The 72,089-nt window shown below is 38.5% G+C and overlaps 3 protein-coding genes across 3 annotated transcripts; all 3 read right to left on the bottom strand.

The window, feature by feature from the left end:
• Positions 1–10,644: 10,644 nt before the first annotated feature.
• Positions 10,645–11,589, bottom strand: LOC101441438 (olfactory receptor 1E1-like). Its single transcript, XM_004476271.2, has one exon. The coding sequence runs from the start codon at positions 11,587–11,589 to the stop codon at positions 10,645–10,647; it is 945 nt and encodes a 314-aa protein (XP_004476328.2).
• A 17,007-nt stretch (positions 11,590–28,596) lies between these two features.
• On the bottom strand, positions 28,597–29,541 carry LOC101442764 (olfactory receptor 1E5). The gene has a single exon (XM_023584005.2). It carries the CDS (start codon positions 29,539–29,541, stop codon positions 28,597–28,599), a length of 945 nt encoding a protein of 314 aa, XP_023439773.2.
• A 10,456-nt stretch (positions 29,542–39,997) lies between these two features.
• SPATA22 (spermatogenesis associated 22) lies at positions 39,998–70,526 on the bottom strand. Its single transcript, XM_058283227.2, has 8 exons — positions 70,408–70,526; positions 68,606–68,734; positions 66,305–66,365; positions 66,080–66,175; positions 62,200–62,542; positions 59,428–59,557; positions 43,345–43,442; positions 39,998–40,248 (listed from the first exon to the last, which is right to left on the bottom strand). The coding sequence occupies exons 1-8, from the start codon at positions 70,448–70,450 to the stop codon at positions 40,057–40,059; spliced, it is 1,092 nt and encodes a 363-aa protein (XP_058139210.1). The 5' UTR covers positions 70,451–70,526; the 3' UTR covers positions 39,998–40,056.
• Between the last annotated feature and the right edge of the window lie 1,563 nt (positions 70,527–72,089).

Raw genomic sequence — 72,089 nt, 5'->3', positions numbered from 1 at the left:
CCACTGCCATTGTTGAACCTCTCTATGATCCAAAACTTCTTGAAAAGTGAAGCCCAATATATTGCCAGGCTCCATTGATAGTAAAATGGAATATAATGATGAGTTTATGGTTAGATATAGAATACATATTAATTTAGAAAATTAAGGTAAAAATAAATTGGTGTATCAAAAAATTTAAAAATGCAAAAGGTTTGTTTTTCATGTTTTGCCTTCCCTCACTGCAATAAGTGTTGCTCTGTATACAAATTGGCAAGGCAAATTCTTCCATCTTTTCCTCAGTGTCTATGTTTTACTTTTTCTTTTTTTTCCTAATTATTAAGCTTATCTTCACAAGAGTTTTAGATCACAGTCATTCATATATACAATATACAGTACGCCCACATATCCAACATAAACCCTTTTCCCTTCCACAGCAATAATCTTTTTACATATTCATACTATATTTACTGAAAATGATGTCCCCTTAGGACCCACAGTGACAGTCAATCTTCATTGCTTGTAGGGCCATGTCCAGAGATACTTGCAACAGTGTTCAGGGCTTGACATGCTCAACTGCCCTAATGCATTGGGAGCCACCATTTCTCTCAAGAGATACAATTCCCTCTATTTGAGAACATCAGTCCTCCCCAGGATGTGGGTATACCTTCACTCTCATTATATGGGTCTCTATCCAATGATATAACCCACTATGGCAAAATGAGCACCCACACAATCACTAGGAGCCTGTCCTGTGTGAGATTATACCCTTTAAGTATCTTAAACAGGTAACCTTCCTTATTATATTTTTGAAAAATTTTCTCAGCATTATACTCTCAACCAACTACCTGACAATCTCCTATGTTCATATGTTCCCCTACCACCACCCCTAATTTCTTGGGCAATATTACCCATCCTCCCATCCCTAGCCCCCCTCAAGCCTGCAAAGCCCTACCCAAAGGTAACCCTATGCCCCCATTTTATCCCTTCCTTGTACAAATACTTACCTCCAGCTTATCATAGACTTCACCCACATGGGTGTCAGCTTACATCCCTCCTCTACCCCCGAATTTCCTTTAAGCCTATCATCCAGTCTCTAGCTCTCTGAGGCAGCTTGATTTACTTATTTCATATCATTGAGGTCGTGTAGTATTTGTCCTTCGATGCCTGGGTTGCTTCACTCAATATAAGGTTCTCAAGATTCATCCATGTTATCACGTGTGTTTGTAGTGTATTCGTTCTTAAAGCTGAGTAGTATTCCATTGTATGTATATACCACATTTTATTTATCCTTTCATCTGTTGATGGGCATTTGGGTTGATTCCAACTTTTGGCAATAGTGAACAATGCTGCTATGAACATTGATGTGCATATATTGGTTTGTGTCCTTGTTTTCAGTTCTATTGGGTATGTACCCAGCAGTGGAATTGCTGGGTCATATGACACATCTATGGCTAGTTTTTTGAGAAACCGTCAAACTGTCCTCCAGAATGGTTGGATCCTTCTGCATGCCCACCAGCACTGGATGAGTGTTCCCATTCCTCCACATCCTCTCCAGCATTTGTAGTCTTCTGTTTTTTTCATACCTGCCAGTCTTACGGTGGTAAGATGGTATCTCATTGTAGTTTTGATTTGCATTTCCCTAATAGCTAGAGATTTGGAGCATTTTTTCATGTGTTTTTTAGTCATTTGTATTTCCTCTTTGGAGAAGTGTCTATTTAAATCTTTTTCCCATTTTTTAAATGGGTTGTTTGTCTTTTTTATTTTCAAGATACAGGAGTTCTCTATATATGCAGATTATAAGTCTCCTATCCGATATAAGGTTACCAAATATTTTCTCCCATTGTGTAGACTCTCTTTTTCACTTTGACAAACTCCTTTGAGGAACAGAAGGTTTTAATTTTGAGGAGGTCCCATTTATCTATTTGTTCTTTTGCTGCTGGTGTTTTTGGTGTGAAGTTCATGAAGCCGTTTCCCATTACAAGGACCTGTAGATGCTTCCCTACTTTGCTTTCCAAGGTCTTAATGGTCTTGGGTCTTATATTTAGGTCTTTGATCCACCTTGAGTTGATTTTTGTATAAGGTGTGAGTTGGTAATCCTCTTTCATTCTTTTACATATGGATATCCAGTTCTCCAGGCACCGTTTGTTCAACAGGCCATTCTCTCCCATTTGAGAGGGTTTGGTGGCTTTGTCAAATATTATATGACTATATATATGAGGATCTATGTCAGAACTCTCAATTCGGTTCCATTGGTCTGTGTGTCTCTCCTTATGCTAATACTGTGCTGTTTTCACTACTGTAGCTTTGTAGTATGTTTTGAAGTCAGGTAGTGTGATGCCTCCAACTTCGTTTTTCTTTTTCAATATGTCTTTGGCTATTCGGGGCCTCTTTCCTTTCCAAATAAATTTCATTGTTAGTTTTTCTAGTTCCTTAAGGAATGCTGTGTTGATTGTTATTGGGATTGCATTGAATGTGTAGATCAGTTTTGGTAGAATAGATATCTTAATAATATTTAGTCTTCCTATCCATGAACAGGGAATATCCTTCCATTTATTTAGGTCCTCTTTGATTTCCTTGAACAGTGTTGTGCAGTTCTCTGTGTATTAGGTTTTTACATCTTTTGTTAAATTTTTTCCTAGGTATTTGATTTTTGATATTTACTATTGTAAATGGTATTTGTTTCTTGATTTCCTCCTGAGCTTGCTCATTATTGTTGTACAGAAATGCTACTGATTTTTACATATTGATCTTTTAACCTGCCACTTTACTAAACTCATTTATGAGTTCTAAAAGCTTTGTTGTAGAACTCTCAGGGTTTTCTATGTATAGGATCATGTCATCTGAAAATAACAAAATTTTGACTTCTTCCTTTCCAATTCAAATGCCATTTATATCTGGTTCTTGCCTCAGTGCTCAAGCAAGTACTTGTAAGACAATGTTAAATAGAAGAGGTGACAGTGGGCATCCTTGCCTGCTCCTGATCTTAGAGGGAAAGATTTTAGGATTTCCCCATTGTAAACGATGTTGGCTGTGGGTTTTTCATATATACTCTTTATCATGTTCAGAAAATTTCCTTGTATTCCAATCTTTTGCAGTGTTTTTATCAAGAAAGGGTGCTGTATTTTGGCAAATGCTTTTTCTGCATCTATAGATATAATCACGTGATTTTTTTCCTTCAATCTGTTTATATGGTGTATTACATTGATTGATTTTCTTATGTTGAATCATCCTTGCATACCTGGAATGAATCTCACTTGGTCATGGTGTATAATTCATTTAATGTGTTGTTGAATACGGTTAGCAAGTACTTTGTTGAGGATATTTGAGTCTAGGTTCATTAGAGAAATTGGTCTGTAATTTTCCTTTCTTGTGGTGTCTTTGTTTGGCTTTGGCACTAGGGTAATATGGAATCATAGAATGAGTTAGGTAATATTCCTTCTGTTTTGATTTTTTGGAAGAGTTTCAGCAAGATTGGTGATGAATGCACAACTCTGTAATTATAACAAATGCCATTGGTTGTACACTTTAGATGGATTGTATGGTTTATGAAAACATTTCAATAAAATTGGTTAAAATTCAAAAATAAAATAAAATAAAATAAAATACATACTAATTTAGAAAAATTAAAGTTAAAATAAATTGAGGTATCAAAATATTAAAAAAAAAAAAAAAGAATGTTTTGTAGAATTCACCTGTGAAGCCGTCTGGCCCAGGGCTCTTCTTAGTTGGGAGGTTTTTAATGACTGAATCTATCTCTTTACTTGTGATTGGTTTGTTGAGATCATCAATTTCTTCTTTCATCAATATAGGCTGCCTATGTGTTTCTAGGAATTTGTCCATTTCCTCTGAATTGTCATTTTTGTTGAAATATAGTTTTTCAAAGTATCCTCTTATGATAGTCTTTATTTCTGTGGGGTCAGTGGTGATATTTCCTTTCTCATTTCTTATTTCGTGTATTTGCATCTTCTCTCTTTTTTTCTTTGTTAGTCTGGCTAAGGGTTTGTCCATTTTATTGATCTTCTCAAAGGACCAGCTCTTGGTTTTGTTTATCTTCAAAAGTGTTTTCTTATTTTCTATTTCATTTAGTTCTGCTCTCATCTTTGTTCTTTCTTTCTTTCTTCTTCCTGTGGGGCTACTTTGTTGTTTTTTTACTAATTCCTCCAAATGTGGAGTTAGTACTTCAATTTGTGCTCTGTCTTCTTTTTTGATGTATGAATTTATGGCTATAAATTTCCCTCTCAGTACTGCATTTGCTGCATCCCATAAGTTTTGTATGTTGTGTTATCATTTTCATTAATTTCAAGGCAGTTATGAATTTCTTTTGAGATTTCCTCTTTGACCCACTGTTTTTCTAAAAATGTGCTGTTTAATTTCCATATCTTGGTGTGAAATCTGGGCCTCTGGTCCTTGTAGATTTCCAGCTTCACTCCACTGTGGTTAGAGATATTATTTTGTATGATTTTGATCTTTTTTAATTCATTGAGTCTTTCTTTGTTGCCTAGCATATGGTCTATCTTGGAGAATGATCCATGTGCACTTGAGAAAAATATATATCCTGTTTTATTCAGGTGTAATGTTCTGTATATGTCTATTAGATCCAGGTCATCTAATATACTGTTCAAAGTTTTTGTTTCTCTATTAATTCTGTCCAAAGTCGATAGTGGTGTATTAAAGTCCCCCACTATAGCTGTAGATGCATCTATTCTTTCACTTAGTTTTTGCAGTGTTTCCCTCACGTATTTGGAGGCGCCCTTGCTAGAAGCATAAATATTTAGGATTGTTTGTTCTTCTTGAAAGATTATCCCTTTCACTAATATGTAGTATCCATCTTTGTCTCTCACAATTGTTTTGCATTTAAAGTCTATTTTGTCTGATATAATATATCTACGCCTGCCTTTTTTTGGTTATTGTTTGCTTGTAAGATTGTTTTCCAGCCATTCACTTTCAACCCTCTTGAATCCCTGGGTCTAAGATGTGTTTCTTGTAGACAGCATATAGATGGGTCATATTTCCTTATCCAATCTTCCAGTCTGAATCTTTTGACAGGTGAGTTTAATCCATTGACATTCAGTGTTATTACTTTCAAGGAATTATTTATGTTAGCCATATTTTGTTTGGACTTGTGTTTGTCATATTTTTTTGTTTGTTTTTTCTTCTCTTTTTTGTTGCTCTTACACTCTCCTCCAACTCTGCAGCTCATGTTTTTTTTTTCTTTCTTCCTGCAGACCTCCCTTTATTATTTGTTGAAGGGCAGGGTTCTTGTTGGCATACTCTTTTAATTTCTGTTTATCTGTGAATATTTTGAACTCTCCATCATTTTTGAATGCTAGCTTAGCTGGGTAGAGTATTCTTGGTTGGAAATTTTTTTCTTTTAGTACCCTGACTATATCATACCACTGCCTTCTTGCCTCCAGGGTTTCAGATGAGAAATCAGCACTTAATCTTATGGAGCCTCCTTTGTCTGTGATGGTTCTCTTTTCTCTTGCTGCTTTTAGAATTTTCTCTTTGTCTTGCACATTGGATAATTTGACAAGAATATGTCTTGAGGTAGGCCTGTTGGGATTTATGGTGTTTGGGGCGCATTATGCTTCCTGGACATGTACATTTATCTCTCACAGTAGATTTGGGAAGTTTTCAGCCATTATTTCTAACAACACCACTTCTGTCCCCTTTCCCTTCTCTTCTTCTCCTGGGGTGCCTATAATACATATGCTTGTACATTTTGCATTATCATTGAGGTCCCTAAGTCCAAGCTGGATTTTTTCTATCTTTTTATCGATCAGTTCTACTATCTGTCTGATTTCAGATGTACTGTCTTCCATGTTGCTAAATCTCTCCCCTGCCTCTTCTAATCTGCTGCTATTTGCTGAGAAAGTATTTTTGATTTCTTGAATTATGGTGTTCATCACCATCATATCTGTTATCTTTTTGCATATTTCTGCAGTTTCCTGTCCAATTATTTTCTTCATATTGTTAATCTCTTCCTTTACTTCATTAAGTTGGTCTGTGATATATATTTTGAGATCTTTAATTACTTGTCTGATGTTCTGCTCCTCTTTCTGGTTTTTAGTTTGTTCATTGGATTCGACCATGTTTTCCTGATTATTGGTTTGGTTTGTAGTTTTTTGTTGCTGTCTGGTCATCATTTTATCTTGATGGGTTTAATCAGTTCCTTGGCTTCTTTGTCTAGTCTTGGGGATTAATTAGTTGTTGTTCATGTGTAAGTGTTATGTCTTCTCTTTTTCACTTTGTTCTTCTTACTCTATTTTCTTGTTGCTCACTAAGTTCACTTTGAAGGAAAACATTAGAGCCAGCAAAAGCAAAATGAGTAAGAAAAGTAAATGTATAAAGTAGTATTTGTAATAAATGTTAACAGAGCAACAATGTAAGATCTAGGAGAATGGATATTAGACTCATGGAAGTTGTGTAGAGTTATAGTAGTAAGTAGAGTACCTATAATGAGACAGTCAACTGAATACAGAGAGGAATATAGTATGAATTAGAAGGTCAGTGTTTTCATGAAAGCGGGAAAGAGAAAAGAAAGACAATATCAAGAGTGGATAAAAGATAGAAAACAGAACAAAGGTATTAGAAATAAAAAGTCAGACAATTTGGGGGCCAAAGAAAAGCAGGTGGAATGTAAGAGAAACAGTAGATGATGGAGGATAGAAAGATGTAGGGGAAAGGGGATAGTGTAGGTGGCCCAAATCAATACACACAGAAAAGAGTAAATGGAGGATGAGGAAACACAGCAAATGTGAAGCACTCCCTGCAGTACCTATTATATAAAGAAAAGAAAAGAAAAAAGAAGAAAAAGAGAGAAAAGAAAAAAAAGAGAAGAGAAAAAGGGGGGCAAAGAAAAGGGGGGGAAACAAGCAAGAAAAAGAAAAAGAGAAAGAGAAAAGCACTAAATAAATGAAAAAGAACCTTGGGGGATAAAGCGGGAGAAAATACCAGGAGACAATGCAATAGTAGTAACCACAACAGCAACAACAAAAAAAGAACCAACGTTTCAAGCTAGGAATCTTCTTTACAGATAAATAATACACTTAGGGATCTGACATTCCCCCCTTTCTCCCTTCCTCACTTCTCTCTCTCCCAGGGCAGCAGGTAAGCTGCCTGAGAAGTCCGGTAGGAGATTCAAGTAGGTCCTTGTTAAACCAACTCAACAAAGAAGACAATGACTCTTTATTTCCAGCGTGAGAGCACCTACACCTCACCAGAAACCCCAAATATGCTCTTGGAAGCTTGGATAGCACCTCCTACAGTCCCTCCCCCTTAGGTGTGTTAGAGGAGGTCTAATGATTTTCTGACTCCACCTCCTCCCAGACCAAGTTTCCTATCCCAAGACGTTTAGGTAAATTCAGCTTTCTCGGCAGATTCACCTCTCCTTTCTTCCCAGACTCTCCCCAAGTCAGCTGGTACACTCCTCCCAGCTCAAGGAGAGAGAAAGAAAAAAAAAAAATACCGTGTAGGGCCAGAGTAATCAAGGACCTCAGACGGACCTCAGGGCATGGTGGATTTGGGGATGGGTAGTCAGTGATATTGCAGACTTAAGGTGTGTGAGTCTCTGGAGCGTGGGTCACCAGGGTTTATGGGACACAGACCTGGGAACCATGCATCTGGTTAACATGGGACCTGGGAACACCACAGCACAACAAAGCCTTCAGGGATCTCCACAGCCCGGCCGCCAGCCCTAGGAGTAGGGGTCCTACCCACAACTTTTGACCTCCCTGTCAGAAAACCAAAATTCCACCTCTCACAAGAATCTCTTTTGTCACTGTCTCACCAAATCGATATCCAGACACCTCCTGCGCTGCAAGCCCATGAAACAGCCCGCTCAGGGCTTGGGAACACCCTCGCACAACAAAGCCTTCAGGAATCACCACAGCCGGGCTGCCAGCCCAGGGGGAAGAGTCCCACCCACAACCTCCAACCTCTGTGCAAGAGACCCAAAATTCTACCTCTTGCAAGAATCTCCTCTGTCACTGTCTCACCAAATCGACGTCCAGACACCTCCTGCCCTGCAAACACCCAAAACAGCCCAGTCCAGCAGGACTCCGACCCTGCTTAGCTGCTTCTTTGCAGGAGAGATTATGAGGTGCATTCTCTCAGATGCCATCTTGTCCCGCTTCCTCCCTTTGCAAAACTTCTTGAACCAACACTGCACTGTATGTTTTTTAGCAGTTCCTTGGCCAAATGCATTGTTGATGTTGCAAGTTGTCTCCTTTGCTTTGCGATCCATTTTGAATTCAAATAAGAAAATCACTTGAATTTGCTTTTTGTCTAACATCACTTCCATAGTCTAAAATAAATATGAATGTCTGAAAATAGTAAGTTTGGGTAACTATGTCATTCTACAAATTTACCATCTCAGACAACTGGCCCTAGTTTTCTTTTGAATAACGGCTTTATTGAGATTTAATTCACATACCATAAAACTCACCTTTTTAAAATGTACAATTCAGTAGTTTTTAGTATATTCATAAAGTAGTACACCCATCACTACTATCTAATTTGAGAACATTTTCATTACTTTCCTCCTGCCAGCCCCTGGCATCCACTAATCTATTTTCTGTTCCTATGGATTTGTATATTCTGGACTTTTCATATAAATGGAATCATACAATAAAAAAATTTAAAAATTTAAAAATAAATATAAAATAAACAGCAAGTAGTAAGTCATTGCAAAAAAACATAAAGTGAGAAATACACATTAAAATGATATAAAACATAGCCCCATTATTTAAGAATGCATGTCAATTTCAAACAGCAAAATTATGGTTAGTATTTTTTAAATATTTCTTAGAAATGTTTACCCATTTTCATTTTCAAATGAAGTTGAGAATAAGTTTGCCAATTTCCACAGAAATAATTCCATTGAGATTTGGATTTGAACTGCATTGAATTAAGGACAACTGATGCTGAAATACTGAGGCTTCAAAACTTAACTGTAAAATTTTAAATGGGTAAATTTTACTGTATAAAATTAAACTTCAAATAGCTGTTACAATGAGGCACTCTATCATTGTATATGTCCATTTATTGTGGTATTCTTCAATGTCTTTCAGTAGTTTTCAAGTTTTCTTCATACAGGTCTTGCATTTAATTTTTATTGCTATTGAGAATAGGATCCATTTTCCATTGCCTTTTTAATTGGGTTTTGGAAAGTATTTATTTATTTATAGAGGAAAAGTAATTTAATGTGGATATTAGTATCTTATCTTGACACTGATATTTCTGTTGTATTATGCCATGGGATTTCCGAATTTATCTATCATAACAATTAGTGTTCCCTTAACTAACACACGGAGCGTATAAAAATACTTCAGGAAATACAATATTAAATGAAAAAGGCAGAATACAAAATTTTATTAACAATAATCTAATTTGTAAATATATATACATATAAAGAAGTTGTTCAAGTAACTGGATGGAAGGTGATGTCATAAATAAAGATATGGAATAAATGACAAAGAGCAGTTTAGGGGGGAATATAAAGAGTTCAGTTTTGTGCATGTTGATCTGCAGTGTTCATAGAGCCTCAAGGAGAGATGTCCACTAGTTAGATTAGAATAACACTTGGGAGCTCTGGCTGCAGATAGAGATTTGGAGGTCAAAAGAATACATGAGAGGATTAAAATGATAGATGTGGATACCATCACTTCGAGGAGACAATTAAGGAAGTAAATGGATCATTTTAGAAACCTCATCCATGCTATAAGTGGGGTTAAGAGTTTAAAAAAGAATGTCTGCTCCCTTCTATCTGTGGTGGGGGGAAATGACAAGAAACCCCAGAATCAGACAGTCTGGGATCTTATCCTCTGTTTGAGTGGCAAGTCATCAAAGTCCATAGGTTTCAGACTGTAAAAGAGTGTAAATATATTTTCTCCTTTCCTTGATGAGGGCAAAATAAAGGCATTTATTTACAGTTTTGTTTAATAAAGTCCAAAATACCAAACAGAAGAAAGGCATTCTTAAAATATGAAGTGTGTAACAGCCTCTAATTTCCTTCCCCATTCCCGGGGAAATAATTTTTAATGCCATGGGATATTAGTTAATTGCCAGATAAGGGCAAAATACACTATTAAAGTAAAAGAAATAGAAAAATTCATGTGGAGTCAGGCAAGGACAGATAAGCAAATTAGACATGAAGATGAATTAGGAAAACTCAATGGATATAAAATGATGTGAAATTTTGTATAGGGACAAGTAAATAGGAGACATTTTAATACAAAAATGAAGAAATCAGATAAAGCAAAGGAAGGCTGGGAAGTCAAGATGTTTGGATTACAGTCCAAAATAAATATAAAAGCACTATTTAAAATGATATCACAATTAAATAATAATTTCCGTTTTCTTTTTTTAAAAAAGCTCCTCTGATAAAACAGTTGTATAGCAACCTAGACATTAAGATCAATTAAAAGTGCACTTCTTAAACTACATATTTCCAGGGTCACCTGGTGAAGACAAAGGGAAGACCCTGCCAGCAAATCAAAAAGATGCATTTGCTAGTTCAACAACTCAGCTCTACTTCCTCTCTTTTACATATTGGACAATAATATAGCATTTCATTTTAACATAACTCAACAGTGGGGAAAAAAAGAATTCAGGAAAAATATTCCAGTGCATCAACTAAGTAAAATTATGTGTATATTATGTTAACTATAGAGAAAAGAGAATATTCCTTTTATGAAAGACTCTTCCCAAGGCCCCCTTCATGTCTCTGTTCCTCAGGCTGTAGATGAAGGGATTCAGCATGGGGGTCACCACCATGTACATCAGAGCCATGACAGTCTCCCTAATAGTAGAATTATTCTCTGATGGGCATAAGTAGAGACCAATAACTGTCCCATAGAACAGCGACACCACGGAGAGGTGGGAGCCACAAGTAGAGAAAGCCTTGCGAATACCCCGAGCAGAAGGGACCTTGAGAATGGTGGAGACAATTTGTGCATAGGACATGATGATGAGTAGGAATGGGATGACGAGAATGAGTCCTCCCATGACAAATATCACCAACTCATTAACTCGAGTGTCAGAGCAGGCCAGCTTCAGCAGAGCAGACATATCACAGAAAAAGTGGGGGATCACGTTGTCAGCACAAAACCACAGCCGCGCCATGAGCAAGGTGTGCAACAGGGCATGGAACATGGTCAGCACCCAGGACAGCGCCACCAGGGAGAGGCACAGCTTGGGGTTCATGATGGCGGTGTAGTGCAGGGGGAAGCAGATGGCCACATACCGGTCATAGGCCATGGCCACAAGGAGGAAGCTCTCCAGGTCTGCAAAAAACAGGAAGAAGTACATCTGGGCCAGGCAGCCTGCATAGGGAATGGATGGGTCTTGGCTCTGCATGTCCTGCAGCAATTTGGGCATGGTCACAGAGGAGAAGCACAGGTCAGAGAAGGACAAATTGCTGAGAAACAAATACATCGGTGTGTGGAGGTCAGAGTCCAGTCGAATCAGGAAAATGATGAGGAGGTTCCCCAGGACAGTGGTAAGATACATGAGTAGGAACAGGGCATAAAAGAGGTTCTGCTGCCCTGGTTCAATGGGCAGGCCCAGGAGGATGAACTCAGAGATGATGGTTTGATTCCTTCCTGTCATGCTCTGACTGTATTATCTTTAAGAAGAAATAATAGTGTCCATTAAAAACTTAAACAAAATATAAACATATTTCTATGATACGTGGTCTATTAGGTGCTCTGCAATAACACTTGATTGCACCCTCATCACCACAATTAGATTCTCGATCTTCTCAGTCTCTATGATCCAATTCCCTAACGCGAAATGACTTCTTTTCTTCACTTCTTCTTAACACATAACAATATTTTCTGCTTTCTAAAACATCCTTGTCTATTTTTTTCTGAGACACAAGATGTAGTGGTTTTCCTCATATCTATCTGACAATTCATTCTCAGTGACTGAAATTGGCTTCAACTGTTAGTACCTTACATGATGATGGATTTCTTGGAGTTTTTGCTAAACACTATATTCATAATTCCAAGACATATTCATTTACTCCCATAGCTTCCATTATCATTTAACATCAGACATAAAGCTCTCTCTAACCTACAGTACTATATAATCAATTCCTTGATGATTATTTTTCTTGAATGTATCACAGGCAACTTGAGCTCAACAGATTCCACACTAAACTTATGATCTCACTCTGCCTGTGTCCTAATCTGCTCTTCCTCCACACTCCCATATCTTGGAAAAGGTTTCCAAGTGCTCAATTCAGAAACCTGAAAGTTTTCTTTTATTTCTCTGGTTCTCTCACAAGGAAAAACCAATCCATCATCAAGCCCTATAGCTTCTGCCACATAATTTCTCTTGCTAATCATCCACTCCTTAAGTAAACTGCCTCTATCCTAGACATCATATCTTCCCTGGACTATTGAGACAATCTCTTAATTTGTCTCCCTGCTTCCATGCTCACTCTCCATGAATACCCTTCATTCACACTGTAGCATTCTAAGATGAAAATCTGATCATATCTCTGTCCTGTTTTAAATTGCCAAGAGATTTTCATTGCTTTTATGTCAAAGACAAGATTCCTTTCACGGACATAAAAAGATTCTCATGACCTGACCATTTCTCCCCCACAGCCCCATCTGGCCACAAAATGACACTTGCATTTCTCTCTCCAGCAATGCCTGACCTAAAAGTCATAATTTGTTGCTTGTAGCCTTTCACGCTTGCTAGTCCTCCTGCCTAGCACCTTCTCTCTGCTCCCTCTTCACTTGGCTTATCTCTACAAATCCTTCAGACATACTCTTAAAAGCCTCTTGCTCAGCAAAACTTCTCTGTGCCCTCCGACTTCCTATGTTGTCTCCATAGTACTCAGTGTACTTGAGGGTACTTGTTATAACCATCTACCCTACCAGATCACAAACTCCAGCAGGAGAGGCCATGACTGCCTCCTTGACTGCAGCACCAGAACTGGTACACAGCATATAGCTGAAGTTTCCTTAAGGCTGAGACATGCAGTCCTCCCTTTCTTTTTTTTTATTTGTCTTTTTTTAAAGATGCATAGATCACAAAAAAATGTCACATTATATAATATAAGAGGTTCCCAAATACCCCAGTACCCACACCCCTCCAACCCTCATCAACAGTTTAAAGGCAGTAAATCATCTACTTAAATTAGATAAACCACTCCTATTAAATCCTCCCACAAGTACTCACTAGCTTTAACCATATAACACTAGTTTAGACACTATTATAGACTTCACAGATGTAATTTCATACCCAAGAAAAATATTAGGGTATCTTAAATACATGACTCTTTTCATTATGTAGATGACAATCTAAACATCCTTGTTTAAATCTTCTGGGCATGATTAATATTGGTGTGAAAAAAATAAGTCTAATGGGAAATCTTATAAATTATGGGAAAAACAGAAAGAGTAAAGATAAATTCTAACCTCAGGACTCTGCTCCAGTTCTTACCAAATACACATACCCTCAATATGTCTCAAAACTGACAAAGAAAGCAAAGGAAGAGCATTAAGAGAGTAGGAAACTCTTTCACATGTAAGTCCAACTGCTGAGATTTTCACCCTGCTGATGCTGTTTAAGTCTGCAAGATTAACATTTTTACACCTTGGCATTAAGTATAGAATCATTTTGGGAAGAAACTGCTAGGAAAATCATACACCTGGTTTCTCAGAATTTTGCTTCTCTGGGAAATAAGTGGGTTCCATCTCTGGTGTCAAGAATATGATTTGGGGAGCAAACCACAAAGACACCATTTGCACATGCTGCCACTATGAGGCAACAAACTTCTCACTTTCTATACATAATTCTTAACGTGGACTGCACATAAGATTCACTTAGGTAGGGCAGTGCTTCTAAAATTTCAATTTACAGTTAAATCACCTGGAAATTCTGTTAAAATGTCAATTCTGATTCTGAGGTCTGATTTTACCGTTTTAATAAGCACCGGTGGTGCCAATGCTGCTAGTCCATGTAACACGCAAAAACACACAATGCATTTTAAAATACAGATTACTGGGCCTCTCTGGATAAATGTAATCAGAGTCTCTTCAAGGAGACCCATTCACAGGTTTTTTAAGTTCCCCAGGTGATTCTAACTCAAAGCTAAGGGTTGAGAACTGCCTTATTAGAGCCTACCTCATGGAACTGTCATTATGTTGAAATGATAAAACCTCATTGAGTGTACTACATAGTGAGTGATATTTATGAATGCTACCGCTACCAAAGAGATTGTAACATTAACCTAAGCTTCTAGAATGTGTAGCAATCTTGAGAGGCAGAGGGAAAATGGGAATATTATACTACCTGAAAATCTTTCCTGCAAAGCAACAGACAATCTGGGAAATCAAGACCCTCAGGATGGAAGGTAATGGACCAGCTCATTCACCCTACTTCCCAACTTACCCACTGTGTCTGAGGGTGACTCCAGGATCCGACCCAAGATCTAGCTCCCCTTTATTTACTACAGGCATGTGGAGTAACAGCATCTGTCATCGTCACCTGTGCCTGCATCATCCTTTCTCACATCTCCTGTTCTATATCTCCAAGGATCTAATAGGGCCCTATGTCCCAGAGGAGACTAGATCCTGGAGGAACTGATTAAAGACAAAGTAATTACTCAGGGTTTTTCTAGAACAATTCTCTTGGAGTCCTGGAGCACTGACTGATTACAGGGAAATTGAGGATGGAGTGAAGCTCTTGTATGGATCTTTAATCATTGCCACTTTAAGGATGGACAAGAGTCCTGTATAGATAGAGCTTATATTTGGGAAGTGAAGGAGAATGGTTGGAGAATTCATAAAGGTAAGCATACACAAGACTGTGCACGGCTTAAAGTATCAAAATTTTAGGAGATTAGGTTGTATACTTTGGGCAACAAGAAGCCATCTGTGTTCTTTAAGGTGAGAATCATACCAAAAAGTTACAAGTTTTCAAAAGAGTTAGAAGATTGTACAATTTCTCACTATAACTCAATTCCCCATAAATCTGCCCATAAACCTACAACTAACAAGGACAGACTTCTATGACCCATTCATATGCAGCTATACATAAAAAGCAGAATAGGATAAAAGATGAATCCATTCAGATCATGTTCAATTATTCCTCAGACCAGGTTAGAAAAGGAAATCAAGATCCCCATCCCTTTGAATTGTTTCTAGCTTTTTACGTCTCCAGGAAAATAGCACCTTACCACAACAATCATCCCTACCACTTTTCACATATGTCAAATTTCCACCTTGTATCCAGCTATTTCTGACCCTGCAGCTGATCACACAGTCATAGTAGACATTTACACCTTCCACTAAACATCCCAGATTCCCTTTGCCCTTGTCCATCACCTCCAATGGATTATGTTCTTTATGTAGTGGTATGACAAATTTTCATTCCTGGAGAGTCAGCATCCTCAGTGGCTTTACCTTCATTGGGTTCATTATTGGACATGGAAATACCAAGTGGCACCTCAAGTAATCTCTAGGATTTCAGATATAATCCTCCCTGTTCCAATTGTGTAGTGCAACCTAGTTTTCCCTTGACAATAAGAATCAATTACCCAAGGCAGAATGACAACCCTGCTCCTTGGATATCAGTTCATCTAAGAGTGGCTAAATGACCCTGTGATAGTCTCAACTCCAATTCAATAGAACAATTGTTACATGCCTGGTAGAAGCATTCCTCCCTTGAGAACTGTATCAGTCACTTCTTGTGCACCACTTTAACTCTCTCAGCCTCAGAGCTTATTCCAGCCACAGCTGCAGTGTCCACTTCTGTGCTGGCATTAATCAGAAAAGTAACATTTCAGCACTTCACCTCAGTTCTCCTCCTCATTCTTCTTGCTTCCTCCTCTAAGATTTCTCAAGTTCAATGGAGCAGTACATCATGGGGAACTTGCTCAGCATTCACACAATAAGAAAGTGCAAAGGCGTTAATGCCCCACGAGGCAACAAAATTATGAGGAAGGGAAGTAATTTCTTTGATTCTTCCTATCTCTGCTTAATTCAAATAAAATTTAATTTTTATTTTAAAATGGTACATACAGAATGACCCATATTGTAAAATTATTTTGTTCTACTATACCTCCTTTTTCTCCTACCTAAATGGATACTCAAAATGTGAAAATTAATATGTTCTGGATAAAGTCTGAAAGGATTTTTATTTGCTTTTTTCTTAACTTTCCTGTGTCACTTGAGTTATGATTAATGAGCATGCATCATTTTTATAGAGTAAAATTAATTTTTAAATGTTTTATATTTTAATAGAAACACTTTGAGAGAGCAATAGCTATCAAAACATAAAGCTAGTAATTTGAATGAAAGAAAAGACTTTAATGTATACTATTTAAATGTCCTTCATAACTATTTAAGTTGTATTCATCACATTAACATAATATCTCATTTCAGTGTGTGCAACATTGAAAATGTAAGGAAATCTTATTCCAAAACAGATGCCAGTCTGACAAAAATACACTTGGAAATGTTCTTTTACTCATCATGGTTTCCCTAGCACTTATGAACTTGGCTGTTTAGACAGTAGAACATCATTATCCTGGGTTTTTTTAATAAATACCATAATAGTTGTTTATTATACCATATGAATGTCCATGTTTTAAACTAATAATATTGTAGTCATCTAGGTAAGAATCACCCAAAAACTGTGTAATATTCTCACCTGGATGAGATTTGAAGCACTGACAGGACCTTAATAGCAGGGCTTATATGGGTGCCTGCCACAGGGGAAAGATCTTTTATTGCACAGGGCTTCATAAAACCTAACTATTGTTTCTCAAATGATTGAACTATTTCTCAATGTAATGACACATGAATTATCTAGTGTTCTATCAAACTGCCACATTCCACTTCCAGTGATGGCAGATTAGGTGGCTTGGACCAACTCTCCTACTGAGAGCAATAGAAGAACTGGGTGAAATATGTTGTCAAAATCTGTTTGTAAGCATCACAGAGCCCCCAAGGCCATGAGGAATTGCAGAGTCTGTATCTGGAAGTAGAAGGCAATCTAGGAAGGTGAATATAATATTTGAGATCCTTTCCACGACAGGTGTCTACCAAGTCCAAAAGAGGAATCTGAGCATTTGAAAAACTGAACAGGACTTTTGATAGACTCATAGGGCTGGGAGGACAAAGGAAGGCAGTTTAATAAATTTAGATCTCCAAGGAGAAAGGATTCTGGCAAACCCCTCCCCAACCCAGCCTTAGGATTGGGACTCTAGAGGGCTATGCCTTAGGGGAATGGTAAGCAAAACAAACAAACAATCACCTCACAGATTCTGGAGCCCATCTTCAAAACACCTCAATTCTGTATTAAAGTAAAGAATTATGGAACTTCTCGTGGCCCTAAGCTATCAGCCTGCCTAATCAAAAGTATTCCTATAATCTGAGCCTCCTCTTGACATAGAGGTGCAATGGACACAACCAATCCAATGTCCACATAGAAGAGGTGGCATTGGATTGGGAAAAGTGGACATGGTGGCTGATGGGTATGGGGAAAGGCAGGAAGAGATGAGAGGTGGAGGCGTCTTTGGGACATGGAGTTGCCCTGGATGGTGCTTCAGAGGCAATCACCGGACATTGTATATCCTCACAGGGCCCACTGGATGGAATGGGGGAGAGTATGGGCCATGATGTGGACCATTGACTATGAGGTGCAGAGGTGCCCAAAGATGTACTTACCAAATCCAATGGATGTGTCATGATGATGGGAGGGAGTATTGCTGGGGGGGGGGGGAGAGGTGGGGTGGGGGGGTGGGGTTGAATGGGACCTCACATATATATTTTTAATGTAATATTATTACAAAGTCAATAAAATAAAAAAATTTTTTTAAAAATCTTACTACTAAAAAAAAAAAAAGTATTCCTATAGGACTGTGGGTAATAATATAAATACAGGAATGTTCTACTACAGGTGTTAAGAATGTGATGATATATGGGGGAAATAAAACTAATGTAATTTATTGGCTATAGTTAACAACAATATTGTAATGTCTTTGAAGGAAAAGCAAAGTTGGTACTGAATTAATGCTATAGGACAGAGAAAAGAATATGGAGTTTGGTTTTGTGAGATATTAATACAATTAAGTACTTTTTTCTCTTCATTTTTTTTTCACTAATAAGGATACCTAGACTATGTCATTTAACCACTCTGTTTTCATCAGTGTATCTTTCTGAACACGAGAGGAACAACTGAGTTAGTAGTTGGAACTAGATGAGAAAAAAGTGCCTGGAAGGAACTTTTTAGGAGAAATGTTTCCATAAGGTGTGAGCTATCTTTTTCTATTACTTTATTTTTTGAATTTGAAATAGTTATTTAAAATTTTTAAATAATTATTCCTACATATAAGAAGTTAAACATCATCCAGAACTTCAGATTCTCACTATATTTTACAAATACAATACCTAGCGTTCGCACAAAAACAAGTCTCATCAATATCAGATATGGGTATAGACTGCCTCTCCTGTGAAACCTAGGATAAAAGTTCTCTGCTTCTAAGATACAATGGTGGGACAGGCATAGGACAAATATTCCCATTTTAATGGGAGAAATAGAAGTAAAACAGTGGTCATGTGTCCCAAACAAGTCCAAAACCCAGAAAGGCTACCTCTGTCAGATTTCAAGTTCTAAGAGCCATCTGTGGTTTGATGCTTTGTATTCCAGGCCTTCTGGAGCAGCAGCCACTCTCTCCAAATGCTCCTGCCATAGTCATGCTCTCCCTGAATGGCTGGGGCCTAGGTTCCCCCCTCCCCAAGCACTGGCAAAGTAGCCTAGCTCTGCCCAGACACTGACATGTAGGTCCCACCCTCTCCAAATATTGAAATGGCACCTGAACTCTGCCAAAACACCTGGGCATCGACCCCACTTTCTCTGAGCTTTGGGGTGGTGCCTGAACTCTTCTTATTGGGGCAGGAGCTCCACCCCCTCAAGTGCCTGGGCTGAGGGCCTGCCCTGTGCAAGCTTTCCAATAACGCAGTCATCAGAGGTCATTTCAATGTCCATATTTCTATCAACAGTCTCTTCAGAGCAATCTGGATATTTTCCACCAAGTGCTTCACAAGTCTTTGAGTCTCTACACATTACCCAGTTCCAAAACCATTTCCACATTTTTAGGTATTCGTAATAGCCGCACAACACTTTTCAGTAACAAAAACTGTCCGAGTTTTTCATCTGCTATGATAAATACTGCAAAATGGGTTGGCATAAAAACAGAAATTTATTGGCTTATGGTTTCAGAGGCTAGAAGGTTTACTTCTTCCCAGGGTCACTAGTGTTCTGCCTGGTTCCTTGGCTTTCCTGTATATGATGATGTCCTCTCCTTCCCTTCCAGGTCCCATTGACTTAAAGACTCTGCTCCCTCCTGGTGGCATTCTATCCTAGTATATGTGTATTTCTTTTGCTTATGAAGAACTACAGTAAGACCCACCTTAGTCCAGTATGGGCTGTATGGTACAGTTGTACCATACAGTTGGTACAGTTGTACCATACCTTAACTAAAACTAACATCTGCATGAGGTCTTATTTAAAATGGGTTCACATGCATAGGAATGTGGGTTTAGAACATGTTTTTTCCTGGGGTACATAACACACTCTACCACAGTGTTTTTGTCTCATTTCGAAAGTAGATATTTTCCCATTCCATTTTCCTCATTTTACCACTGATCCTTAAAAACCTAAACAAACAAAACCTGGATTTTAATTCAAACCTCCTGGTTCCAGATTCAGTGTTCTTCCACACAACTTACAATTATTTAATATAATCCTACTAAAATCATGCAAACATTAACTATGACTCTTCAGGGCATCACTAGTCCAAAATGAAAGAAAATCCATGAACTTAGCCTCAAACTAAGTTGTCTACTAATCAACAGCACTTACACCAACCTCCTGCTAGGACCAAAGTGGTAAGGGAGGTCTCTTGATAATTCAGGAGCAATCCTTATATACTCGAGAGGCTCCACCTTACATTGTCTGAAGTACCTTATGGAGTATACCAATTACAAGGACTAGATAAAAATGGCTCTTCCTTCCTGAAGCTCTTGAGAGACACCCCACACAAGAAGTAGTTTCTCTCATTTCCAAACTTACAGCACTTTGTTTAAAGCACTGCACTGCCACTTATACTTACTGCCTCACTGTAATGGTTGTAATTGCCAAGATTTCACTCCAAGACCAGGTGTTCCACCACTTCCACAACCACCCCAGTCACTGGCATAAAGTGGAAAGTGAGTCACAGAGACATTTGTTACAACAGTTTTAGTAGACTCTAGCCTCATCTAGACTAGGGAACAGTTTGGCCATTGTCACACTTCTGATAGGCTGAGCATGTCCCCACTCCTGCCTCTCTAGTGTCTCCTCAATCTGTCACACCTCTAACCCCTTATGCAAAGAATCGACTGCCCACTCTTATTAAAATTTATTTAATAGCTAATTAATCTAAGATACACAAACTTTCATAATCTGTGAAAGAAGTGTGTTAAGAAAAAGAGGACACTAGGAAAAGAAAAAACTACATACGCGTCATGAAGCAACCAGCTTAGCTACACTTTAATAGAAAGAAGTTACAAACTAGGTGTAGTTGAGGTTCTGAAGTCAGCACACTGGCTAAAATCTTCATATATTCAAAATTACCTTGAAAATCCCTTAGCAAGGCAACGCAATTTTTCTTTCACACTTGAAACAGCCAATACTTCTTTAGTTGAAAGGTACATGACATAGATGCCTTGTGTTTAGTGATACAAAGGGGGAAAAATGTATCTCTAAACACTAAACATTGCACAGCATGTGAGTTACTCCTCATTCCCTCCTCCTCTCTCCATCTCTATATATTTCTAGATCTCTTTTTCTAGTTCCTCTGCGAGCATCTATGACTTTATTCATGAAAGTTCAATTCAAGATGACCTTATATACCAGTTTACCTAGTACATTCTCAGTTTATGCCTGATATTATTCCCCTTTAACTCTCAAAACATATTCCAGTTGTAACTATAAAGGGGTAACATGAGGGAGTTCCTTTGTGGTGATGGAACAATTCTGTATCATGAGAGTGGTGGTAGATACACGAAGCTATCCATGTAACTATATATATATATATATATATATATATGAATGATTACATACAATAATCAGTGGAATCCAAGTAAGGCTATACTCTGGTTAATTATATTGTGTCAATGTCGATTTCCTGGTTTTGATAATGTATTTTAATAATATAAATTGCTGTCAATGGGGGTAAGCTAGAAAATAAGGTATTTAAAAACTTCGTTTTGTGTGATCTATGTATCTTTTTAAAAATAATAAAAAATTAGAAAAGGGCAGCGGACTTGGCCCAGTGGTTAGGGCATCCATCTACCACATGGGAGGTCCGTGGTTCAAGTCCCAGGCCTCCTTGACCCGTGTGGAGCTGGCCCATGCGCAGTGCTGATGCGCGCAAGGAGTGCCCTGCCATGCAGGGGTGTCCCCCGCGTAGGGGAGCCCCACGCGCAAGGAGTTCGCCCCATAAGGAGAGCCACCCAGTGCGAAAGAAAGTGCAGCCTGCTCAAGAATGGTGCCCCCCACACGGAGAAATGACACAGCAAGATGATGCAACAGAAAGAAACACAGATTCCTGTGCCACTGACAACAGAAGCGGACAAAGAAGACGCAGCAAAATAGACACAGAAAACAGAAAACCGGGGTCGGGGGGAAGGGGAGAGAAATAAATAAATAAATCTTTTTTAAAAATTAGAAAAGAAAAAAATAACTCTCTGTACTATTTTTGGAACTTCCAGTGAACCTAATAAGTATTTTAAAATAAGAATTATAAATACATACACACATAAATCCCAGTTTGGAAAATAAATTATATGGTTCCCTTAGCCAAATGTACATGGTTCAGTCAATCTTTGCAGCTACTTTATGCAACTCTCCCAATAAGGGTAGCCAAGGAACTAAGTGTACATCAAAATTTCATGTGCCTGGGAAGCAGATGTAGATCAAGCAATTGAGCTCCCACCTAGCACATGGGAGGTCCCAGATTTGGTTCCCAGTACCTCCTAAAGAGAAGACAAGCAGACACAAACAGCACACAGCAAGTGGACACAGAGAGCTGATAGCAGATAGAGAGTGCAAACAACTAGGGGGTGGGGATGAATAAATAAAATAAATCTTTTTTTAAAATCCTGTATAAAAAAAAAGTTCATGCTCCCATTCTGCAGTATACATATAAATATAACTATGTGTGAAGAAATAGTTTTTCAACACCCAAACTATGTTACTAATTTGAACTATGTGATGTGAGTTCTAGAGAATTAAATGTAGGTCAGAGTGGTGTGTGTCACTTCTAGGTCTGGTAAATTTCTCATATGATCCTCAACCCTCTGTCTTCTTCCAGCTGGATACCAAAAACCTGATGCAACCTTGAAAACCATATGTTAAACGTTGTCAGGATTTCCATCAACCTGAAAGCATGAAACATATTGCCCTCCAAAACCCAAGGGCAAGTGTATTTTTCATGAGCAAGAGAAAGCTTTTATTGTTACACTACTGAGATTTCAGGATTTACCCATTATAGCAACTAGTGTATCTTAAGGAGTGCATGAAGAATATTAAAACAAACTGGGAAATACATTAAATGAAAAAAGAAACACTGTGAACAATAATATACTTTTGAATTATGTATATATGTATATATATATAGAGAGAGAGAGACATGCACAAATACACAGAGTTCCTTAGATAACTAGAATTAAGGTAACATCATGATTCAAAATAAAAAGAGCAGGCTTGGTTGAAAATATAGCGTTAAACTTGTATACATAAAGACTGAAGTGCTTATAGAGACTCAAGAGGAGAAAGGAACACTGGGAAGATAAGAATAAAAATTGGAAACAGGAGAAAGGCCTATGCTGCAGATAGAGATTTGGAGGGTAAAAGAATATAAGAAAGGATTAAACTGAAGGATTTGGGTGCCATCACTTAGAAAGAACAATAAGGAAACAAATGGTCCAATGCTGGAAACCTAGACAATGCCTTATGTGGAACTAAGACTTAAGAATGAATGGCTGCTCCTCTTATTTCAGAGGTGGAGGAAAATGAGAAAAAATCTCAAAATCAAATAGTCTGAGATCTTAAATAGGCTCAAAGCTGACCCAAGCTGGGACCTTGGAAAGTCATCAGATTCCACACTTTACAATTTGTAAAATAGTCATAAGATTTCCTTTCCTTCTAAGGAATCATACAAGAGTAGAATAATATCATAGGTGTAAAGTTTGTTGATAAATTCCAAAATACCAAGCAGGAGAGAAACATGCTTAAAGCATTAGGATGTTTACCAGCATCTGACTTCCTTCTCTGTATCTGAGGGAATACTTTAGGGCCCCTAAGTGTTATCTCCCAGGTAAAAAGAAAATAAGCTTTTATGTTCAGGTCAAGGTCAGAAAAGACAATGCAGACATGAAAATAAGTCAGAGGATAAAAGGCTAAGAGAGAGAATCATGTGAACACTTGTTCAGGAAAAGATAACAAATTTTATTCAATGAAAAGTTTGGTTTATTAGAGGGAGTCTGGGGAGTTGAGATGTTTGGTTTTAGTCATTATTAACCTGGGAGGAGGACAGAGTCTTACACTAAAGCAGAGTTGTGATTTTAAAAAAAAGCAAACACATGTGCAAAGACAACCAGCAAGATGGCGGTGGAGGAAGGAACTCCTAAAGTCAGATCCTGCTACAGGGCATTTAGTAAACACCCAGAGCTATCTGGAGTTAGCTGAAGCACCTGTTTGGGGGCTCCACGAGACCAGAAGAGCATCCTGCAACATACTTGAAGGAATGGAAGGAGGAGACTGCCATCTGCAGAGAAGACTCGTAAGTAGACCTCCACACCACGGAGGCCAGTGCCCATCCTCCACTGGAGGTACAAGCCGCCTTGGGAGCTATTCAGCAGCTGGAATTGAAAGCTTCACTTACCAAAAACGTGGGAGGAAGAGATGGATAGGCACCAACTTGAGCTAATGATGAGTAAATTCAGCGGGCTAAAGTATAATCCTCAGAACAGCTAAAGTTTGAGCCTGTCCAAGTCAGAAAGAGGCCAGAAGCCACCATCTTAACTCTGTGCCAGGCACAAGGGGAAACAGGGTGGACTGAAAATCACAGTGTTGGTGGGGACCAGTTTCTTTCCGTCCAGGTCAGATTGCAGCTCTAGACTAGGCACAGTGCCACCTGCAGAAGGAAGGAAGCTGTGAGGACCTACGCCAGCCTCTCCACAAAATTGGCAGCCAAGCCATGGAGGTGAGTGATTATCCTACTCTGGTGGCTCGAGCTGCCCCAGGAGCTATTCTGTGGCTGGAATTGGAAACTTCATTTCCCAAAAACAGGAGAGGAGAAGACAGTTGGCTGTTGATTTTAGCTACTGATTGGTAGACTTGACTGGCTAAGATATAATCCTGGGAACAGCTGTGCTGTGAATAAGCCCAAGTCAGAAAAAGGCCAGTGGCTGCTATTTTGGCTCCACCCCCAGCAGGATGGGAAGCTGGGCTGACCGAAATCACAGTGATGGTAGGAACCAGTTTCTTTCACCCAGATCAACCTGGTGCCCTAGACTAGGTTTTAGCCCTGTCTCTGGCAGGGAGGAGACTGGTGGGCCCTACACCAGCCTATCCAGGTAACTGCAGGTACCTTTCTGCACTGACTGAAAATCGGAAGTCTACCAGGACAACTGCTGCCATCTTGGACCCACACTGCATACATTGCTGCCCACACCTGCAGCTCCATTCCCTCCCCAGACAGGGGAGAAAGGGGCATGAAGCTTCATCAGTCTCTCTGGACAACTACAGTCTAGGCCTGCAAGCCTTGGATTATTCCACACAGCTGTGATTTTGTCCCTACCCCTGGCAAAGCAGAAAGTTGGGAGAAGCTTCATTGGTCCCTGACGAAATGAGGGCAGCTTGAGTCTCCACAGCTTATAATACCAATTTCAGCCTTGGCTCCTACTACACAACCAGCAAAGGAGAAAGGGCAGGAAGCACTAAACTAAAGAGAAAAACTGCACACAGAATAAATACTCTAGTAAGCCAGATGCCAAGACACCAACAAAAAATTACAATCCACACCAAGAAACAGGAGGCTATGGCCCAGTTAAAGGAACAGGATAAGCCTCCAGATGACATAAAGGGGCTGAGACAACTAATCATAAATGTCCAAACAAATCTCTGTAATAAATTCAATGAGATGGCTAAAGAGATTAAGGATATTAAGAAGACACTGGATGAGCACAAAGAAGAATTTAAAGCATACATAGAAAAATAGCAGATCTTATGGGAATGAAAGGTACAATCAATGAAATTTTAAAAACATTGGACTCATATAATAGAAGATTTGAGGAGGCAGAAGGATTGGTGAGCTTGAAGAAATGGCCTTTGAAAGTGAATATACAAAAAGAAGAGATGAAGAAAAGAATGGAAAAAAATGAACAAGGTCTCAGGGAACTAAATGACAGTAAAAGGCATGCAAAAATATGTGTCATGGGTGTCCCAGAAGGAGAAGAGAAGGGAAAAGAGGCAGAAAGAATATTTGAAGAAATAATGGTTAGAAAATTTCCCAACCCTATTGAAAGATATAGATATCCATATCCAAGAAGCACAACATACTCCCATCTGAAAAAATCCAAATAGACCAACTCCAAGACACATACACAGCAGAATGTCAAATGCCAAAGACAAAGAGGGAATTCTGAGAGCAGCAAGAAAAAGCAATGCATAACATATAAGGGATACCCAATAATTTCTCTCCATGACTTCTCACCAGAAACCATGGAGGCAAGAAGACAGTGGTCTGATATATTTAAGATACTACAAGAGAAAAACTTCCAGCCAAAAATCTTATATCCAGCAAGAGTGTCTTTCAAAAATGAAGATGAGATTAAAATATTCATAGATAAACAGAAACTGAGAGAATTTCTAAGCAAAAGACCAGATTCTCAGGAAATACTAAAGGGTGTGCTAGAACCTGAAAAGAAAAGACAGGAGAAGCCTGGAAGAGAGTCTAGAAATGAAGATTATATCAATAAAAGTAACTAAAAGTATCAAAAGAGTGGTGAAAATAAAATATGACAGATAAAACCCAAATAGTCAGGAATAAATTTAACCAACAATGTAAAGCACTTGTACCAGAAAACTGCAACTCAATGTTAAAATACATCAAAAAAGGTCTAGGGAAGCGGACTTGGCCCAGTGGTTAGGGCGTCCGTCTACCACATGGGAGGTCCGCAGTTCAAACCCCGGGCCTCCTTGACCCGGGTGGAGCTGGCCCACGCTCATTGCTGATGTGCGCAAGGAGTGTTGTGCCAGGCAGGGGTGTCCTCCACATAGGGGAGCCCCACACGCAAGGAGTGTGCCCCGTAAGGAGAGCCTCCCAGCACGAAAGAAAGTGCAGCCTGCCCAAGAATGGTGCCACACACACAGAGAGCTGACAAAACAAGATGACACAACAAAAAGAAACACAGGTTCCTGTGCCGCTGACAACAACAGAAGCAGACAAAGAAGAAGATGTAGCAAATAGACACAGAGAACAGATAATCGGGGTGGGGGGGAGGGGAGAGAAATAAATAAATAAATAAATAATATCCGTTTTTTAAAAAGGCCTAAATAACTGGAAGAACATTCCATGCTCATGGATTGGAAGACTAAATATCATTAAGATATCAATTCTACTCAAATTGGTATACAGATTCAATGCAATCCTGATAAAAATTCCACCAGAATTTTTTTTTAATTGAAAACATGATCATCAAATTCATTTGGAAGTGTAGGTGGTCCTGAATAGCCAGATAAATCATAAAATGGAAAAACGAACCCTCATTTCCAGACTTGAAATCATATTACCTAACTATAGTGGTGAAAACAGCATAGTACTGGCATAAAGACAGACACATAGATCAATGGAACCAAATTTATGGTTCAGAAACAGGCGTTCATATATATGGTCTAGTGATTTTTGACTAGCCTGTCAAACCCACACAGCTCGGGCAGAACAGTTCATTCAACAAATGGTGTTGAAAGAACTAGATATCCATACCCAAAAGAAGGAAAGAGGACCCCTTTCTCACACCTTATCCAAAAATTAACTCAAAATGGATCAAAAACCTAAAAATAAAAGCAAGAACCATAAAACTTCTAGAAGAAAGAGTAGGAAAATATCTTCAAGACCTGGTGGTAGGTGGTGGATTCTTAAAGGAGATAAGAAGAGGACTAAGATGGACTACTGATGCTTAATGTATGTAGAATTTTTAATTAGCTTTACTGTAGAAGTGTGGAAACGTATAGAGTGGATGGTAAAACATAGTAACAGCTAGTTTATAAATGGGAATGTGGCTGAAAATGGTAGTCTAGGGATATAAATGCCAATTGACAGAATGCTAGAGAATAATCTAAGAACTGAATAGCACAGTAAACCAAAAGGTGGATGAGAATTGTGGTTGATGGTACAGATGCAAGAGTGTCCTTTTGAGCTAGAGCAAATATACAGCACTACTGCAGGGTGTTGGGATGTGGAGAAGCATGGGAAAAATACAGCTGGAGTGACTTATGAACTGTGGTTAGCAGTAATAATACAATATTCTTGCATCTATGTGAAAAATGTACTGTGTTGATAATGAGGCAGTATGGAAAATGTGAGCCAAATGTACACTATGGACATGGTAAAAATCAGATGATATTATCTTACCTGTAGCAAATATTCCACCACAGTGTGCTGTGTTGATGGAGGGGTGTTGTTTGGGGATTCTGCACATGTGCATGATTGTTTTATAGTTTACAACTTCTGTCATAAAAAATATATTTAAAAAATAATAATAGGGTGGGTTGGGGGAAAAACACCCAAATGTAAGATAAATATTGATTAGTAGTAAGATTTTGACAGTATTCTTTCATAATTTGTAACAAACGTCTCACGACAATGCAAGGTGTTGGTGAAGAGTTGATGTATGGGACCCCTGCATGATGTTATATGTGTTTGCTTTGTAAGTTCACAACTTTTACTACACACTTAATTGTTTATGTATGTTCGTATATAAATGATATAAAGATAATAATAGGGTTGGTTAGAGGAAAAACACTTTGGTTAGTAGTAATATTTTGACAATGCTCTTTAATCATTAGTTTAAAAGATTTAGCAACAATGCAAGTTATTGGTGGTAGGATGAGTTATGAAAGCCCTGTATGATGTTATATACATTTATTTTGTAAGTTCACAACTATTATTATACACTTATTGTTTATGTATGTTTATGTATAAGTGCTATACTTTAATAAATTGCTTTTTTTAAATACATATGCTCAAGTAGTGAGTTGGCAACTGGAGGCAGACTCATCATTTAAAATCGTTTTAAAACTATGCTTCTCCTGAGGCACATGGGATGAAAAGAGTAGCATCTTGCCAGCAGGTTACCAAAACACACACACACACCCCATGTACAACCACACAGCTCCACTTCATCTCCTTTGTCCTTTAGACAATTATGTAATATTTCCTTTTTACAAACGGTTCAGAGGTGGATAAGAGAAGTCTGTAATAATTTCCAATATAAAGATCATTATATCTATTGGAGAAAATTACATAAATCCCAAATGTTAGCATCACAGAAAGAAGACAATTTTCCTTTTATGAAAGACTCTTCCCAAGGCCCCCTTCATGTCTCTGTTCCTCAGGCTGTAGATGAAGGGATTCAGCATGGGGGTCACCACCATGTACATCAGAGCCATGACAGTCTCCCTAATAGTAGAATTATTCTCTGATGGGCATAAGTAGAGACCAATAACTGTCCCATAGAACAGCGACACCACGGAGAGGTGGGAGCCACAAGTAGAGAAAGCCTTGCGAATACCCCGAGCAGAAGGGACCTTGAGAATGGTGGAGACAATTTGTGCATAGGACATGATGATGAGTAGGAATGGGATGACGAGAATGAGTCCTCCCATGACAAATATCACCAACTCATTAACTCGAGTGTCAGAGCAGGCCAGCTTCAGCAGAGCAGACATATCACAGAAAAAGTGGGGGATCACGTTGTCAGCACAAAACCACAGCCGCGCCATGAGCAAGGTGTGCAACAGGGCATGGAACATGGTCAGCACCCAGGACAGCGCCACCAGGGAGAGGCACAGCTTGGGGCTCATGATGGCGGTGTAGTGCAGGGGGAAGCAGATGGCCACATACCGGTCATAGGCCATGGCCACAAGGAGGAAGCTCTCCAGGTCTCCAAAAAGCAGAAAGAAGTACATCTGGGCCAGGCAGCCTGCATAGGGAATGGATGGGTCTTGGCTCTGCATGCCCTGCAGCAATTTGGGCATGGTCACAGAGGAGAAGCACAGGTCAGAGAAGGACAAATTGCTGAGAAACAAATACATTGGTGTGTGGAGGTCAGAGTCCAGTCGAATCAGGAAAATGATGAGGAGGTTCCCCAGGACGGTGGTAAGATACATGAGTAGGAACAGGGCATAAAAGAGGTTCTGCTGCCCTGGTTCAATGGGCAGGCCCAGGAGGATGAACTCAGAGACGATGGTTTGATTCCTTCCTGTCATGCTCTGTCTGTTTTATGTTTAGGAAGAAATAATAGTGTGCATTAAAAACCTAAACGAAATATAAACATATTTCTATGATACATGGTCTATTAGTTGCTCTGCAATAGTACTTGATTTCCCCTCAAACCCACAACAACTCTAAAATCAGAAATGTTCCATATTCATAAATCCTGCCCAGTCTTCAGGAATTTTTCCTTCACTTCTCATTAACATGAAACAATATTGACTCTCGCCACTTTCTTTTTTTTTTTAAGATTTTTTATTTATGTATTTCCCCTTCCCCCCCGCCCCCCAGTTGTCTGCTCTCTGTGTCCATTTGCTGCTTGTTCTTTGTGTCCGCTTCTGTTGTTGTCAGTGGCACGGGAATCTGTGTTTCTTTTTGTTACATCATCTTGCTGCATCAACTTTCCGTGTGTGCGGCGCCATTCCTGGGCAAGCTGCACTTTTTTTCATGCTGGGCAGCTCTCCTTACGGGGTGCACTCCTTGCACGTGGGGCTCCCCTACACGGAGGACACCCCTGCGTGGCATGTCACTCCTTGCACACATCAGCAATGAGCGTGGGCCAGCTCCACCCGGGTCAAGGAGGCCCGGGATTTGAACTGCGGACCTCCCATGTGGTAGACGGATGCCCAAACCACTGGGCCAAGTCCACTTCCCTCTTCTCACTTTCTAAAACACTTGCATCTCTTACCTTCATATTCTCCCACTGGGTTTCCTCCTACTTACATGTACATTCATTCTCAATCATTGTAATTGCCTCCTTCTCTAACAGTACTGTATATGTTGGTTTTTGGGGGCTGTGTCCAAAACACTGTTCTACTAGAATTCTATTTATCAGTCCTGAAAGAGCTCATCTATTACCTTGGCATCAATTACTATCAAAACCTCATGGGTTGGGAAGCGGATTTGGCCCAGTGGGTAGGGCGTCCATCTACCACAGGGGAGGTCCACGGTTCAAACCCCGGGTCACTGTGACCCGTGTGGAGCTGGCCCATGCGCAGTACTGATGTGCGCAAGAAGTGCCATCCCATGCAGGGGTGCCTCCTGCGTAGGGGAGCCCCATGTGTAAGGATTGTGCCCCGTAAGGAGAGCCGCCCAGCACGAAAAAAAGTGCAGCTTGCCCAGGAATGGTGCTGCACACACGGAAAGTTGATGCAGCAAGATGATGCAACAAAAAGAAACACAGATTCCCATGCCGCTGACAACAACAGAAGCGGACACAAAGAAGAACACGCAGCAAATGGACACAGAGAACAGACAACTGGACCTCTCTATCATTTTCCAAACTGTATTACCAATTGCTTTCAGATTATCTCTTCATACATACATCACAGACATTTTTTTTTTTTTTGAGGTACTGAGGGCTGGGAATTGAACTCGGGACCTCATATGTGGGAATCTGGTGCTCGACCACTGAGCCACATCAGCTTCCCTGAGTTGGTTTTTTCATTTGTTTTGCTTGTTTGTTTTTGTTTTTACAGGAGGCATGTGGAACCAAACCTGTGCCCTCTTGTGTGGGAGGCAGGCACTCAACCACTTAGCCACATATGCTCCTATCACAGGCATCTTAAGCTCAAAAATCACAAACTAAAATCATGATCTCACCCTGTGCCCTCCAATTCACTTCCCTTCCAGTCTCCCATTTCTCAGCAAAAGGCATGTAGCTGCTCAATTCAGAAACCTGAAAATGTTCTCTTATTACTTCCTTTCACCAGGAACAGCCAATCTATCATCAAGCCCTGTAGCTTCTGCCACTTAATTTTCTTTCTTATCATCTACTCCTTACCCCAACTGCCACTATCCTAGGTACCATATCTTTCCTGGACTCCTGAGACAGGCTCTTAATTCATCTCCCTACTTCCATGCTCACTCTCTTTCAGTATCCTCCATTCACACTGTGGCATTCTAAGATGAAAATCTGATCATCTCTCTCTTACTTTAAGTCTAGTGGATTCTCTCCTCTTAAGTCAAAGGAAAATTCTTTTCATGGACAAAAAAAAAAAAAAAAGATAATTCACAACCTGAGCTTTTTCTACTTCCACAGTCTCATCTGATCCCAAAAGACACTTGCATTCCACTCTCCATTAATGTCCGAATTAAAAGTCAAAATTGTTGCTTGTAGCCTTTCACACTTGCTAGTCCTCCTGCCTAGCACCTTCTCTCTGCTCCCTCTTCACTCTGCTTGCCTCTACAAATCCTTCATGCATAATCTTAAATGCAACTTGCTCAGCAAACCTTTCTTGTCCTCCAGACCATGTAAGACTCCACTTCTACGTTTTCACATTATCTTGTACTTGTCCCGGAAGCACTCAGTTTCCTGGGATTACTTTTTATAGAAGTCTTCTGGTCTACCAGATTGTAAACGCCGTGCAGAAAAGGCCATGTCTGCCTTCTTGTGAGCAGCACCAGCACCTGGCAGTGCACAGCATGTAGCCAAGATTTCATCAATATCTATTGGTTGTTCTGCAAGCTGAGACTTGTGTTCCTCCAATTTTTAAAGACAGTAAATATTCTAGTTATGTTAGAATAACTACCCCTCTACATCCTCCCAGAACAAGTACTCATTAGCTTTAACCAGTTAGCACTAGTTTTTGACACTTTTTACAGAATTTCTGGATATAACTTTAGACACATGGAAAATATTAGACTAGCTCAACCACACTAGTCTTTAGCCACACATTCACATTCTCACTTTGCTCCTTTTGTGGATTTCCACATGATTCAGTGATACGGATGTGGAAAAAATAAGTCTGATAGAGAAGTTTAGCAATTATGTAAAAGAAAGAATAAGGATAATTTCTACCCTTGAGACCTAGCTCCAATTCTTCCAGTTACCCATACCCCATGTACATTGGAACTAAAAAAATCTGAGAAGAAATATTAAGGGATGAGGTAAGTTCCTTCCCTGAAGAATAACATAACTCCATCTAACTACTAGGATTTTCACCCTTATGCTGTTTAACAGCAACAAACATTAATCATTTTTTACACTTGGACATCATATGCTGGCATTGCAATGGGGAAGAGCATCAAGTGAGGTTTTGAGCTTGATGAAACTTGAAACATACTTGATTAAATTCTGAGAATTTTGCTTTTCTGGGGAACAAATGAGATACATCTCTTGCATCAAGAATCTCATTATGAATCACAAACTGGAAAATATATCATCTGCAGTGAATACTGCCACTGATAAGGCGTATGAGCTTCAGCTGCTTCATTAATGATGTTTTTCATTTCTTCACCAGATAAATCACTTGGACTACATGGTAGAATCACTTAGAGCAATGCTTTTAAAAATTTAATTTATATACAAACTAACTGAGGATCCTGTTAAATGCTGATTTGATTCAATAGGTCTGGTATGGGGCTTAAAAGTCTACGTTTTATAAAGTGGCCTGGTGATGCCAACCCTGCTGCCCATGGATACTGGATATACAGGACTATTTTAAAACTAAAGATTTCTGGGCCTTCCAGATAAATTTAATCACAACCTATGTGCAAAGTTTTTTTTAGAAGATCCCTAAATAAATTGAATATAAAGTCAAAGGTTAAGAATATCATATTAAAAATAATGAGATTATAGGCATCTCAATTTCACCTGTCTTGTTCACTTTTACATTCATTAAATATGCTTTCAAATTAATTTTTAAAAAATATAATATTAAATGTCTACCTCATAGAGCTGTCATTATGTTGAAATGCTAACAATCTTGTGAGAGTACTTTCATAGTAAGTGATATTTATGAATGTTATGATTAACAAAGAAATTGTAACTGTGAATATTAATCAAAATATTTCTAGAATATGAGGAAGTCTTGGAAGGCAGAAAGGTAGAAAAAAGAAGGGTTATACTACCAGAAAAAACTATCTGTAGAGCATCATACAACATGAGAACTTAAGACCTTTGGGTAGGAAAAACCCTGAGGAACCAGCTCATACATCTTCTTACCTAACTTACCCAGTGTGTCTCAGGGTGACTCCAGACCTTCACTGACCGTGACTCAAGATTCCACTCCCTTTTATTCACTACTGGCATGTGGAGTAACAGGCTCTGTCAATGTTGTGTCTGCACCATCCCTCTCACATCTCCCACTCTAACATTTTCCTAGGCCTAAAGGACCATGGATCCCAGAAGAATCTATATCCTGGAGGAACTCATTAAAGACAAAGTAATTACAGGATGTCTCTAGGACAAATTCTCTGGGAGGCATGGATCAGTGACTGATTACACACTTGGCTATATTTTGGGGAGGTTGGGGGTGTGGTAAAGCTCAGATACGGATGTTTAATCACTGCTTATTTAGGGAATAGGCAGTAGCCCAGTCTGGATGAAGGTTACCATTTGGGAGGCAGAGGAAAATGGTTGGAAAAGCCATAACTTAAGCAGGAAACAGGCTGTAGAGGTCTTAAAATATCTTAGGAATTTAGGCTTTACTCCTGTGGATAAGAAGAAGCCATTGGTGGTATTTTAGCTGAGAACCACCAAGAAAAAATGCTTGTTTGGTAAAGGCTCCCAGAGTGGCATGATCTCTCACTAACAACCGAACTTCCGCATAAACATACCCCATGAGAGAGAGAAACTTGCAGCTAACAAGGATCACATTTCTGTGACCTAACCATATGCAGTTACATATAAAGGGCAAGAGTAGGAGAAAAGATGTATCTTCCTAGATTATATTCAATTCTTCCTCAGGCCAAGATAGAAAAGGAAATTCAGATTCTCATCCCACTGAGTTACCTCTAGCTCCTTACTTCTCTAGGAAAACCTGAATGGCACCACTCCACCAGCATCACCCTACATTCCCCATATATGTTAGATTGCCTCCTAGTGCCCAGCTGTTCCTGACCCTGCAACTGATCAAAAGACCATAGCTGGCATTTGTAATACCTTCTTCCACTACTTATTCTCTGCTTCCTTTATCATTTCAACTGTATGGGATTCTTTAAACTCAACATTCATCCCTTGGGAGTCTGAAACCTTGCTGAATTGCCTTCATTAGGTTGCTATAGTTTTCCATTAACTTTTTGTTTGTTTTTATAAACAAATCAACTTTATTGATACATATTAATAAAGCATACAATTCATCCAAAATATACAATCAATGATATTTTATATAATCACATAGATTTTACATAGAAGTATTAAGTGGCACCCAAAAACTCTCCTGGATATCAGGCAAGGTCCTCCTTTCCCCATTGTGTACAGAAACTCAATTTTTCCTTAAGTGAGATGGAATTACCCCAAGTGGTATGGCAACCTTTTTTTTTTTTTTTTAAAGATTTATTTATTTATTTAATTTCCCCCCCTCCCCTGGTTGTCTGTTCTTGGTGTCTATTTGCTGCGTCTTGTTTCTTTGTCCGCTTCTGTTGTCGTCAGCGGCACGGGAAGTGTGGGTGGCGCCATTCCTGGGCAGGCTGCTCTTTCTTTTCACGCTGGGCGGCTTTCCTCATGGGCGCACTCCTTGCGCGTGGGGCTCCCCCACGCGGGGGACACCCTTGCATGGCACAGCACTCCTTGCGCGCATCAGCGCTGCGCATGGCCAGCTCCTCACGGGTCAAGGAGGCCCGGGGTTTGAACCTCGGACCTCCCATATGGTAGACGGACGCCCTAACCACTGGGCCAAAGTCCGTTTCCCAACCTTTTTTTTTTTAATTTTCCTGTGGCTCAGTGACATAAAGAACCCAAATGGTCAGGTGCAGACAAATTCTAACTCAGTAAAACCATAGAAGCATTCCTGGTAGACCAATTCCTCATTTGGGAACTGTATAAGGCACTTCTTGCACACCACTTCAAATTATCTCAGTCATCATCTCTTAATCACAGGTGAAGAAACCAGCTCTATCAGCTTCAACCAACTTCATGTAGATGTATCCTGATAGCATTACCTTGGGACTGTTCCACCTGCTTCTTGTGTTCTGCCCTCAGGTTTCTCTGACTCCATGATATGAGATATCATGGGAAATCTGCTCAGCAGTCATACATAGACAACATAAAAGTGCAGGCCATGGGCCAGTCCTTAAACAAGAGATGATGAGAGCTGATGGATATATTCTTTCCATTGTTTTCACTAAGGTAGGTGGTCCTGTGGTACATTACAACGACCCCAGCAGTGGCTCTCCTTTCCTATTTTATACTCCTTCATCCCTCATTCCTCTTCATGAAATCATTCTCAAAAAAAACTACTTGCAAATAAGATTGTGTCCCAGGCTCTGCTTTTTGAGTAACCTAGGCTGTGACAGAAAGTAATATCTCCAAACCAGGAGAGCCCAAAATTGTGGGGATTGGAAGCAACATTTCCATGAGTGAGTTATTTGGTGTAATAATGAGAGAAGTCAGTCCCACTACCATCCCTTGATTCCCACACTCATGATGGCTATGACAGAACCAGCACCATACATGGGTTGCCCATTCAAAGCATATACCATATTCTGTAGGAAAGTATTCAAAGATTTCTGGATGTGATCTCTCAACTGGTGTCACAACAGAACCTGGCAGGCAGTAGCTATTAATCTTGAAAAGAACGTGATAGCATCCTCTATAATCTCCTCCTTTCATGTATCTTCCTAGGGATTCCTCCACCTTTTTTGTTTTGGGAGCTAGAGAATATCACCCCCCTCCACCAAGGACTTGCAGGGGCTTGCTTCATAGGATGGTGAGCAATAAAGATGTAAAGGATGAGGGAAGAGAAAGGATGAGGAGAAGAAAGGCCAGAGTATACTTATGTTCATAAGGACAGGTTTAAGGAGATAATTAAATAGATGAGATATAGATAGATAGATAAATAGATAGATAGATAGATAGATAGATAAAGAGATAGAGATAGAAGGAGATGGAGATGGGGATGGAGATTGAAAGAGATGGAAATAGAGATAAATAACCTAACAAGAAATGTACAAAATCTTTATGGAAAAAATATTATAAAATTTACTGAAAGATATAAAAGAAGACCTAAATAAATATACCATATTTCTTAATGGGAAGATTTACTATTATAAATATGTCCTTTCTCTCCAAATTTACAAATCCAGTACAATCCCAATAAAATTCCAACAGGATTTTGCTTGACACGATATCTTTAAGAATAGATAAGAAATCAGTGACAAAGAGTTCAAAAATAGACCCGTGCTTGCATGTTTTATTTTATGATAAAGATGGTATTTCAAATCAGTAGGAAAATGATGTACTATTCAAAAGATTGTTGGAATAATTAGCCACCTATTTAGAGAAAAAAATAAAGTTAAATCCTATGCTTCACATCCTACATGAAAATAGCTTCCAAAAGAATGAAAAAACTAATTGTATTTTAAAACACTAAAAAAGAATAAGAAAAATACATTATTAATTTAGAATTTAATTCCCAAGTATTTTCCAGATACTTTCCGGTGGTCCCAATACCATTTATTGAATAGTCTATCTCTTCCCCACTGATTTGAGATGCTATCTTTATCATATACCAAGTTTGCAATATAGTCTATCTTGTATTGTAAATTCTGTTCTACCAGCATGGCTATTCATGAACTAGAACCATTTGTTGCATGAATAAGTATGCCTTTATAATATGTGTTGATTTTTACATATGTCCAAAAATTATTTAACATTTTTTCCTTCAAATGGTGGAGCCTAATTCATTTCCCCCTAAATGTGTACCAGGCTTAGTGACTCACTTCTAGCAAATAGAATGGGGTGGGAATTATGCTACATAACTTCCAAGGCTAGACCATAAAAAGGATATCTTCTACCTGACTAAGTCACTATTAGATCATTCATTCTGGGGGAAGTCAGCTGCCATGTCATGAGAACACTCAAGCACCCCCATGAAGAAGCCCACATGGGAAGAAACTGTCTTCCTGCCAAAAGCCAGCAACATATGTGAGCAAGCCACCTTGGAAGTAGATTCTCCTACGAGGCTCCAACTCACAGCTGTCCAGTCAAGCCAGTCCTGACATTCTGATCCTCTGACTCTGAGAGATAATAAATGTTGTTGCTTTAAGCCATGAAGTTTTAGGGTAACTGGTTATGCGGCAATAGAAAACTGGTATGTTTAAGGCTTTATAATATCAAAATAAGATAACCCTGCATTGTTCTTTTTCAGGGTTTTCCTGACTGTTCTCATTTATTTTTTATATTACCTTTAGTATCAGTTTGGCTAATTATACAAATTCAGAGAGGGAGAGACACAGACAGAGACACAGAGACAGAGATTACATAATTACAAATGAGTTATATATTAATTTGAGAAAATTCAATGTCTTTATGTTGAGTCATCCTAGCCAAGAAAATAATATATCTTTCCTGTTTGTCCAATTCCTCTTTTGTATCCTTCAATAGTATTTTAAAGTTTCATTCATATACTTTCTACTTTTATTGTTTAGTCTTGATTAGTCTTGGATATTTTTTTTTCCATTTTAAATGGTATCTGTGATACTTTGAAATTCTTTTATTAACCCCAAAAAGAAAAAGATTGTATTTCTTACCTAATCCATTCCTGTGAGTGTGAAACCCTTTTCCCCCATTAACATTTTTCATTATTGTGGTACATTTGTTATGATTGATGAACACATATTGAAGCACTGCTACTAACCATGGTCTATAGTTTACATTGTTTTGCACTTTTCACCACACAATTTTATAGGTTTTGACGAAATGTGTAATGGCCTATATCTGTCATTACAATATCAGGCAGAACAAATCCAGTGTCCCAAAAATGCCCCATGTTACACTTGTTCTTCCCTTTCCCTCCTTCAGAACTTCTGGTGACCTTTGTCTTTATATTAATCTTACAAGTTATTCCATTACTAGAATAATAATGTCTACTTTAGTCCACAGTTGCATTCCCCCTTATGTGTGTTTTTTCCTCAATCTTGAGAATTTAGGGATGCCCACTTGGCGTTCGATTGAGATGGGGCTTAGATCCCATGGAGCAGATGGAGCAGATGGATAGAACTGTGTGAGACTCTTTTGATTGGACTACATCAGTGCCGTGTGATTCAGGTTGAGTCTCTGCCCTCTTGCTGGGTTGTATATAAATGGAGACACAGAGAGAGTCATGGAAAAGGGAGCTCTGCCATTTTGTCCTGGCCATGTGAAAGAAAGAGGACATCAGGTTAGCCGATAGCTGCAGAAAGACAGAGAAGCCCCAAGGAGACCAGGCCCAGGGAGAGATGCCTGACTGATCACGTCTGAGCTCTTGAAGAAAGCAGCCAGAGATGGGGAGACCCACCATCTTGCCTCACTACATGGTAGGACTACAGGATCTGCCAGCAGAAAGCACCTCTGCTGATGCCTTGAGTTGGATATTTCACAGTCTCAGAACTGAAGATTTTCCCCTAAATAAAATTCCCATTATAAAAGCCAGTCCTTTTCTGGTACTTTACAAGGGCAGCCCGTGGCAAACTAAGACAGTATCTTTTTTTTTATTATTATTTTTTTATTCCTCCCCCGCCCAAGTTGTCTGTTCTCTGTGTCTATTTGCTGCGTGTTCTTCTTTTGTCCACTTCTGTTGTCAGCAGCACGGGAATCTGTTTCTTTTTGTTGCACCATCTTGTTGTGCCAGCTCTCCATGTGTGCGGTGCCATTCTTGGGCAGGCTGAACTTTCTTTCACACTGGGTGGCTCTCCTTACGGGGCGCACTCCTTGCGCATGGGGCTCCCCTACGCGGGGACACCCCTGCATGGCAGGGCGCTCCTTGTGTGCATCAGCACTGCGCATGGGCCAGCTCCATACAGGTCAAGGAGGCCCGGGGTTTGAACTGTGGACCTCCCATGTGGTAAACGGACGCCCTATCCACTGGGCCAAGTCAGCTTCCCCCTAAGACAGTATCTTTATCCATTTTATACTCCAATGGTTGTGGAGCATATAAATAACATCTACTGATGATTTCTGCTTATTAAGCTTTCTATTCCACTGCCTTATTGCATTATCTCATTTTTGCAGTATTTTCTTAGTTGATTCTCTTAGATTTTCCATATATACAATTATATCATTTGCAAATATTAACTATTAGACCTCGGTTTCTTCTCTTTTGTCTAATATATTCTCTGGGTCCAAGAATACAAATTCCATATAGATTCAGAAATTTTTGTCACTTTGTTAATTGCTTTGTCCCTAGCACTTGATATAGTGCTTGGATCATAGTAGATGCTTATTAAATATTTGAAGTAATAAAATAAATTGCATGGACTAGCAGATCCAGTACTATGTTTTAAAACAGTACTGACAGCCTGATGCTGGCTTTTGGGCTAACTAAGATGTTATTACATTATTACCATGTTAAATAATTATCTATCTATTCCTACTAAATTGAGTGTTTTTATCTGTAATAGTTATTGAATTTTAACAAATATACCATTTTTATAAAACATCTTATTTTCAAAAAAATCCACATTTAAAAGAATTTCAATATTTTAATTCAAGTGAAATACAGTAAAACAGTAAGTATAAAACCATGAGGCAGTTACTCAAACAATAACAGAGGAAAATGCTTCAATTTAAACTAAAGTTAGCTCATTATTATTTAAATTTCATTCATAACATTAGTATAATGTTTCATCTCAGCATCTGCAATTTTAACAAATGCTTGGAAAGTTTTTTGTTCAATAGCAGATGCTGGTCTGACAGAAACACATTTGAAAATGTTCTTTTTCTGGTCATAGTTTCCCACACATCTATGAACTCGCCCTCTAATCAGTCTTGGAAGTTCACGATCCTGTTTATTAAAAAATGAATATCAAAAAATTATTATTATCACATATGAATTTCCATGTTTTTAAACTAGTAATACTATCAATTAAATGTGAATTGTCCCAAAATGTAATTCCCTCACTGAGTTAGGGCCCCTCTCTGACAAGATTATAATAGCTAGGCATATATAAGTACACTTGCTATCACTTGAGTAGGAATTGTTAAATGTTAGCTAGCTACTGCTTCTTAAAAGTTTAATTTCCAATGTAATGGCACATGAATTATCCACTCTTTAATCACACTTCCAGCAGATTTATTTCCAGTAGGGGCAGACTAGGTAGTTCAGACCAACTTTTCAGCTGAAAACAACTAGAACAGCTGGATGAAATATTTTACTAAAAAGCTCCTTGTAGACATCAGAGAGATACCAAGACAGTGATTATTACAGAGCCTTCATCTGAGAAAGGATGAGAATACTGAATAGGGCCTAATATAAGAAGATGCTTTCTTCCTGGGGTAATTGAGAGTTTAAGAGCTGAAAAGAGCTCTTGACAGATTAATGGGGCTGAGAGAACCATAAAATAGAGTCCAAGGTCCAAGGAAAAGAATCTGGTATCCCACCTGATCACCCTCCCAGCCTTGGCATTGGGACACAAAAGGGCTATTAGGACTTAAAGAAAATGACTAACTAGAAAAAGACCAGTCAGCAACAAAATCTCTCAATCTTGGATAAGATTAGAATGTTCTGGGAAATACTCACTAAAAGGTCATAAAAAGCACTAATTATAAAGAAAAAGACTGATAAAACAACTATATTAAAATGAACTTAAGTGCAACATTTAAAAGAAAAACATAAAATAAAATGAACTTCAGGAAAACGGATGTGGCCCAAGCAATTGAGCTCCTGCCTACCACACAGGAGGTCTGCGGTTCAGTCCCCAGTGCTTCCTAAAGAAGACAGCGAGCTGGCATGACAGGTAGGTGTGGCAAGCTGATCCAGTGATGACTCAACAAGAGACACAAGAAGAAAAAAACATGATGAGAGACAAGTAGGGAGCAGAGATTCCTGGTGCCTCCTAGAGAAGATGAGCGAGACAGTGAACTGACACAATGGGCAGGTGTGGCAAACTGGTGCAACAAGATGATGCAACAAGAGACACAGGAGGAAGAACATAATGAGAGATACAACAAAGCAGGGAACGGATGTGGCTTAAGCAAGTAGGCACCTCCCTCCCACATTGGAAGTCCCAGGTTCAGTTTCCAGTGTCTCCTAAAGAAACAAAAAAAACAAACAGATACAGCAAGTACAAACAATGAGGGGGTGAGAAGAATAATTTAAAAAATAAATCTTAAAAAAAATGAACTTCTGTTCATCAAAAGACACTGTGAAGAAGAAAATGGCAAACCATGGAATATAAGAAAATATTTGCAAAGACAAAGAGCTTGTATCCAGAAGACTTTAAAAAAACAAAATCTATAAATCAGTAAGAAAAGACAAATAAAACAATAGAAAAATAAAAAGGCTTGAACAGACTACATTCTAAAGAAGATATCTAAATGGTCAGCTGACTTATGAAGAGGTGCTCAATCTCACTGGTCATTAGGGAATTGTAGAGAAATTAAATACCACTAAATGAATGGTTAATTCAGTTTTCTCTTAGAATGGCTAAAATAAAAAAGGCAGACAATACTAAGTGTTGACAAGAATATGAAGAAACTACAACTCTCCTTTGCTGCTTATGAGCGTGTAAATTGGTACAACACTTTGGAAAAAATTTTGGCAATAACTAGCACAGTAGAACATATGTATGCACTATGACCCAGCAATTTTACCTCTAGGCACATCCACAACAGGAAATGCCTACAAACACACAATAAGAGATATATATAAGAAGGTTCATAAATAATTGTGCAAAAGAGCAAAAAATTTGGAAACAACCCAATGCCCATCAACAACAGAATGGAAACTATATCGCAGTATATTCATTCAGCAAAATACTATACACAGCAATAAAAATAAATAAGCTATAACTACATGCAACTATAATCTTGAATCTTACAAACATTGTGTTGGAAGAATCGAGACCAAAAAATGAACATATGTAATATGATTCTATTTACATGAAGTTCAAAAACAGACAAAACTAATTTATGATATTAAAGTCAGGATAGTGATTACTTAGATGGGAAACAAAAGTTAATGGGAAGGGCAAATGAGGGTTTGGGGCTTGGTGGCAACATTCTATCTCTTAATGTAGGTAGTGCTCAGGTTGTGATATTTCATAAAGCTGTATGGTTATGATTTGTGCACTTTTCTGTGTATGCAGTATAGTTAAATTTAAAAAAATTTTTTAAACTTAGACTATAAGAAAATAATAAGCATTCAAGATACTACAGAAATAAATAACATGACAATTACTATTTCTTGATCACCTATTGTGAGTCAGGCATTGTACATGCGTATGTTTTATTACTTGAGCTTCACAACAGGCCTTCAATGTAGAAATTTCTTTCCCCAATTTACAGATAAAGAAACTGATGCTCAAGAAATTCAAGCAGCTTGCTCAAGGTAATTAGCTAGTAAATGCTGGAGTAAGGATTGGAATCCAAGTCTGACCACACCTGAACTTTCAGAATTAAGGCCAAACTCTTTAACAATGTATATGTCTCACAAGATCCTTTGTGATCTCCAGCCTCCTTTGTCACCCACAGCCTTGTTATATCTCAGGTCAGTCTCTGCCTTCTCCCAACTCTGGAATCCCTACCCTTATCCTCATCACTCACTAACTCTACACTCTGGTAATTATAAACCACCCTTCTTCCCTGAACAAACCAGGCTCTCTCTTAGCTTCGAGTATTTGCATATGCTGCTCCCTCTGCTTAGAAAGTACTCCTCACCACCTTTGGCTTAGTAAAGTAACTTGGTCCTTAGTTAGTCTCAAGGACTAATTCATTATTTCTTGAGATTTAAAAAAATGATAGGCTAATGTCTATCCAAACGAAAACAAAACAAAATGTTAATAGAATTGTTAACAGAACTTCTATTGCAATGCAATTATAGCCTGTATTTGTATGTTTTGCTGGCATAGGCTTTGCAAAGAGTATTTAAACAAGTACTCACAATTTCATAAAATACACAAGGCAAAGTACTTTTCCCATCTCTCATAAGAAACGTCTTTGAACAATATGGACCAGGTGTAACAGCCGAATCAAGAACAGCTAAGCAACATTGAAATAGGAAAGAAAAAAAGATCAATGCTGGTAAAATGCAAATAAAATCCAAAATAGAGAATATTTAAAATAACTTTTCCCACACCACCTTTCATAGTTCTGTTTATACAGTAGTAAAGAAGACATTTTGTGAAGAAAAACTATTTCTGAAATGGAAATTTTTATACTAAGGAAAAAATTTCTGGCTCTCTGCAATTTAGAAACAGGTTACATGGCAGAGTTCATACAATTGAAAATAGTTGGCTATCTATTGGGAAGAGACCCAAGAAGTGAGAGTTGGGGTGGACCCACACCCTGGGGAGGACTAGGGCCGTCAAATAGAGAGAACTGTATCTCTCTTGAGAAAGGATGGCTCCCAGGGCATTGGGGCAGTTGAGAAAGTCAGGCCCTGAATACTGCCGCAAGTATCTCTGGACATGGCTTCTCGGGAAATGGAGATTGGCTGGCATTGTGGGCCCCAAGGGGAGGGGAGGATGGATGTGGAATGGATGGAACCAAGGTAAATATGGGGGCAAGAGAGGAGTTTTGTGAGAATACACGAAGATGAATAGAAAACATGTAATATTACACCAAAAACATATAGGGGATGACAGACTAATAATGTAAACCATAAGGCAAAACATAGGATAACTAAAAAATTTAGAAAACTGTACAACCTAAGGTATGGACCACATAGTAAGCACAGATGTCATCTTGTTTGAAAGCTATTGTCTCGGAATCTGTACATCAGTTTCAGGAAATATGATATGAATAAGTTAAAAGATTATCGCTGTGGAAGGGAAAAGGTTTTATGGTGAATCTGGGGAAGTACTGTATATTGTATATATGAATTTCGGTGATCTAAGACTCTTGTGAAGCTGACATTAGGTTGGGATTCACTTTACAAGAAGTTTTGGATCACAGAGTGGTTCAACAATGGCAGCAGCGCAATACTGATATAGGATGTTATTGACAGGATATATATGGTTGACAGGGAGTTATACAGGGCATATGCCCAGGGTATATAGTAATGTCTAGATATACTCATAGTGGAAACAATTAAAAACAACAGCTGGGGGGGGTACTGGGCCCCTGGCCGGGGGGTCACTGTCATGGACCCTGGGGGAGCAGCGGCAGTCCCCCAGGTGCAATGGCAAGAACCAGGAAGGAAGGAGGACCCAACAGTGGGCTCCTGATAATAATGGCTATGCTTTTGAGCCTAAACACCTGCAATGAGAATAAGGCCTAGAGTAGCACTGTGCCTGGGAGTTTCCTCCTGACAGCCTTCATGTTACTCAAATGTGGCCACTCTCACAGCCAAACTCAGCATGTAGATGCAGTGCATTCCCCCCAGTGTGGGACATGACACCTGGGGATGAGCCTCCCTGGCACCGAGGGATCACTACCACATACCAGCTGAAGATGCAACTAGAAAATGACCTTGAATTAAAGGTTCAATACGGATCAGCAGAATATCCCTGTCTACATATAATAACATGACTTCAAAATGCTGTTTAACCTAATCTAAGGGGGAAACAGAAAGGAGAAATGAGAATATAAGGCTATGAGTCTCTAAAAAAGAGTCTGGAAGTTGTCAGAAGGAATGCCCTTATGCACAACTGAGCAGAGTCTAAGAGACAGATAAAGTAGATACAACCCCAGGTATTGGTTCTTTTGAGGAATAAAGAGACCCACGGGTTCTATGGTCATGGCAGATGGGGTTCACTGCCATGGTAGATGGCCCTTCTTTGGAGCTGGTGTTTCTGCGTGATGGAATTGGACTCAGAGGGGATCTCTTTTCACAGGACTTGCATGCTACTTTATTGGAATTGTAGTTGGTGCTGGGGTTTTAAGATATATTTAGGGGATTTGAATCTCTGGACTGATGACACCCAGGCCCAGAGCCTCAACAGACTTCAGCTCCTACACTTTGATTTATTGGGCTTACTCTACTCAGCTAACATCGAGTTGAAGAGGGTCAACCACCACACCATGGAGCCTAGAGTGTCTACAGCTGAAGGCAGGAGGAGTGCATCCAGTATCCATGTGGAATCTAAGCCCCCACTTGACATAGATGTGCAATGGACATGGCCAATCCAATGTCCACAGAGAAAATGTGGAATGGGTGTGGGAAGGGTAGCCATGGTGGCTGCTGGGTTTGGGGAATGGGAGGAAGAGATGAGATGTAGAGGCATTTTCGGGACGTGGAGCTGTCCTGGGTGGTGCTTCACGGACAATTACGGGACATTGTAGATCCCCCCAGGGCCCACTGGATGGAACGTGGGAGAGTGTGGGCTATGATGTGGACCGTTGACTATGGGGTGCAGTGATGCTCAGAGATGTACTTACCAGGTGCAATGGATGTGTCACGATGAAGGGAGAGAGTGTTGCTGTGGGGGGAGTGAGGGGTGGGGGCGGTGGGGTTGAATGGGACCTCATATTTTCTGAATGTAAGTTTCAAAAATAAATAAATAATTTTTTAAAAAAACATTAACTTGATAGGTTTGTTAAAAATCAAAAAAAAAAATATTTGGCTATCTGAAGCATTTTCCTTAGAATGTGTTCTATAGAGTGGTTTAAACCCGACCAGTCTATTGCATTATAACAATAAAATATACATCTAAAACAAATGAACATCATGGTTTAATAAATTAAAAAACACGCTGAATTAATTAGAATCAAAAGTCATGCATTTGAGACCCAGATCCACTTACTTATATTTTTGTCACTTTGAGCAAATTATTTCTTTTAAATGTTTCCTCCTCTATAAAATGTAAATAGTAATTCATCAAATGAAAGCATTTATCCATCCACTTAATTACAATTTACTGACCACTGTTAATGGGTATTTGTTATTTGAGGCCAGCTCAATTTCCCCTCCTCTGTTACTAATACCCAGATTTTTCTTAGGAAACCTCTGCTACCCCATTCTTATCCATATGATTTAAATGGGATTTATCCCCACTCCCAGATCTAGGGGTGACCCTTAGCTTAAGCCAAACAGCATATTCCACTCCCCAGCTACAGTTCAAGATTTCACTGACAGGCATAGCACACAGCCAGAAATGATAATAGGCAAAGAGTCATTTGCTAGTTTCTGAGAAAGGAAAAAAAGAAGAAACATAACCAAGAATTTATAATGTGGTCTAAGAATGCATGGACTAGAGAACTTTGATAATCATTTTGTTACCATAAGGGGGGAGCCAAATGCTGCTAGAGGTCACAATGTGGAATCTTAGGATAAAGCCAATACTGGCAGGACGGAAAGATGAAGAGAGGCCACTGTGCCATGTCCTGAGCAGATAGATCAAGCCTTGCCTGAAGTCAGCAGCCTAGCAAATTTTCAGTTTGGTGAACAATTCCTTGTTATTATTTAAACAGCAAAAGTTGTTTAATTTTTTGTCCCTCACAACTGAAGGGGACCTCCTACATGCCTACATGCCTCTTACATCCACCGTGCTAAACACTAATGTTGTGAAATCTCTACCTCTGATGAATCTAGAGAGTCTAGTCTTGGAACTCAGGGTTATTATACAATATGAAAAGCTAACCATCACATATGAAAGTATGATTCTCCTCTTCTTGATAAGAATACCTATTGTTCTCTTTATGCCAGGTATTAGATATTTTAAAGAACATTTTCCTGGAGTGAACCTGAATTGGTCATCAAAGAGAATCCAGGGAACTGGATAGAACTAGTATGTCCTTTCAATGGGCTTAGGATAGTTTTTAACATTTCTACTCAGCAAATTAGGTGAGATCCAGGGACGTCATTCACACATGAAAAAGCAAGCTGGTAAGAAGACCCACCAGGGTGTAAGATCTTTTGGTTTTCGTCATTGCCAGCAGATGGAGAAGTCAGAATGTGAGAAGTATGTGAAGGACTAGATACATCATTCCAGCCAAAACCTTGATTTTGGCCTTGTGATACCCTGAACATGGAGTCTAGCTGAGCCCACTCAGATTTCTGAAGAACTCTGAGTTAATATATGGATGTTGTTTTAAGCTAGTCATGTGTAACCACTTTTTTAAATAAAAGTTCACATCCTTTTTATTAAATTTTTTATAAAGATTTATTCATTTCTCTCCCCTTCTCTCCCCTCCCCTCTGCCACCCCAGTTGTCCTTTCTCTGTGTCCATCTGCTGCATGTTCTTCTTGGTCCGATTCTGTTGTTGTCAGTGGCACAGGAATCTGTCATCTTGTGTCAGCGCTCCGTGTGTGCAGCGTCATTCCTGGACAAGCTGCACTTTCTTTCGCACTGGGCAGCTCTCCTTACGGGGTGCACTCCTTGCACATGGGGCTCCCCCATGCGGGGGACACCCCTGCATGGCAGGGCACTCCTTGCGCGCATCAGTACTGTGTGTGGGTCAGCTCCACACGGGTGAAGGAGGCCCGGGGTTTGATCCGCGGACCTCCCATGTGATAAACAGATACACTAACCACTAGGCCAAGTCCACTTCCAAATCACTTTTTATGTAGCAACAGAAAACTAATATAGTGTGCTTTAGTCAGAGTCTGCATCTCTACTGAATCTAATGCCACCTCATATGACAATGTTTTGTCATTAGCAGTGATCAAGAAAGAAGCTGAAATCATTTTAGGTGAATGTAAAACATATGAGATGACTGCAATGATAGAAATGTAAAACTTAAATATAAATATAGGGAGGAAGGGCAAGGTGGTGTCTGAGTGAGTGCACCTTATAATCTTTCCTGAAAAGAAGCGGCTGAATAGGGTTGGAGTCCTGCTGGATCGGGCTGTTTCGGGTGTTTGCAGGGCAGGAGGTATCTGTATGTCAATTTGGTGGGACGGTGACAGAGAAGATTCTTGTAAGAGGTTGAATTTTGGGTCTCTTTCACAGAGGCCCGGGTCATCCGCGGGACCCTTTCCCCTGGGGCTGGCAGCCTGGTTGCAGCGATTCCTGGAGGCTTTGCTGTGCTGGGGAGTTCCCAAGCCCTGAGCGGGCTGTTTCAGGGGCCTGCAGGGCAGGTGTCTGGAAGTTGATTTGGTGAGACAGTGATGGAGGAGATTCTTGTGAGAGGTGGAATTTTGGGTTTCTGACTCGGAGGTCAGAGGTTCTGGCTGGAGCCCCGCCCCCTAGGGCTGGTGGCCGAGCCACAGTGATCCCTGGGATCATTGTCCTGTGGGGGGCCCCCAAACCCCGAGTGGGCTGTTTCAGGGGCTTGCAGGGCAGGAGGAGTCTGGATGTCGATTTGGTGAGACAGTGACAGAAGAGATTCTTGCAAGAGGTGGAACTTTTGGTTTCTGACACGGAGGTCAGAAGTAGGGCTGGCAGCCTCTCCACAGCAGTCCCTGAACTATTTGTAGTGCAGCGGTGCCCCCAACAGGCTGTTTCGGGGGCTTGCAGGGCTGGAGATGTCTGGATGTAGAGTTGGTGAGACAGTGACAGAAAAGATTCTTGTGAGAGGTGGAATTTTGGGTTCCTGACACAGAAGTCAGAGTTTGCAGGCAGAACCCCACCCCCTAGGGCTGGCGCCCAGATGTGGGGATCCCTGAAGGCTGTGTTGCATGATGGTGCTCTGAGGCCCCCTGTTAACCGGATGCATGCTTCCCAGGTCTGTGTCCCCTAAACCCTGGTGGCCCATGCTCCAGAGACTCACACACCTTGAGTCTGCAATATCACAGAATTCCCATCCCTGAATCCACCATGCCCTGAGGTCCATCTGAGGTCCTTGATTATTCTAGCCCTCGGTGTGTGTGTGTGTGTTTTTTCTTTTTTCTTTTTTTTTTTTCTTTTGTCTTGGTTGCTAATATTGCATTATCTCCTGGTCTTTGCTCCCATTTTATCCCCCAAAGTGTTTTTCATTTATTTAGTTTTTTTTCTTTTTCTTTCTCTTGCTTGTTTCCCTCCCTTTTCTTTGCCCACCTCCTTTTTTTCTTCTCTTTTTCTTTTCTCTCTTTTTCTTCTTATTTTATTTATATAATAGGTGCTTCAGGGAGTGCTTCTCATTTGCTGTATTTCCTCATCCTCCGTTTTCTCTTTTCAGTGTGAACTGATTTTGGCCACCAACACTATTCCCTTTCCCCCACATCTTACTATCCTCCATCATCCACTGTCTCTCTTATATTCCCCCTCCCTTTCTTTGGTCCCCAACTTGACTTTTAATTTCTAATACCTTTGTTCTGTTTTATGACTTTTATCAACTCTTGACATTATTGTCTTTCTTGTCTCTTTACCTCTCTCATGAAAACACTGGCTTTTTAATTCATACTATATTCCTCCCCATATTCAGTTGATTGTCTCATTATAGGTACTCTACTTACTGCTATAACTCTACACAACTTACATGAGTCTAATATCCATTCTCCCAGATCTCACATTGTTGCTCTGTTAACATTTATTACCAATACTACTTTATACATTTTCTTTTCTTACTCATTTTGCTTTCCCTGGCCCTAATATTTTCCTTCAAAGTCAACTTAGACAGAAACAAGAAAACAGAGTAAGAAGAACAAAGTGACAAAGAAAAGACATTAACACTTATGCAAGAACAACAACTAATTAATCCCCAAGACTAGACAAAGAAATCTGTCAAGATAAAATGATGACCAGACAGCAACAAAAAACTACAAACCAAATCAATAATCAGGAAAACATGGCTGAATCCAGTGAACAAACTAAAAACCAGTAAGGGGAGCAGAACATCAGACAAGTAATTAAAGATCTCAAAACATATATTAGAGACCAACTTAATGAAGTAAAGGAAGAGATTAACAATATAAAGAAAACACTTGGAAATTGCAGACATACACAAAAAGATAAGAGATATGATGGTGATGAACGCCACAGTTCAAGAAATCAAAAATACACTCCCAGCAAATAGCAGCAGATTAGAAGAGGCAGAGGAGAGAATTAGTGACATGGAAGACAGTACATCTGAAATGAAACCGATAGTAGAATTGATCGATAAAAAGATAGAAAAAACCCAGCTAGGACTTAGGGACATGAATGACAATGCAAAATGCACAAACATGTGTATGATAGGCATTCCAGAAGGAGAAGAGAAGGGAAAGGGGACAGAAGGGGTGTTGGAGGAAATAATGGCTGAGAACTTCCCAAATCTACTGAGAGAGATGGATGTACATGTCCAGGAAGCACAATGCACCCCAAAAATCATAAATCCTAACAGGCCCACCCCAAGACATATACTTGTCAAACTATCCAATGCTCAAGACAAAGAGAAAATTCTAAAAGCAGCAAGAGGAAAGAAAACCATCACATCCAAGGGAGGCTCCATAAGATTAAGTGCTGATTTCTCATCTGAAACCATGGAGGCAAGAAGGCAGTGGTATGATATTGTCAAGGTACTGAAGGAAAAAAATTTCCAACCACGAATACTCTACCCAGCTAAATTAGCATTCAAAAATGATGGAGAGTTCAAAATATTCACAGATAAACAGAAATTGAAAGAGTAAGCCAACAAGAACCCTGCCTTTCAAGAAATACTAAAGGGAGCTCTGAAGGAAGAAAGGAAAAAACAGGAGAGGCAGAGTTGGAGGAGAGTGTAAGAGCAACAAAAAAGACAAAAGGAGAAGAAAAAACAAACAAAATATGACACACACAATTCCAATATAATATGGCTAACATCAATAATTCCTTCAAAGTAATAACACTTAATGTCAATGGATTAAACTCACCTGTCAAAAGATTCAGACTGGGAGATTGGATAAGGAAATATGACCCATCTATATGCTGTCTACAAGAAACATATCTTAGACCCAGGGATTCATGGAGGTTGAAAGTGAATGGTTGGAAAACAATCTTACAAGCAAACAATAACCAAAAAAAGGCAGGAGTAGCTATATTAATATCAGACAAAATAGACTTTAAATGTGAAACTATTGTGAGAGACAAAGAAGGATACTACATATTAGTGAAAGGGACAATCTCTCAAGAAGAACGAACAATCATAAATATTTATGCTCCTAACAAGGGTGCTTCCAAATACATGAGGCAAACACTGGAAAAACTAATTGAAAGAATAGATGCATCTACAATTACAGTGGGAGATATTAATACACCACTATCATCTTTGGACAGAACATCTCAAAAGAGAATCGCTAAAGAAACAAAACTTTAAACAGTATATTAGAGGAGATGGGTCTAATAGACATATACAGATCATTACACCCAAATACAGCAGGATATACATTTTTCTCAAGTGCACATGAATCATTCTACAAGATAGACCATATGCTAGGCCACAAAGAAAGTCTCAATGAATTCAGAAAGATCGAAATCATTCAAAATAATATCTCTGACCACAGTAGAGTGAAGCTGGAAATCTGCAAGGGCCAGGGGCCCAGATTTCACACCAAGATATGGAAATTAAACAGCACAGTCTTAGAAAAACAGCAGGTCAAAGAGGAAATCTCAAAAGAAAGTAATAACTACCTTGAAACTAAAGAAAATGATAACACAACATACCAAAACTTATGGGATGCAGCAAATGCAGTACTGAGAGGGAAATTTATAGCCATAAATTCATACATCAAAGAATAACAAAGAGCAAAAATTGAAGAACTAATTGCACATTTGGAGGAATTAGTAAAAAAACAACAAAGTAACCCCACAGGAAGAAGAAAGACAGAAAGAACAAAGATAAGAGCAGAACTAAATGAAATAGAAAATAAGAAAGAACTTGAAAAGATAAACAAAACCAAGAGCTGGTTCTTTGAGAAGATCAATAAAATTGACAAACCCTTAGCTAGACTAACAAAGAAAAACAGAGAGAAGATGCAAATACACAAAGTAAGAAATGAGAAAGGAGATATCACCACTGACCCCACAGAAATAAAGACTATCTTAAGAGGACACTTTGAAAAACTATATTCCAACAAAAATGACAATTCAGAGGAAATGGACAAATTCCTAGAAGCACATAAGCAGCCTATCTTGATGAAAGAAGAAATTGATGATCTCAACAAACCAATCAAAAGTAAAGATATAGAATCGGTCATTAAACACCTCCCAACTAAGAAGAGCCCAGGCACAGACGGCTTCACAGGTGAATTCTACAAAACATTCCAGAAAGAAGTAACGCAAGTCCTGCTGAAACTCTTCCAAAAAATCAAAACAGAAGGAACATTGCCTAATTCATTCTACAATGCCAACATTACCCTAGTACCAAAGCCAAACAAAGACACCACAAGAAAGGAAAATTACAGACCAATTTTTCTAATGAACCTAGGCTTAAATATCCTCAACAAAGTACTTGCTAATCATATTCAACAACACATTAAACGAATTATACACCATAACCAAGTGAGATTCATTCCGGGTATGCAAGGATGATTCAACATAAGAAAATCAATCAATGTAATACACCATATAAACAGATTGAAGGAAAAAAATCACGTGATTATATCTATAGATGCAGAAAAAGCATTTGACAAAATACAGCACCCTTTCTTGATAAAAACACTGCAAAAGATTGGAATACAAGGAAATTTTCTGAACATGATAAAGAGTATATATGAAAAACCCACAGCAAACATTGTTTACAATGGTGAAATCCTAAAATCCCTTCAAGATCAGGAACAAGACAAGGATGCCCACCATCACCTCTTCTATTTAACATTGTCTTAGAAGTACTTGCTTGAGCACTGAGGCAAGAACCAGATATAAAAAGCATTCAAATTGGAAAGGAAGAAGTCAAAATTTCATTATTTGCAGAACATGGTCCTATACATAGAAAACCCTGACAGGTCTACAACAAAGCTTCTAGAACTCATAAATGAGTTTAGTAAACTCACAGGTTATAAAATCAATGCACAAAAATCAGTAGCATTTCTGTACACCAATAATGAGCAAACTCAGGAGGAAATCAAGAAACAAATACCATTTACAATAGTCAACAAAAAAAATCAAATACCTAGGAAAAAATTTAGCTAAAGATGTAAAAAAAACTTATACACAGAGAACTACACAAGACTGTTCAAGGAAATCAAAGAAGACCTAAATAAGTGGAAGAATATTCCCTGTTCATGGATAGGAAGACTAAATACTATTAAGATGTCTATCCTACCAAAACTGATCTACACATTCAATGCAATCCCAATAAAAATCAACACAGCATTCTTCAAGGAACTAGAAAAACTAGCTATGAAATTTATATGGAAGGGAAAGAGGCCCCAAATAGCCAATATGTCTTATATTGAAAAAGAAAAATGAAATTGGAAGAATCACACTACCTGACTTCAAAACATACTACAAAGCTACAGTAGTGAAAACAGCATGGTATTGGCACAAGGAGAGACACACAGACCAATGGAACTGAATTGAGAGTTCTGATATAGATCCTCATATATATAGTCATATAATATTCAATAAAGCCACCAAACCCTCTCAACTGGGAAAGAATGGCCTGTTCAACAAGGCCTGGAGAACTGGATATCCATATGTAAAAGAATGAAAGAGGATTACCATCTCATACCTTATAAGAAAATCAACTCAAGATGGATCAAAGACCTAAATATAAGAGCCAAGACCATAAAGACTTTGGAAAGCAGTGTAGGGAAGCACGTACAAGACCTTGTAATAGGAAATGGCTTCATGAACTTCACACCAACAGCACGAGCAGCAAAAGAACAAATAGATTAATGGGACCTCCACAAAATTAAAGCCTTCTACACCTCAAAGGAGTTTGTCAAGAAAGTGAAAAGAGAGCCTACACAATAGGAGAAAATATTTAGTCACCATATATCTGATAGGAGACTTACAAACTGCATATATAAAGAACTCCTATATCTTGAAAATAAAAAGACAACCCATTTAAAAAATGGGAAAAATATTTGAACAGACACTTCTCCAAAGAAGAAATACAAATGGCTAAAAAGCACATGAAAAAATGCTCCAAATCTCTAGCTATCTGCAAATCAAAACTACAATGAGATACCATCTTACTCCCATAAGATTAGCACCTATGTAAAAAACAGAAGACTACAAATGCTGGAGAGGATGTGGAGGAATGGGAACACTCATCCACTGCTGGTGGGAATGCAGAAGGATCCAGCCATTCTGGAGGGCAGTTTGGTGGTTTCTCAAAAAACTAGCCATAGATTTGCCATATGACCCAGCAATTCCACTGCTGGGTATATACCCAGCAGAACTGAAAACAAGGACACAAACCCACATATGCACACCAATGTTCATAGCAGCATTGTTCACTATTGCCAAAAGTTGGAATCAACCCAAATGCCCATCAACAGATGAATGGATCAATAAAATGTGGTATATACATACAACGGAATACTACTCGGCTTTAAGAACAAATACACTACAAATACACATGATAACATGGATGAATCTTGAGAACCTTATGTTGAGTTAAGCAACCCAGGCATTGAAGGACAAATACTACATGACCTCAATGATATGAAATAAGTAAACCAAGCTGCCTCAGAGAGCTAGAGACTGGAAGATAGGCTTAAAGGAAATTGGGGGGTAGAGGAAGGATGCAAACTGACACTTACATGGGTGAAATCTATGATAAGCTGGAGGTAAGTATTTGTACAAGAAAGGGATAATATGGGGGCATAAGGTTAACTTGGGGAGGGGGTTGCAGGCTTGAGGGGGGCTAGCAATGGGAGGATGGGTAATATTGCCCAAGAAATTGGGGGGAGGGTGGGGCAACATATGAACATACGAGATTGTCAGGTATTTGGTTGAGGGTATAATGCTGAGAAAACTTTTTCAAAAATATAATAAGGAAGGTTACCTATTTAAGATGCTTAAAGGGGATAATCTGACGCAGGACAGGCTCCTAGGGAATATGTGAATACTCATTTTGCTATGGTGAGTTATATCACTGGATAGATACCCATATAATGAGAGTGAAGGTATACCCACATCCTGGGGAGGACTGATGCCCTCAAATAGAGGGAACTGTGTCTCTCAAGAGAAATGGTGGCTCCCAGTGCATTAAGGCAGTTAAGCATGTCAAGCCCTCAACACTGTTGCAAGTATCTCAAGCAATGAAGTGTGACAGTCACTGTGGGCCCTAAGGGGAGGGGAAAAGAGGTACTGAATAGATGGAACCAATGTAACTGTGTGAGCAATAGAATTGTTCCACAAGAGTATGCAAGGATGGATATAAGACATGTAAAATTACACCAAAAATATATAGGGGCTGATAGGGTAAAATGTAAATCATAATGTAAAACATAAGATAACTAAAAATTTAGAAAATTCTATAGTCTAAAATATAAACCACAATGTAAACACAAATGTTACCCTGTTTGAAAGCTATTGTCTCAATATCTGTACATCAGTTTAAGTAAATATATTATGAATATGTAAAAAGATTATTGCTGTGGAAGGGAACAGGTTTTATGTTGGATATGTGGGAGTACTGTATATTGTATATATGAATTACTGTGATCTAAAACTTTTGCGAAGGTAAACTTAATAATTAGAAAAAAGAAATGAAAAAGATAGGACGTAGACACTGAGGAAAAGATGGAAGTAGTTGCCTTGCCAATTTGCATACAGGGAACACTTATTGCAGTGATGGAAGGCAAAACATCAAAAACAAAGCTTTTGCATTTTTTAATTTTTTGATACCCCAATTTATTTTTACTTTAATTTTTCCAAATTAATATGTATTCTATATCTAACCTTTAAACTCATCACTATATTTCATTTTACTATTAATGGAACCTGACAATATATTGGGCTTCACTTTTCAAAAAGTTTTGGATCACAGAGAGTTTCAGTAATGGCAGGGGAGGAATACTGGTGTGGGATGTTATTGACAGGGGACACATGGTTGGCAGGGAGTTCTACAGGGCATATATCCAAGGTACATAAAAACGTCTGGATATTTTCATAGTGGATACAATTAAAAACAACAACTGAGGGAGTGCTGAGTTCTTAGCCAGGGGAGCTCTATCACAGTCCCTAAAGGAACAGCAGCAATCCCCCAAGTGCAATGGCAAAGACTAAAAAAGAATGAAGGTCCAACAATGAGCCCTTGATACTAATGACTATGCTTGTGAGCCTGTGCACCTGAAATAAGAACAAGGCCTAGAGCTGCAGGGTGCCTAAGAGTTACTTCCTGAGGGCCTCCATGTTGCTCAAATGTGGCCAGTCTTGAAGCCAAACTCAGCATGTAAATGCGTTGCCGTCCCCCCAGTGTGGGACATGACTCCCGGGGATGAGCCTCCCTGGCACTGAGGGATTACTACTAAGTACTAGCTGATGATGTAACTAGAAAATGACCTTGAATAAAAGGGTCAACTTGGACCAGCAGAATATCTCAATCTACATACAATACCAGGAGTTAAAAATGCTTTTTGACCTGAATCAAGGGGGAAATGGAAAGGACAAATGAGTTTATATGGCTATGAGTCTCCAAAAAGAGCTGGGAGGTTATCAGAGGAGTTGCCCTTATGCACACCTCAGCAGAGTCCCAGAGGCAGATAAAGTAGATACTACTCCAGGTATTGGTTCTTCTGAGGGCTACAGAGACCCACACGTTCTATGGTCATGGCAGATGGAGTTCAGTGCCATGTCAGTTGGCCCTATTTGGAGTTTGTTTTTCTGTGTGATGGAGCTGGACTCAGATGTCATCTTTGTTCACAAGCCTCTCCTATTACTTTTACTGGAACTATAGTTGGTGCTGGGGTCTAATATATACCCAGGGGACCTGAATCTCTGGACTGACCATGTGATAGCCAGGCCCTGAGCCTCAACAGACTTCAGCTCCTACACTCTGGTTTATTGGACTTACCCCACTCAGCTAACATGGAGTTGAAGGTCAACCACCACACCAGGGAGCCAAGATCGCCTACAACTGAAAGCAGGAGGATTGCATCCAGCATCCATGTGGAATCTAAGCCCCCTCTTGATATAGATGTGGAGTGGACACAACCATTCCAAGGTCCACAGGATGGAGGAATAAAGTATGGATTAGGGTAGACTTACTGATATTCTATTCATGAACTATTGTGATTAGTAATCGAAGAAAATGTGGCATTGGTGTGGAGAAAGTAGCCATGGTGGCTGCTGGGGGTAGGGAATGGGAGGAAGAGATGAGATGTGGGGGCACTTTCAGGACTTGGAGTTCCTGGGTGGTGCTGCAAGGACAGTTACTGGACATTGTATGTCCTCCCATGGCCCACTGGGTGGAATGTGGGAGAGTGTGGGCTATGAAGTGGACCACTGACCATGAGGTGCAGCAGTACTCAGAGTTGTATTCACCAAATGCAATGAATGTCTCATGATGATTGAGGAGATTGTTTTTATGGGGGGAGGAGTGGGTTGAGGGGGCTGGGGGGTATATGGAGACCTCATAATTTTTGAATGTAGTATTAAAAAAATAAATAAAGGCAAAAAAAAAAAAGCAGCTATGAACCACCTTTGAGAAGTCTACCAATTTCTAATAAGGTTGAAAATGCATTTCTATTTCTAGGTATATACTCTAGGAAAACACTTTTGCATCTATAAAAGAAGCTACAAACTAAGCTATTTATTGGATTATTTATAAAACAAAAAACTAGAAATAACTTAAATGTTAAGAACAATAATGTGAACATAGAAATTGTGGTATATTCCCAAAATGACATATATACAGCCATGAAAATTAACTAACCACACTTGCATGAACTGCCATGGTTAAAGCTCACAAGCATAATACTGGGTTTTAAAATATAAGCTGCATATTTTTAAAACACACACAACAATACTGCACATGTATATATATATATAATTTATGGAATCAGATATATATAGTAAAATTATAAAAGAGTGAATAGAAAAAATACCAAAGTGGTATTCCTAAAGGCAAAGAGGAAAAATGGATGGGGCTTCAAATATATCCATAGCATGGTATGTGGATATTGTATTTTCTATATTTTTCTATTCATTTAAAATATTTCACAATCTAAACAAAATATTATTTATTTTATTTAAACTGTGGAAAGAAAAGTTTTGAATCATTATTTCTTACATGTTTATCTCTTCACTCTAGGTAATATCAAATTCCAGAAGCATTCTTATTAAACTCTTCTCCTTTTAAACAATAATTTATAAAAACAGATCAATTATAGGATACTTACTCATATCACTAAAGGACACTTTATAAATTTTCTTGCAGAGTACTCATAATGTGAGTTAATTTATTTACAAAATTACTACTATATTTAGTGTAATATAATACTAGAAAGAACACTAGATTGAGAATAAGGAGACTTTGTTCATAAGACTAATTTACATCCAATTCTGCTGCTAACTAGCTTTTGATTTTAGTCAGGTCTACTTTAATTATCTGCCCCCATTTCTTCACCCACCTGAAAGGTTGGATTAACTTATTTATAAGATTCTTTCCAGGGAAGCAGACTTGACCCAATGGTTAGGGCGTCCATCTACCACATGGGAGGTCTGCGGTTCAAACCTCAGACCTCCTTAACCTGTGTGGAGCTGGCCCATGTGCAGTGCTGATGCGCGCAAGGAGTGCCCTGCCACGCAGGTGTGTCCCCCACGTAGAGAAGCCCCATGCGCAAGGAGCGCACCCCATAAGGAGAGCCGCCCAGCGCAAAAGAAAGTGCAGCCTGCCCAGGAATGGTGCCGCACACACGGAGAGCTGACACAACAAGATGACACAACAAAAAGAAACACAGATTCCCATGCCACTGACAACAGAAGTGGACAAAGAAGAACATGCAGCAGAATGGACACAGGGAACAGACAACTGGGGTGGGCTGGGGGAAGGGGAAAGAAATTTTTTAAAAAAAGATTCTTTTCAGTTTTAACATTATGAATCAGAAGAATACTAAAACATTTTTAAATGCTTATATGTATTAATTCACACAAATCAGTGGCAGATCCAGGAACTGAAGAAATTCCTAACAAACCAAAATCTTCTTTTGTGAAGTTCTATTTTTCTTTAAGATCCCCTAGGTATTACTACTGATACACAAAACTGCTGTCCAAATAGCATAACTGAAGTTTATTTGAAGTATTATACCTACCCAATACTTCAAAAAGAAGTACAGTTTTCTGTGTATGTTCACGCCAGTACTTCATGCTTTCAATAACTGCAGATATAATTCTTAAAGAATTATCTTTGTCCTTAAATTTTAACTGATACAATGAGGTATCCTTTTGAAAAAAGGAAAACACAGCATTAGAAAAATCTTTCATTTTTCACCACAATCTTTCACCCTCTATGTAAAGTTTCTAGGTCCATGCAACCATTGTAATTCTCAAATGTAAGAGAAGAATTCTGGAAAATTTTAGTACAATTACTTCCTTTAATTAAAGGTATCATAGTACATAATAGGAGGAGAGACAGGGATTCATTTGGAGACAAACAAGAAGAGAATTAGGTATATGGGCATTCATTTACTCATTCACTCGTTTGTTCATTCTTTTAATATTTTTAAGGCACCATCTGCCATATCTTGTGATAAACACAGAGTGAATAAAAACAACTCCTTTCCCTAATGTACTGTAGGAGAGGATCCAAACACATTCATTCATTCCAAAAATACCTACTGAGCACCTACTACATGCCAAACCCAGTTCCTGAGGAAACAGCAAACAAAAGAGATATCTGTCCTCACTGATTTTATAGTCTAATGAGGGATTCAGAAAATAAACAAATACATAATAAAATGTCAGTAACTGATATATTCAATGCATGAAAAATAAAAAAATGAAAGAGAGTAAAGGGATAGAGACAGGAGTTATTATTTTAAAAGAGCTGTTGAGTGACGACAGAGGGAATGACTGTAAACGCCCTGAGATGGGAAAGTGCTTTGCATTTTTGAAGATCAATTAAAAATATTACAGTGTATAAGATACTAATTTCCAAGGGTGTAGAGCACTTTTCCTTGTGGGGAAAGAGGATATTTCTTAAGAATGCCTGACAGAACATTTTTTGAACTACCAATGTCTTCCTTTCTCCTCCTCCTGTTCAAGATTCTGATAGGCCTCCCATTGAGGATTATGTAATAACAGTAAGCCACTATTACTAAGATAACTAGGCCATATCATTCTTGTGTACATGGGAACATAAGATTGAGAAACACTGTGGAGCATGCTATATATAGTTCCAGTGGGAACCAGAATTCAACCCGGACAGTCCAAATAAAGGGTTTTATGGAAAAGACTGTTTACAGACATATGAGAAGAGTTACCATAAACATAAGGTAGTTAAGAACCTGAAGACTAACAAGTAAGAAGTTATTACCATTCTTAGGATGACAGGACAAAGGGAATAAATAAAGTTATCAAGCCTGGTAAAAGCTGGGCTCATAGAGGGGATATAGTCTTTCAGGGACACAGCTATGCCAGAGATACAACATTTAAGCAGGAAGGAAATGGGAAAATCCAAGTTCTCCCCTCGCCTTTGATGTCCTTCCAGTTACTCCCGTTGGCTGACCCCTACCAGAAGTCGGCCAGTAAGGGTTCCCTGGATGATGCAACATGTGGGATGATTCAGCTTCCCAGAGCACAGAGAAGTATAAAAGGGTGAAGAATCTATTGGGCATGGGAGCAAGGGAGGGGAGATGGAGAATAACCAGCAAACAATATATAAAAGGATTTCTGCAAAGAATGAAGAGACTGCAAAGAAAGAGAGTAAGGTTGAGGTACAGTTATAGGGAAAATATAAACCAAAGCAGAAACATTAGAGTGCATACTCTGTTTAGAAACTGTAAAACATTAGAAACACCTAAAGGATTGGAAAAGTAATGAAATATGGAATATGTGAGGAAGCGGACTTGGCCCAATGGATAGGGCGTCCGCCTACCAGATGGGAGGTCCAGGATTCAAACCCCAGGCCTCCTTGATCCCAGGCGTCCAGCTCCTGGAGCTGGGCCATGCACAGTGCTGATGCATGCAAAGAGTGCCCTGCCATGCAGGGGAGTCCCCGCATAGGGGAGCCCCACATGCAAGGAGTGAGCCCCGTAAGGAGAGCCACCCAGTGTGAAAGAAAGTGCAGGCTGCCCAAGAATGGCACCGCACACACACGGAGAGCTGACGCAGCAAGATGACGTAACAAAAAGAAACAGATTCCTGGTGCCACTGATAAGGATAGAAGCAGTCACAGAAGAATACACAGGGAATGGACACAGAGAGCAGACAACTGTGGGGAGAGGAGGGGAGAGAAATAAAAAATAAAATCTTAAAAAAAAAAAAGGAATACGTGGCTGAAAAGTTAAGATAGGACCAGATTATAAAGCAGGTATTGGCTAAGTACAGCCTACAGGCCAAATTTAGCTTGCTGTTGTTTAACTTTTGTTGGAACACAGTACTACTCATTTGTTTATGCAGTGTCTATGGCTGCTTTCAAGCTGCAATGGCAGAGCTGAGTGATATAGTTCAGTAGTTGCAACAGATATTGTATGGCCCACTAAGCCAAAAACATTTACTCTCTGGCCTTTTGCAGAAAAAGTTTGCTGCCTTCTGTTGTTAAAAAAAATTAAAAAATAAAAACTTAGACTGTCAAAAAACTTGGATATTTCTGCAAGCAATGGATAAACTGCCATCTCAATAATTAGGACAGTGAACAATGGAACACAGTAGGAAACTCTCAAACAACTATGAAAGGGAGCAGCAACTCATACCCTCTGAGAAAATATTTTGGAAACTAACACTTATCCACTCCAATGGAATTGGATATCTGTGTTAATCAAGTAATACTTATTAGAGGCTTGATTTCAATTGCTTTTATCTCTCTAACTTTCTAAATAACTACATTATTAAAAATGTAAATAATACATGATTTTAATATTTACCTTCCGAGTGTTTTCTTCTGGAATATCATCCAACATTTTTTTCTTAAATTGATTTTGTTGAAAATTGGGCTTCAATGCATGTAATGTACTGTTTTTTTCTAGTGCTCTCACTGTGGAGCCAGATATATTTGATGAATGTGTTTGTCTAAGTACTTCCATTTCTTTCTGATGAGATAATTTAGGATGTTCAGAGAATCTTAATTGTTTTTGTTGTTGAGCTTCCAAACTCATTGGACAGGGATTTTTTCCATCATTTGCCTCCGGATTTGTACTTTTGCACTGAGGCCTAAAATCATTTCTATCCCAAGTTTTCAAGGTGGTATTTTTGTTGCCATCTCTGTAGCTGTAATAGTAAAATAAATTAATAAAAATAAATATTTATTATTTGTTTCTATATACCTTTTCTTAATTAAAAAACTATTAATAATGAAAATGTGCATTTATATGGTAATTTAAAGTTTATAAACAACTTTGTAACTATTAACTAGGTGGAAATTCCAAACACATCATCACAACAACCTTACAATATATTATCATTCTTTTCAGATAAGGAAACTGAACCTTAGAGAAGTAACTTGCCCAAAGTCATAGAGAAAGTTTCTGACAAATCTAGAACCCAAAGAACCCTGTTGTCCCAACAACTCAGAGTCCAATGCAATAAAAAATATTTTTAAAACTATACCAGCCTTCATATGACAGCAAGTTATCTCTGAGTTGTGAGATTTTTTAAGACATTTGCTTACTTCTTTATACCTTTATTTCTTCATTTTCTACCAAGTAAAAAATTTGAAAAGTTAAAACTATGGATTGTCAGTGATTTTAAATCACAGGGAGAATAAATACAGGCAGGGTAGATAGTTATTCAATCAGAAATTTTGCACTTTTCATATATAGCTTAAAAGCTCTACTAATGAATTTATTGCAGTATTTTACTAGCTGCATTAATCTAAGTTAGCTATATCAGCTGATCAGAGCATTATTTTCATGAGGCCAAGATCAAAAGTATAATATCTGAGCAGGTTAGTTAAGAGTTCCACATGGGAAAACTAGTCCAAGTCACAAATTCTTAATTCTGAATAATTTCCCTGAAAATACCACAAGTATCACAAAAGGGCAATCAATACAACCCATTCCTTGTTTGGGAAAATAATTCAAAACAAGGTCTAGGATAAAAGTGGTTCACTAGTGACCAGGAGCAGATCCAGGTTTTATGGAACCTAAAGTTTACATAATTTGGGAATGAGACTATAAAGGCCTTGGAGAAAAGTTAGAAAAATGTTCTTCTGAGAGAAAAGCCAAAATCATCTTAAAGAAGGAAAGATGTTAGTGTAGAAAAACACATTAACATAAAAGAAAAGATAACATGGTAATTATAAAAGAAACAAAATTCCTCTTCCCCCTCATCAAATACCATAGGGACATGAAAATTTATGGCTTCATAATATTTAAGCTAAGATATCCAGGGCCTAAAGATCTCAATAATTAGAAGTACAACATTCAACCGTGTCCCAGAAGAACTAAAACAAAAAGGATGGGAGTGTTAAGAGGGTGTTTTGGAGGCAAACAGAGTCTGAAAGAGAAGACTCTTCATATCTTCAGCCATCTGAGCAAGGTGAAGGAGATTTAAAAGATCTGAAATTTAGTGATTCAGGTATGAGTGATCTGTCAGCTCTTTATATGAGTTACTGACTTACAATTATATATTATTTTATATTTTTTATTTTTATGCAATAAAACTGTTTAACAAGAATGGTTGTTAAATGTATGGGATATAATGTATGGGAAGAAAATAATTCTGGGTGAATAAGGGCAATAGGCACTCTAAATATTCCACAAACAAGAACATCAGATAAAACTGTGTATCTGTAATATCTGTAGTCAAGGGCTTTCATGATAGTTATAGTCAAGACAGCACAAAGATTACATAAATCTATCAAAAGTTTTGGTTTATTCACTGTATACATTTATCACTGAACAGACGTTAGATATCATCTAGTTCAAATTCTATTTTTACAGATAAAAACATAAGACTCATACATGGTGAAAATGGCTTAATTTTTCTGCTTAAAAATGGATTAATGGTTATCTCTAGGTCAGTGTAACTATGAATAACCTTTTTACCTTTTTCTAGGATAATTATATTATATTTCTAATGAAAGCAATAATTTATTTTAGAAAAAAAACTGTCCCTATTTTTCTTTAAAAACAATTTGTGGATCTACTGAAACTGTTTGGCAGGCTGTGCCCAATTCCCAGCTTCTGAAGTTCCCATCCTCTCTCAACTGAGATTTCCTAACTACCATGTGCAATCAAATTTCTCCTCAGATTCTAAGACCAACCATGGAGCCTTAGCATAAAAGATCTAAGTTGTAATATTAGTTTCCCTTGCTAATTGCTCAGTATCCTATTGCAGTGAACAAATTCCTATCTTGATAACTTGTCACAGACTTAATGACTGCTATATGATAGGTGTTGATGGATTTTTCCTAATACTTTGTCTCTTAAATTATTTCATTTCAACAGTTGCCACTTAATCTAAGAATACTAAAATCTGACCTAATAATAATTTATGTCCTTTTTCCATCTATTCATTTTTTCATAATTTGTGGACATTAAACTTAGATCCTTATGGCAACGGCCCACAAGCACTTTCCCCATCTTCCTTGATGGTCCTCTTCATTACTTGAGTCACTACCACTGCAGATATATATGCATCTGAGCCTTCATCTTTCTTAGTCTGTTCTGTTTACCTTGGAGCTAACTGTCTTATTCGAGTAAATTTGAACATTCTATCTGGTTCTCAATTTCTAAATGTATCCAACATTAAGAAACAATGATTCTAGACTCTTTATCTATTGTCAATTAGATTAAGATCCATAAACAGAGATTAAGATCCATAAACAAAATCATGAAATCATGGTAATAAACATTTACAGAAATCTCACTGTAACATAAAGAATTCTTTGGAAACATAATCACTACTACATTGACCTATTTTTAAAGTTTTATATCACATGTTCTCTTCTTTTATAAAATGTAGTTAATATTATTGTAGTTCATTATTAAACATAGAAATTTACTAAATGTAAGTCTGTTTAAGAAAGGATTGTAAATCCTCACAGGGCCTACATGATGGAATAGAGGAGAGTATGGGCCATGATGTGAACCAATGTATATGAGGTGCAGAGGTGCCCAAAGATGTACTTACCAAATCCAATGGATGTGTCATGATGATGGGAACGAGTGTTGTTGGGGGGGGGGAGAGGGGGGGTGGGGGGGTGGGGTTGAATGGGACCTCACATATATATTTTTAATGTAATATTATTACAAAGTCAATAAAAAATAAAAAAATTTAAAAAAAAAAAAAAAAAAGTAAAAAGCCCATGAGAAAAAAAGTTATAAAAAAAAAAAAAAAGAAAGGATGAGGAGGAGTTGTCTTGGGGGGTGCTGCAGGGACAATTACCGGACATTGTAGGTCCTCCCATGGCCCACTGGGTGGAATGTGGGAGAGTATGGGCTATGATGTGAACCATTGACCATGAGGTGCAGCGATGCTGAGAGATGTATTCACCAAATGCAATGTATGTTTTATGATGATGGAGGAGAATGTTGCTATGGGGGGAGAAGTGGGGTGAGGGGGGTGGGGAGTATATGGGGACCTCATATTTTTTTAATGTAATATTAAAAAAATGAATAAAGACAAAAAAAGAAAAAGAAAAAAAGAAAGGATGAGGATATGTATTTTATGCATGATTTTTCTGTAAACCTACAATTTCAAAAGAAAGAAGAGAGGGAGGAAGTGAAGGAGGGAGGGAGGGAGGGACAGAGGGGAAGGAGGAGAAGGAATAGAAGAAGAAAGAGAAATTTAAAGTAGACTGACCTCCAACCACTCTGGTTTCTTTCAGTATTCAACTGAAGAGATTTAGATATGGAATCTTGATCTCTCAGGGGATGAGAAACTGAATGTGACATCTGCCTTTAAAAGACATATACTTTGTTAAATATTAATAGTTTGTTTTCAAATTCAAGAATGCAAAATATACACAAAAGAATATCATCAGTTAGTAACAGACACACATTCATTAGTTTATATTTTTATACATACCCTGTGTTCACCGTTTTCATTAAAGGAGGCAACTCTGAATTCATAGCTTCCCAGGCCCAATCTTAAAAGATATAATTGACATAAATAAAAGTAATAGAGATAGCATGTTTCAAAATAATTATTTCATACTTATTTTACTGGAGGGTTTAAAAACCCACAGAAGAAAACCTGGAAGATTCAAACTTAGTCATCAACAGGACTCTGTTGTGGAATTTGTCACAGCTTGCTTTATTATTTTATCTAGAATAGCTTTCTTCCCCACTGCATTTTTTTAAAGATTTGTTTTATTTATTTATTTCTCATCACCCCTCTGTTTTCACCCACTGTCTGCATTCCGTGTCTGTTCATTTTGTGTTTGTCTTCTTTTTAGAGGAGGCACCATGAACCAAACCCGGGACTTCCCATGTGGGATGGAGGCACCCAATGACTTGAGCTACCTCTGCTCCTGCTTGTTGTGTCTCTCATTTTGTTTCCTTTTGGTTATTCTTTGTTGAGCCACCACGCCATGCAAGCCCATCACGTCAGCTTGCTGTCTTGTTTGTCTTCTTTGGGAGGCACAGGGAACCAAACCTGGGATCTTCCATGTGGTAGGCAGGCACCCAACTGCTTGAGCCACACCCACTTCCCTCTCCATTGCATTTTAAGCAAAGAAAATAGTTTAATCTGTATCTTGTACACAGTCAATCCTCGTATATACAGTATCTTGTACTTTGTAACATCAATTCAGTCTAATCTAATGTTTCTAGAATCTTTATCACAACTTACAGCAAGAAGCATATCATACGCCAGAAAATATATACACATGATGTGTATGTAAGAGAGAGAGAAAGGGAGAGAGTATACAAAAACTTTTTCACCATTAATTCTTATTCTTATTACGTGTGACATAATCTGTTATTTTCTATTCTATTCTACTCTAGTTTATTCTCTTCTATTTCATGTTTTTTTAAAGATTAATTGTATCCCAGTCTAAATAGGTCAGTACAAAAAATGTGAAAAACAATAATCTAGTACTATCTCCTATCCAACACAACAATTTCATCTATAATATCTCTAACAGATAGTATCCCTGTCAGAGCTTGGAGAGTTCCTTACTTCAGGAGGAAGCACATTCCCCTTATGGAGCAGCTCGATTTTTATTTTTCAAGGTCAATATTCATGCTGCTTATAACAATTTTTAAATGATGGAGAAGTGTTTAAATCATGGAAGATAACCAGACAAATGCCCACTTATCCATACTCATGAATTTCTAAATTCTAATTTTTTATCCATAAAAATGGGAATGTGGAAGAAAATAAAATATAGATTTGGAAGTAGATTAAGGCCTGTGGGTGTACACTGGATGAAGTTAACAAAACAAGTATTTTCTTTGTGTTCTATTAACTTTAATTTAAAAAGTGTAAAAAATAAACAAGTATTGATATAAAGATTTAAAATTCTAGTTGCATAAGATTCTATTAATGATTTTTAGAGTGCCAAAAAAATGTAAATGCATATAATAAGCATGTACAAAGTAAATTTCAGAATGTTTACATGTCCATGCCTTATTTCAGAAAGAAGTAAATAGTGAGCAAACATTATGACCTCCCCAAAACTACCACCATAATTAATTAGTTCAAAGGCTTAACCATAAACTAAGCCAAGACTTGAGTGACTTCTCTTAAAAAGATGAGCTGAACCAGAGGCTCTCTGTCTCTAAGTTTTGGATCAAGAGATGCAGAGGGCAGTCAACAACAAGCTTTGAGAATTAGAACTAAGGTTACAAAAACTCCCAGCAAGGGCAATATATTTCATGTGATAACTGAACTTATAAAGAAGTCAACTAGATTAGAGAGCAAAGAGCCAATAAATGAAGGAAGGACAAAATTGCTATAAGAAGAAAGAAATTTCTAGGGTCAAGTCCCAGAAATTCCTGGGGTTTTCCTGTGTACCTATACACTCTTATCTCTGTTCCCAGAGCAAGTTGAGTCCCTCTGTTCTTTACCACCAAATGTCTAAGTCACAATACTTATGTGTTTTTTTTTAAAGAAAAAAATCCTTACAATGTAAGTTACTCCTTCAGTAAAACAAAGGCCCCAGATCTAAGATACTCCATTTAAATGCTAAGCCACCCTTGTAGTCAAGGAAACTCAAACTCCTGTACTGGAATGTTCAAAAGACCCAAGTAATCTCTATATTTGGATAGTAGAAAGAAGAAAAAAATAAAACTTTCTTTTTTCATTACTAAAAAACAGTATTGGTAATTTTATATAATCCTAGTTTTTATTTTCTGAAAATTTTTACCTTACTCATTTTCTTACCTGTTGGTAGAGGAGGGAAATCATAACTGTCAGAAGCAGTACCAATACCTGAATCATTTCTAAGTGGATTAGAAGTTAATGGTTGTCTATTCCTCTTTTTCTGGTTGAACAATGGTACAGGCAAACAGCCTAAATTGAACACACCAATAAATTCAGACAAAAGAGGCAAAAAGATCTAGTTACAGCATAAATACTAGTATATAATAATAAACAATTTCAATTTGTCTATTTCTACATGTTAATTTTATACTTATTATAAATATATTTCTATATCTTTAGATGTTTTATATTCTTTTTAAGATCCTGAATATCCTGATTTGTATCTCCAAAAAGTCCTTCATTGTTCTAACTTAATGTTGTTTTAGAAGCAATTTCCCTCTGCTCCTTCATCCGCAACCCTTTCCAAATTCAGTTTTTGTTTTCCTTATTTCCCTCCTCTGTGCTTGCCTATTACCATCTCAACTGGAGGGGACTTTTCAAGTACAATGGAAACAGGAGAGAACCAAATTTTGACTCATGTTTTCCAAAACCCTAATCTCTCTTTGGACTATGGTGGACAACTGTGAGGGCCATGATTCATAAACTAGTTTGCCTAAGACCCATCTAGAGTTCTGCTTAACCATGCTCCTGGATCCCTTCCTCAAAGATTTTATTTCATTAGATTTGATCTGGAATCCAAAATTATTCAATTTATCAAGTACCCTAGGTGTCTGTAATGCATATGTTCTGTGGACTATTTTGAGGGTACCTTAATGAGTAATAACCAACCCAGATGAGAACAAATACTACCTTCTTTTCCTCCAAATGGGAGACAAGGGACCTCAAGCCAGGGCTAAAGACAGGTTTCATAGACTTTAAAACTAGAAAGCAACTCAGGGAGAAAGAGGTTCGTAAAGTTCCCATGGAGCAAGTCAGTGGAAGAATCTAGATTAGGACACAAGCATCCAAAATCTAATCCAGATATTTTGCCACTATACCGCGCTTTAGCTGGTCTACCTTTGGTTGTGCTATAGGAAAATGCAGACTCTGTGATCAGCTCTTTGATCAAAGGCTGAGAGTACTATGTGGGCTCAGTAGTCAGACTGCCTGAATTTGAATTATGACTTCAAAGTGAGTTTGAATCACAATTTCATAGTATAAACTTGGGCAATTTCCTTAAACTGTACATGCCAACATGTCATTCACTGAGAGGCAGCATAGTAGAGTGATTAAGAGAATGGACTCTAGAGCCAGATTCCTAGGTTCAATTTCTGGCTGTTACTTATTTAACTGCTCTGTGCCTCAGTTTCTCATCTGGAAAACAGGGATGATAATAATAATACCTATCTCAGAAGGTTGGTGTAAAGATTAAATGAATTAATACATATAATTAAATGTTTAAAATATAGTACATAACAATAAATATCTATTATTAGCTTCATTGGGAATCATTTTTGCCCTCTGTCCTTATACTATAAATTGGGAAAGCAGAAATGATAGGGGAAGCTGTTAAGAGTTGCTTCTGGTATTCTGAGTAAATCACAAATACAAATAAAGAGATCTATTTCTTTTTTTTTTTTCTTCAGCTTAAAATACCTAGGATTTATAGAAAGAACACTAAATTCAAGGAAGTTTGATTCCACCCCCACCTCTGCCACTTAAGTGTTTTCCCTTGAATAAGCATTTCATTTCCTCAGGCCTAAAAACTACAAAAGCTAGACTAAATGTTCAATCTTCTCAAAAGTTCCTTCCCAAATGCTCTATCTATTTTACATGGTATATACAAAAATACAGAAAAATTAAAAATACAATTGGTTCAATACCTGCTGTACTTCGTGTTGAATTTTCACTTAAATTTCTCTTCATTTCCTTCACAATATCAAGGTCTACAATTTTTTTCAGAACTCCAAATTTACAATTGTTGTAAACAATTTACAATTGCTTATTCCTTCAAAGGAAAAACCTATTATTCATATTATATCAACAATAAAATCAAATTCTCAGCCTCATAATTACTAAAATTATAGTTTCAAACTACTTTCAAACCTGGTAATGTAAATGCTTTTGGGTGGTCTTTACTATCTGAGTAAGAATTTACAACATAATCCATTTTTCTAACACTTTTCAAAATAAGGTAGTACTACAGTGGCTATAACCTTGCTTCCTAAACATGTGGATTTGTACACACTCTACATAATTTATTTCAGAAACAAGGATCCACAATGAAAAGTATTCTGAACCAGATCTATATTGAGGGAAATGGACCACAGCCTTGGCGAATTTACATGCTTACCAAGGCCAGGAAGGAAACATACATAATCCAACTAGATGTGAGAGCTTACCCTGTGTCCACTTTGCTCATTACATAAAACCCAAAACTAAGGCCTCACTTAATATCCAAAATAATTGTAATAACAAGAGCCCATTTGTTTTCTACAGCTTCAACATGTGAAACAATTTTGTTTTCTTTTACAACATAATTTCTGACGCAGTTTTTTCATGTTCTAGCTCGATGTATTTCAATCCCAATTGAATTCAGCACACTTACCTATTATATGAAAATGCAAGATACAAACCTAAGTAAGACAATTTCTGCTCCCAAGTTAACCATCCAATAAGGCTAATACATGAACACAACTAAGTATTAATGCAAATCAGACCTAAGTAAACACTAATTTCCAAACATCATTTACAGAACTAAAATTTGGGAAACACGGAGACAAGGAACTGCTTCTGAAGTAGGCCCATTAGAAAATATTAGTATTGTCATTTTAGGGACCTCAACAGAGGTTAGGTGACTTTTTCTCAAAATAGAAATACCAACTGCAACTCATATTCTAGGTGATGACTTAAGGGTTCCTTTTCTGAGTGGCATGCAAACAAAACAAAGTGCAACATCTTTCCCTGGACCACCAGTCCTGGGCACAGGGACACTGAGTTGCGTTAGACCTGAATGGCATTAGTAATGTGGATGGTGCCATCAAAGGGCAGAAAGTTTGCTCCATCTGCAAACACACACACACCGCCCACCAAAAACGGTGGCCTCAGGTGAGGGCCAATAGGGCCTAATTCGGCCACTCATGGAGGGAAAAAAATGCTCTATTCAAGGACTCATGTTCTTATCCAACAACCACTCCTAACCCAGATCTCAGGGGCTATTTGGGAACTTGGGTCAACGCACAGTCTTCCCCTTCTTGGTACTTCGGCTAACAGGCCACGCAACTCTAACCCTCCAGCTGCCTCGCCTCACTCAACCGCCGCAGAGACCGCCCTGTCAGGCGTCGCCGACCTCCCCGCCTCGGAGAAAACGCGGGAAGTAGGGCCGTGCGCAGACCGCCTTCAAACCTGCGCAGGCGCAACTCGAGTTCCCGTCACTGAGTGCGCAGGCGCACGGGCCAGCGCAGGGGGTGCGGGGATGCCTCAGGGGCGGTGCAGGTGGTCGATAAGTCCTATGCCAGCGCTCCCGAGGGAGACCAAAGCTACAAAAAAACAAAAAACACTTGCA

Source organism: Dasypus novemcinctus, chromosome 21 (genome assembly GCF_030445035.2).
Source record: "Dasypus novemcinctus isolate mDasNov1 chromosome 21, mDasNov1.1.hap2, whole genome shotgun sequence".
NCBI classification, from domain to species: Eukaryota; Metazoa; Chordata; class Mammalia; order Cingulata; family Dasypodidae; genus Dasypus; species Dasypus novemcinctus.
This window is presented reverse-complemented; position numbering and strand designations above follow the sequence as displayed.

Coding starts and splice junctions, on each gene's coding strand:
- LOC101441438 (XM_004476271.2), bottom strand. CDS start 11,589: ATGACAGGAAGGAATCAAACCATCATCTCTGAGTTCATCCTCCTGGGC.
- LOC101442764 (XM_023584005.2), bottom strand. CDS start 29,541: ATGACAGGAAGGAATCAAACCATCGTCTCTGAGTTCATCCTCCTGGGC.
- SPATA22 (XM_058283227.2), bottom strand. CDS start 70,450: ATGAAGAGAAATTTAAGTGAAAATTCAACACGAAGTACAGCAG. Junction 62,543..66,079: donor AGAAACCAGAGTGGTTGGAG/GTCAGTCTACTT, acceptor TTACTATTACAG/CTACAGAGATGGCAACAAAA. Junction 59,558..62,199: donor CAGAAGAAAACACTCGGAAG/GTAAATATTAAA, acceptor TTTTTTCAAAAG/GATACCTCATTGTATCAGTT.